The sequence below is a fragment of the Coenobita brevimanus genome, chromosome 116 (genome assembly GCF_032717465.1).
Source record: "Coenobita brevimanus isolate Jiangsu-jjx chromosome 116, ASM3271746v2, whole genome shotgun sequence".
Taxonomy (NCBI): domain Eukaryota; kingdom Metazoa; phylum Arthropoda; class Malacostraca; order Decapoda; family Coenobitidae; genus Coenobita; species Coenobita brevimanus.
Window position 1 is genome coordinate 16,200,473 of NC_137069.1, and position 52,181 is coordinate 16,252,653.

A 52,181-nucleotide genomic window follows, 5' to 3' on the forward strand; every position below is an offset into this window, starting at 1 on the left:
ATAGTAGTAGAATGGATGTGGAAGATGTGCAGATTGGCCTGGGAGGAAGGTAGAGTCCCGGAGGATTGGAAGTCAGGTATAATTATTCCCTTGTACAAAGGAAAAGGGGAAAAAGAAGTGTGTGGTAATCATAGGGGCATTTGTCTTCTTAGTATAATAGGAAAAGTGTATGGTAGGATACTTATAGACAGAGTTAGAGAAAGAACAGAGAAATTAGTTGGAGAAGAACAGGGAGGCTTTAGGAAAAGAAGAGGTTGTGTAGATCAGATATTCATTCTTAGATCTTTAGTGGAAAAGTTTCTAGAGAAGGGAAAGAAGTTGTATGCGGCTTTCATGGATTTGGAGAAAGCATATGACAGGGTGGATAGACAAGGATTGTGGAAAGTGTTAAGAATATATGGAGTAGATGGGAAGTTGTTGAATGCTGTGAAGAGTATGTACGATGGTGCGAAGGCTGCAGTGCGTGTGGATGGTGAACTAAGTGAATTTTTCTCTTTGAAAGTTGGTTTGAAACAAGGATGTGTCATGTCTCCATGGTTGTTCAATCTGTACATGGATGGGGTAATAAAAGAGGTACAAGGTAGGGTAGTGGATGTTGGAGTGGCCCTGGTGAGAGAGGATAGTGTTTGGAAACTCCCTGTACTGTTGTTTGCAGATGATACTGTGTTGTTGAGTGAAGACGAAGGGGAGCTGCAAGGCTTGGTGGATGAGTTTGAGAGAGTGTGTAAGAAACGGAACCTAAAGGTGAATGTAGGGAAGAGTAAAGTGATGGTCTTTGAGAGAGGTGAAGTTAGTGAATGTACAGCAAGGTTAGATGGTGAGGAATTGGAAAATGTGAGTACGTTTAAGTATTTGGGTAGTGTGATGAGTAAGGATGGAGGTTTGGAGTGTGAAGTGCTTGAAAGGGTACAGCAGGGAAGAAAGGTTGCTGGTTCCTTGAAAGCAGTGATAAGAAACAGGGAAGTGAGCATGGAAGTGAAAAAGTTACTACATGACAGTATTGTGATACCAACTCTAACGTACGGAAGTGAAGCTTGGACATTGTTGGAAGGACACAAGTCAAGAGTGAGAGCAGTGGAAATGAGTTATTTAAGAGGAGCCTGTGGAGTCACGTGGAGAGACAGGCTGACGAATGAGGATATAAAGGAGCGTTGTGGTGTGGATGTGGATGTGATAGGAAGCGTTATGAGGAACACACTGAGGTGGTTTGGCCATGTGGAGAGGATGGAGGGCGAAAGACTGACGAAGAGAGTGTATGTGAGTGAGGTGGAGGGGGGAAGAGGGAGGGGGAGGCCGAGGATGAGATGGAGGGATGAGGTGGAGAGGTATATGAGAGAGGGGGGTGTGAGTTGGGAGCAGGGCAGTGAAATGGCGGGGGACAGGGCGACTTGGAGGCGATTTGTTTGTGGCCACCCCAAACGGGATTGAGGCGTCTGGCAATAGATAGATAGATAGATAGTCTCTTCAGACATGGCATCTCCCCCTCTCTCTCTCTCTCTCTCTCTCTCTCTCTCTCTCTCTCTCTCTCTCTCTCTCTCTCTCTCTCTCTCTCTCTCTCTCTCCGCTATACTCCTTTCACCTTAATTGGTCCAGATTTTCGTCCTTTTGCAGCCTATATCACGAAGATCACTGGCTTGAAAAGGACATTGATACCGTTCTACATCCTTTCCATAGCACTTCTTCGTGACTAGCATCATATTCTAATGGCAGTTTTAGGTCAAGTTAAAGTAGAAACAGTATAGAAGTATAGCATTGATAAGGGTTATCTCAAAATATTTACACACACACACACACACACACACACACACACACACACACACACACACACACACACACACACACACACACACACACACACACACAGCAAAAATATGGTATGCAGGCTAACCACATCTAACAGATACAAAAATTCCTGAAATTTCCTCCGTTGATTATTTTTATGATTTTTTTTTTTTTTACTTTCGCTCACTCTGTTTTGAGAAGAGGACATTACATTTCTTTTATCTTCATCTTCGGACAGGCTGTGATGGCGGGTCGGTGGCTATGGGCGGCCCTTTCTACCCTGCTGGTCACACTGGCACTGCTACTAACGCCGGGTAAGTCTATCTATCTATCTATTGCCAGACGCCTCAATCTGGTTCGGGGTGGCCACAAACAAATCGCCTCCACGTCGCCCTGTCCCTTGCCATTTCACTGCCCTGCTCCCAACTCACCCCCCCCTCTCTCATATACCGCTCCACCCCATCCCTCCATCTCATCCTTGGCCTCCCCCTCCCTCTCCCCCCATCCACCTCACTCACATACACTCTCTTCGTCAGTCTTTCACCCTCCATCCTCTCCACATGGCCAAAACACCTCAGTGTGTTCCTCATAACGCTTCCTATCACATCCACATCAACACCACAACGCTCCTTTATATCCTCATTTGTCAGCCTGTCTCTCCACGTGACTCCGGGTAAGTAATAAAGAAAAAAAATTACTAGGTTTCTCTCTCTCTCTCTCTCTCTCTCTCTCTCTCTCTCTCTCTCCGCCAGTAATTTTCACACCCCTAAGTTTCCAAAAAAATTTCACCCCCTCTGTGGACCTTATTACCAATTTCGAAATCTTAAAGAAAGAAAAAAATATATTTACAGCATGATTCAATAGTTTTCTTTCACTGCCTCAGAAACGTCAAAAAAAATTCGTGGAGGCTAAAAAATATTCAGATTGGTTACAACGATTTTTAATTTTTTTGTCCTTGCTTTTCGTGGCGTATTTAATAATTGGTAATTTTTTTTTTCTTTCTTTACCCAGGCGATTTTCATTACCCGTCCCAGCCCCGGAGGGGCTGGGACGGGTATTGTTTTCACTCGGTTTGTGTGTTTGTTTGTTTATTTGTTTGTCTGTCTGCCTGTCTGTCAACAACTTTACGCGAAAACTATTGGTGCGATTCTGACTAAAATTACAGGGATAATAGGCTGTGACTCTCTGATCACCTGATTAAATTTTGGGCCAAGGCCCAGGCCGTAGGGCCAAAGAATGTAAAAAAAAAAATGTAAAGAAGAAAAACGTTTTTTCGTCATAACTCCTTTCAAATTCGTCAGATCGACATGGAACCAAAACCTAATGGTGCATCTTTCAAATCTGCATCCTGTAACATGCCTCATTACATCAGGGGGGTCAGTCCCAGTTAGCGGTAGAGGGGTCAGTGTCAAGTGGGTCGGTACTAAAATTTCAAGTGGGCATAAAATCGTCAATTTTCACCCGATTTACTCCAAATTTGATATGTGACATCTATGACTAGATATCCTATTGTGATTATACGTCAGCACTAAAATGACTGCCGGGGATGGGTTTGCTGTGCCATGGCACCGCTTCTTGTTCATTTTAGAATTAATCGATTTGGAGGTCGGTATTCCAGATTTTTTTTTCTATGCAGGGAAGAAGGAACCAAAGGCCTGCCCGGAAGAGGCTTCCCCCCCAATAAAAAATAAAAACAATAACTAGATGGCCAATTTATTCCAGATTTTTTTTTTTTTTTGAAGAAGGAACCAAAGGCCACAAACCCGCAAGATTGTTCCCTCCTAGAAGAAAATGAAAACAAAATAACCAGATAGGCAAATTCAAGCTCCGTACATTTCGAGATGCCTGGACACACTGCGTTTACAAGAATGGAGGTCATAGGTGTGTGTGTGTGTGTGTGTGTGTGTGTGTGTGTGTGTGACAGGAAAAATATCATAATTACGTGACGGCCACACATCTTTAAGACCTACAGTGCCGAGGTGGGATCGAGCCCCACACAAGTGAGGGTGTTTTGATGTCTTTATATTATTACAAGAATGAAAGTGTCGCGGTGGGGTGGGGTGGGGTGGGGTGGGGAGGGGTGGGGTAAAGTAGGGTAGGGTAGGGTGGGATGGGTTGGGTTGAATTGGGATGGGTTGGGTGGAATGGGGTGGGGTGGGGTGGGGTGAGGTGGAGTGGGATGAGGGGAGGTTGGGGATGGGGGTGAGATGGGGAAAACATATCCCCAGAAAACAGATTTTGTTATTAAGTACTTGTGTGTTATTTCCCAAAGTTCTCCAGTAACAACAGCAACAAAATCCAGAACAAACACAAGACCAGCTCACGTTCCTCCCATTAACCTGGTTCTTGGACGCAGGTGAGAGAGAGAGAGAGAGAGAGAGAGAGAGAGAGAGAGAGAGCAAATCACAACATTGTAGTCATCAATCATTCACCAGCCCGAAGTGTTCGGGGCACGGATTCGAATCCCAAAGAGTGAGAGCAATGGAGTAGGAGGAATAAAGATAGTCTCTCTCTCTCTCTCTCTCTCTCTCTCTCTCTCTCTCTCTCTCTCTCTCTCTCTCTCTCTCTCTCTCTCTCTCAATAAAATCTGGCTTTAGCTGGAATAGGTTGCTAGAGTAGGCGCAAGCATGAGAGGCCTAAGACCCCTATTTTCGTCGGGTAACGAGGCTCTCTAACATCTTTTCCATAACGATTTATTTTTGGATATGACTGGTTAATATCCTTTTATACGTTATTTGTGCAGAGTATGGCGATGTTGGAAGGATTTATATAACATAGAAGAGGGGTCAGTAATGTGTAATAAGCTAAATAAATCGCTTAGGAAAAAGGTGTTACGGAGCTTCCTTATGCAGAAGTGGATAGTAAGGTGTAATAAGCAAACCAAACCGCCTAGGAAAAGGTGTTAGGGAATGTTGGCCTAAGTAGTATCCTAGTATTCATCAGCATCTTAGTAATTATTCAAGTTAGGAAATGAGAGAGATTAATCCGTGTGTGAACAACTGATGTCTGGTTAATAATGAATGGCAGTATGTGTGTGTGTGTGTGTGTGTGTGTGTGTGTGCGTGTGTGTTTTGAGTGACCCCAGTGGAATGTTACTGTCATTACTACCACCACAACCACCACCACAACCACCACCACCACCACCATCACCACCACCACCACCACCATCACCACCACCGCCACCACCACCACCACTTGCCCCCGTCTTTATGAGTTTTATGTGATTTTCCTGTATTTTATCTCGTTTTTTTGCTCTTTTTTTATATCATCCGACGAATTTATTATAACTAGAATATTTCTTTGATGATGCCCTGTCTTTACGATGCCACCTCTCGCCTCTGTAATGTCGTATGTTCCCTGTCTTTCTGAGGTTTATGTGATTGTGTTGCTTTTTTCTCGCTTTTTTTTTTTTTTATATATCACCAAACGAATATATTATACCAGATTCTTATTTACGGTGTCCAGTGCATTAACTATATCACCTCTCACCACTTTAGTCGTACGTTCCCCGTCTTTCCGAGTTTTATGCGATTTTCCTGCATTTTTTTTCTTTTTTTAAATACCACCAGACGAGTTTATAATAAGTATAATTTTTTTGATGGTGTCCAGTGCAATAACGATGTCACCTCTGTTTGTTGTACGTTCCCCACTGCTATGATCTTGTTTGAATTCGCTACGTTTCCTTTCTTTCTTTCATTTTGTTTCTGTGTGTGGATAAAATCGTGTGCAGACAGTAAAAGTTTCACGATGCCACCGTTCACCTCTGTTTGTAATGCGTCTCCCGCTGCTCTGAGTGTATTTGAAGTAGCTATGTTTGTTACTGCTTTGTGTGTGTGTGTGTGTGTGTGTGTGTGTGTGTGTGTGTGTGTGTGTGTGTGTGTGTGTGTGTGTGTGTGTGTGTATTTTCGTGTGAAGCATTCCCATTGACGAATTTGGATACAACCCTGGGCAGCCTTAGCCTTGCCACTCCCACCTGTCATAAGTTCTGCTGCAGTCCGTGCCAGATCCATTTTCCCAACAGCCCAGAGGACATCGAGGACAAGGCAAGGATAATGAACATGACCTTACATCGGCCTGCTACCATATAAGCCTTTGTTTTGACTCCTCTGTAACCTAATGATGACATCTCAACAAAGTCTGTCTCATCCTAGCCAGCAGAGGAAAGGGACAAGTAGAGGAGGTGAAAATAGGTGAACTTTTATTACAAGCGAGGTCGAATCCCTTGCGAGTCTCTCAAGTAGTGGCCATTCTCACACGTGAGAGGCCCAACCCGGCCTGGCCCAACTCAGCCCGGCCCGGCCCAACCCAGGCCGGCCTGGCCAGGCCAATCCCGGCCCGACCCGACCCTGCCTGACCGTAACGCTTTTGAGAAGCTTATAACTCAGCAGTCACAGGGCCGATCACTGCATGGTTTGCACCATATGATAGCCCAGTTCTTTAAGATTTGTTGTTGACAGGTTTCATGTTAAAAACACACGTGGCTCGTGAAACGCGCTAAGTGCAGCATGTGGAAAATCTTCAGAAGAGGGCCACAGGCCAGACAGTTCGTCGTAAAGTCATGAAACTTGGTAGGTAGATAGCCATCAACATACTCTAGGCATCCTCGGGGTGTAAGGTAAACTTCAGTGTTTTTGGATTTAAATGGCGTCGCTCGTACCTCGCCTACAAAGGCGTTTTACTGGTATATATGGGCAGAGAATTATACCAAGCCTCTCGCAGCTTAGCAACAATAGCCAGCAGAGGATAGTGAGAAATAGAAGAGGTGAAATATTAGGTGACCTTTTTTGTCTACATTTGTACCTTGGATGTGAGTTTCTCTCTCTCTCTCTCTCTCTCTCTCTCTCTCTCTCTCTCTCTCTCTCTCTCTCTCTCTCTCTCTCATTCAATATAACCCAAATTAAGTGAAAGAAGACCCACTTTTTTTCTCCCTGTCTCTCTCGACACACACACCACGTCACATAATCAAGCAGCCAAATATATTCAGTGACTTAACTGTTTGCCTTCTTGCTTGTGACCCCGCGTTGCAAAGAACTGAAGCGGATGATTGACATTTGCAACTCACAACTAATCTGCATTTCGCCTCAGCACACGCACACGGGTGAAGCTCTGGGGTGCATTTTCTTACACGTTACCTCGATGCATGTGTTATCTTCATGTTTTATCTGTCGCCTTATTGTCCTATTTTTTCCATCTAATTACCCCTCCCTGCCCCGGAAGGACTTGGGAACGGGTATTGTTTTCACACAGTTTGTTTGTTACCCATCCCCGCCCCGGAGGGGCTTGGGAACGGGTATTGTTTTCACTCGGTTTGTCTGTTTGTTTGTTTATTTGTCTGTCTGTCTGTCTGTCTGCCTGACTGATAACAATTTTACGCGAAAACTACTAGTGCGAGTTTGACCAAAATTACAAGGATGATGGAGTATGACTTTCTGATCACCTGACTAAATTTTGGGCCAAATTGGCCGAAGACCCAGGCTGTGGGCCCAAAAAATGTAAAAACAAGGGGACAGGTGAAAATCGTTTTTTCGCCATGACTCCTTTCAAATTCATCATATCGACAAGACACCAAAACCTAAAGGTGCATCTTTCAAATCTGCATCCTATAACATGCCTCATTACATCAGGTGGGTCACCCCTCAGTTATCGGTAGTGGGGTCAGTGTCAGGTGGGTCTGGCCTAAAATTTCAGATGGGCATAAAATCGTCAATTTTCACCCGAATTACTCCAAATTTGATATGTGACGTCTTTGACTAGATATTCGGTTGTGTTTGTACGTCAGTACTAAAATAACTGCCGGGGACGGGTTTGCTGTGCCTGGGCACCGCTTTTTGTTTTCTTTTTTTTTCCACACTGTTACTCGCCCTTAAGCAATAGTTCATATTAGTCGCTTCAGTTTTAGCGTCATATTATCGATTTTCCTGCCACATTTTCCCATTCTTCTCTCTGATTTTTCTTATTTTCCTCACACAAGACTAAACGTAGTGTCCTAATAAGGGACTTACCTTGATGCAAAACTTCATATCATTCGTTTCTATTTTATCTTCCTGTTCCTGTGTTATTGTCTTTCTTACTGATTTTCCTTGTTTTATTCACTCAAGGATAAGACTGGAATGTTTCTTATACAGCTGCTCGCCTCCAAGCAACACCACCACCACCACCACATTTTTCCTGATGTCCTACCCAATTTTCCCACCTATTTTCCTCATTTTCCTCACACAGGACTAAGATTGGAGTATTTCTTATATAGCCACTCGTCTCCAAGCAACAGTTCATCATCATCATCATCATCACATTTTACCACCACATTTTTCCTGATGTCTTACCCAATTTTCTTACTATATTTTCCTTATTTTCCTCCTCACAGTCCTGGCGTGGAGTATTTTTTTCTGCAGGTACTTTCTTTGAATTATCATCATCATCACCACATTTTTCCTGATATCCTACCCAATTTACTTACCATATTTTCCTGATTTCCCACCCAATATTCCTACCATATTTTCCTGATTTCCTACCCAATTTTCTTAACATATTTTCCTGATTTCCTACCCAATTTTTCTTACCATATTTTCATGATTTCCTAGCCAATTTTGCTACCTGATTTTCCTTATTTTCCTCCCCCTCAGGCCTCAGCGTGGAGTGTTTTCTGCAGCAACTTGCCTCATATCATCATCATCACATTTTTCCTGATTTCCTACTCAGTTTCCCTACTCAATTTTCCTACCTGATTTTCCTCATTTTCCTGCCCCTCCAGGCCTCATCGTGGAATGTTTCCTCTGCAGCTGCTCGCCACAAATCACCATCATCATCATCATCATCATCATTATCATCATCATAATCACATTTTTCCTGATTTCCTACTCAATTTCCCTGTCCCATTTTCCTAGCTGATTTTCCTCGTTTTCCTGCCCGTCCAGGCCTCAGCGTGGAGTGTTTCCTCTGCAGCTACTCTCCTCGAAGCAACAGCTCGAGGATAGACGGCTGCATGGACGCCAACTTCACTGAGGAGCAGATCGAGTCTGGATCCTGCGACTTGGGCTGTGAATCGGTGACCGTCTACGATATTAATGGTGAGAGTGGAAGCTAGCTCTAATTTCTCTCACACTGGATTATCTCTCTCTCTCTCTCTCTGAATCGGTGACCGTCTACGATATTAATGGTGAGAGTGGAAGCTAGCTCTAATTTTTCACACACTGGATTCTCTCTCTCTCTCGATAGACAGATAGATAGATAGCCAGACTGATAGATAGATAGATAAATTTCATATAGCTTGGCTGATCTTCACTAGGTTTTTCAGAACTATTTATATGATGAGACCGGATGAGATAGTAAACTCTCTCTCTCTCTCTCTCTCTCTCTCTCTCTCTCTCTCTCTCTAATATTTAATGAGTTGGTGAATTTTGGTGTGAAAGGCAAACTTCTTGGCTGGATTAAAGACTATCTTTTCCACAGAACTGCTTATGTTGTTTTTCAAGGAAAGAAATCTAACACATTTGAGCTTGAACTTGGTACCCCACAGGGAGGGGTACTAAGTCCTACACTATTCAATATTTTAATGAATAAAATAGTAAGTTTAAAATTCCCAAATGGTGTGAGTTGCATCAGTTATGCAGATGATACTTTAATTCAGGCCAACAATCATCGTGATATGCAATATCACTAGATTTACTGGGAGAGATGTGTGATGAACTAGGCTTAATTATATCAACAGAAAAGACTAAATTCATAACAAAAGGATCCAACTATGTAAATACTCATTACATGCAAGGGAGTCCACTGAAAAGAGTTGACTTTGTTAACCCGCGGCGTCCCGTCGACGTACTTCCACGTCCTCGCGTTGTCACTGCCAATCCCGTTGACGTACTTCAAAGTCCTGCAATTGCAAGGTTCATAATTTCCACAATTTTCAAAATTCGCGCGAGATTTTCGATTCGCCCACGTATCCAAGCCTCCCCTACCTGCCGCCAGGCGGGCAGCGTCCTAGACCCCGCGTGACCCGCGCTCGCCCTTGTCTCGGTCACTCACCTGCTAGCAGTGACCCAGGTCAGACATGGCGCGGAAAGGTCTCTCAGACGAGGAAATTGCATCCGCCCTGGAAGCTTTCACTGGAGATAGTGATTCTCCACTTGACGATGATGTGGTGGATCGCGATTACGTCCAGCCAGAGGAAGAAATAAGTAGCAATGATGAAGAGGTCCCTTCGCCCTGAAAAACGCGGTATGTGACATACTGTAAGGCAAGGGAAGGCCAGCCTGCTCCCCAACCACGTGCACGGCTATCTCTCCATCCCGAATCTGATGAGGATGAGGATGAGGATGATGAGGATGACGGCGGCTTAGGACGTGATATCGCCTCGTGGTTGGGAAAAGAAAAAATATCACCCCGAGGATCAGAAGGTGGGGCGAGAAGACATATAAGGTATGGTGAAAGTCTTTTGTCTGGGGAAGTGGAAAGTGGTGTGGTGGGATTGCTGGGTGAATGGGAAAGTGTTGTGGCGGCAGCGCGGGGTGAAAGTGAAAGTGGTGTGGGGGTAGTGCGGGGTGAAGGGGCAAGTGGTGTGAGGGAGGCAGAACGAGCACGTGGTGCACGTAGGCCTAGGGGAGAGGAGGTGGAGCCACTCCCCAGCACGTCTTTCGCCCCACAATATTCCCCAGGATGTGGGGAAAGGAAGGAAAGGGAAGGGAAAGGGTAAAGGAAAAGGGAGAGGGAAGAGAAGTGCGAGTGATGAGAGGCGCCGCTCTCCACCTCCCCAACCTCCTCCACCACCCTCACCTCCCCACCCTGACGAAGGGGACGATGGGGACGTGGCTGGAGACGGTGGTGTCACGTGGAACTGGGAAGATGGGAGTAATTTTACTCCCATCATTCACCCTTTCACTGAGGAGTGGCGGTCTGGTTGCACGGCTCCAGGTGTGCATGCGGGTTCGTCTAGGGTGGATTTTTTTTACTTGTTCTTTGGGGAGGCGTTTGTGGGGCGCATAGTTGAACAGACTAATATATTTTCACGAACACAGCACCGTGAATGTGAACGTTTGGGAACCACGAGCAGGCATTCCCAACAATATGACTATCCCGTTACAATTTCAGAGATGTTCTTATTTTTGGCCCTGGTTCTCTTGATGGGTGTGGTAAGGAAAAACCAAATTCCTGCCTACTGGACAACTGACCCAATGATCCTCACACCTTTCTTTGGAAAGGTGATGAGTCGTAACAGATTTCAGTGTATTCTCGGCCGCCTCCACTTTTTTGATGCAGAAGATCCAGCCAATGCAAATAACACAGATAAAATGAGGAGAATTAGGCTGGTTTTTGATTATTTACGGGAAATGTTCCGCTCCTCATTTTATCCCTACAGAGACCTCGTCATAGACGAGAGTCTTGTGTTGTGGAGAGGCAATATTTCCTTTAGGCAGTACATACCCAGCAAGAGACACCATTTCGGGTTCAAGATCTTTGTTATGTGTGACTGTAAGACTGGTTATGTGCAAGACATAGTCTTGTACACGGGCGCACAGACAGATATAACAGAAGATCGGAGTATAGGACTCTCTGGGGCCGTGGTGAAGACAATGATAGAAGAGTACCTTCATCGTGGTCATGTGTTGTACCTGGACAACTGGTACACTAGCCCTCTTCTCGCTAGGTTCCTCCACCAACACGACACCGGAGTCTGTGGTACAGTCAAGAGAAACCGTCACCATATGGTCAAGATAGGGAGGAAACTTGACAAGAACGAGGTGGTTTTCTTCCAGGCCAATAACATCCTTGCCACCCTGTGGAACCACAACAGGGAAGTTTGCCTCCTATCAACCGTTCACAGCCCCCTGATGCACCGCACAGACTCCATGGATCACCGTAGTGAGAGGAGGTGCAACGTATGGAAACCCGAGTCTGTACTGGACTATAATCTGAACATGAGGCAAGTGGATCAGTCAGACTCGATGATTTCAAGTGTTGACTGTGCCAGGATCACGATGAAGTGGTACAAGAAACCCTTTTTCCACTTGCTCGACATCACGGTCCTGAACGCCCACTGCCTGCACGCAATGACCACCGGAGTATCCGAGACCTTTGAGGGGTTTGTGAGGGAGCTGGCACGTGAAATAATCGCCAAGCATGCCCAGGACAGACCCACACACCGCACCCGCACCCCCATGGCTGCCCAGACTCCCCTACGTCTTGCAGGACGCCACTATCCCAGCGCAATCCCTTCCGACCCAAACCGTCGTAAACCCCAGCGCCGCTGCCATGTATGTAAGCACTCGACAGTCAGACCATCCACTCAGAGAAATGACACAAGGTATGAGTGTGTCGAGTGCAATGTGTGTTGTGCCTTCAGCCTTGTTTCAAAGATTACCAAAATTTCCTACACTACTGAAACTGTGTGGGATGGCGAAATGACGCTCATTATAATGGTAAGGCCAGTCAGTAGGTGCTAAGTCAAATATAAAGTTGAAACGGGTGTTATGTTTTCAGGAAAGTAATGTATAAGTTGAGAATTAGTGTAAATTGAAAGAAGTGATATCAAAACTACACCCACTGTGTAAATCTGCGAAAATATGATGCTCAGTATAACACTCTGGTCAGTAAATATGTGATAGCAAGAATATAAAGTGGAAACGGGTGTAATGTTAGCATGAATAAAACGTATAAGTTGAACAATAGTGTAAGTTGTAATAATTGATGTCACGAGTACACCCACATTCTGGTCAGTAAGTATGTGATAGGAATTATATAAAGTGGAATTTGTTGTAATGTTAGTAGTAAGGTATTTTATAAGTTGATTACTAGTGTAAGATGAAACAAATGATATCGCGATAACACTCCCTGTGTAAGTACGCGCTAATATGACGCTCAGTTGAATCGTAAGGTCTGAAATTATGTGATATCAATTATATCAAGTGTAAACATGTGCAATGTTAGTGGAGAATTATTATATAAGTACAAAAATAGGTTGTAAGTTGAAATAGTAGTCATAGCGACTTCACCGTGTGTGTTATTATGCGCTATTATTACGCTATATATTTACGTAAGGCCTGAAATTATCTCAAAACAGTTCTATAAAGTTGAAAAGTGTATAATGTTATTAGGAAAGTATTATGTAAGTAGAAAAAACAATACGAGTTGAAACAACAGTCACAGCGAGTTCACTCACTACGTAAATAAGCGCTAACATTACGCTAAATGTTATCGAAAGGCCTGTGAATACGTAAAAACAGTTCAATAAAATGTAAACTGTTATAATGTTATTGTAGAAGTATTATGTAAGTAAAAAAAATGATATGTATCATGATTTTCGAATGTTAGCGATTCATCGTGACCAGTATGCCCGATTTTGCTCGTTTCGCACGATGGTACAATGCTTATTTCTGCTCTATTTTTGTATAAAATCCAATTTACTCTTTTATCACATGTTTTTATGTTTGTAATAAATACATATCTTCTATTTTTGTATAAAATCCAATTTACTCTTTTATCACATGTTTTTATGTTTGTAATAAATACATATCTACTTACTTTCATTGGTTTCCCAGACTTATAATACCATAGAAAACGTTAGAGGCTCAGACCACCTACGGAGAACACAGGGCCAGGTGGGACCAAGGCATACCTGTTTAGGGCAATTATGGACCCCGGGGAACAATTTCTTTGTGAATGACCATTGTTTCTGACCAAAAGCGAAAGTTTTAGTAAAAAAAAAAAAAGGGTCAAAAAATGGTCGGGATTGGGGGATACCATTGGTGAGAAAGTGGTCGGGACGGGGCGGGTTAAATATTTAGGAGTATATGTTGGGAATATTAGGGGTAAGAATCCTGAATTTGATTTGGTCATGACAACATGTATGAAAAGGCTTAGGCCTCTTAAAGTGATGTCTTGGAAGGGTCTGGGGGCCTCTATTCCAGTTTTAAAAATGATGTATATTGCGTATATAAGATCAGTCATTGATTATCACGCTCCAGTACTTTCTCGTTTGCCTGCTGATAAAATTAACAAGCTTGACACAATACAGAATGAAGCTATGAGACTAATTCTAGCATGCCCAAAGAATGTTAAAGTATCTAATCTTAGACAAGAATTAGGGTTATCTTCTATCCCAGATCGGATTAAAGAGATAAATACACTAATAGGAGTCAGAGCACTGAGAGACAAGAGAGACACACTACCTAAATCAGAGATTATAAATTTATTAAGGCTAGAAGATTTGACTAGCAGGGACTGGACTCATATAACTGCTGCAAACCATATCAACTACCAAATGACAGATCATCATTTAGGAGACTGGGACTGGGGTGAATCACTGCCGCCCTGGGAGGAGAGACCACTAGACATCGCCTTCACTTCATTAGACACAAAAAAAGGCGACCTCCTACCGTATGCACTCAAAGATGACTTCATGACACTAATATCAAGTCTGGCAGGGGAAGACAAAGACCAAGTGTACTGTGACGGTTCCCATCACACACAGACTGGACGTGCTGGGGCTGCTGTTACCATTGTAAGTGGGGGTAGCTTTGTTCATGGGACTGAGACACTCAGCAGGCTACATGACTGGGCTTCATCCACCCAGTGTGAACTTGTAGCATTTGTGAATGGGCTGGAACAGGTTTGTCTGAGGAAACAAGATTCCATCATCTTGACAGACAGCATGTCTGCTCTGCAATCTCTCTCTGACCCTCACCCCACATACCCTGACCTTGTTCACAAGATCAGGCGGATTGTGGCAGAGCTTAGGGAGATCAGTGTACAGGTCAAATTTGTTTGGATCCCCTTACATGTTGGAATCCCGGGTAATGAAAGAGCTGACATTTTAGCCAAGGAGGCTGCTAACAAGGACACTTGTGACTATGACCTGGGACTTTCACTTAGACAACTTAAAAGAAAGATCATGACCAGAGTGACTGACCTTAGACTCAGAGAACACAACACCAGCACATCCATACACTACTACAACACAGTTGCACTGATGACAAGTTACGTATATGGCAGACATACGACAAGTAGGTGGGTTGACTCTGTACATGCAAGAATAAGGCTTGGCTACTGTTACTCTTGGGAACTGGGTTGGCAGGTTGATGAGGAGAAGAGGAAGTGCAAAGTATGTGAACAACCCAACAAACACTTTGAGGCATTATTTATTGGAATGTCCACTCAAACGTGAATACAGGAATACTCAGTTTATGACAACAGAGAGTCAGGCAAAATTTATGTTAGAAAATGATAGTCAGAATAAAACTGAGGAAGTATAAATTATTTGCTTCTCCTCAGTAACACAACAATTGCCCCCAAAATACACTTAGCCTAATATAACTGTTATAAAATTTGTTAATTTAAGAACTTATGTCATATATGTGTGATCAGTTCGTTCAACTCTCTCACCCTATGTATACTGATAATATAAAATGAGTTATATTTATGTTGATATACTGTTGTAAGACTTTTGTAATGCAGATAGGAATGCATCTCGCTGAGATACTGCCTTCCTTTTGGATACCCCTTTTAAATTCTTTGTATGATGCTGTATCTATGTATCCTTTTGACGCTGCCCCTTCACAGGATGAGGTGTGGGGTGTCCAGTAAACTAGCCCCCCCCATTGGGGTCAAATCAGTCTCTCTCTCTCTCTCTCTCTCTCTCTCTCTCTCTCTCTCTCTCTCTCTCTCTCTCGGGGGGCCTTTTTCGAATTATGAGTGTAATTAACCACGCTCGCTTCAAGTTTATGGTGTATTGAAAAACTTTGAAAATTCGTGAAAGAGCAGTGGGTTTAAATTTTCTTTTCTTATATGTTTTCGTTTTCGTTTTTTAAAGGCTCCAACATGCTTGCATGTGTCGGCCTTGGTCACCTAATGGCGGCTCTCCACGCTGCACGATCCATTGCAGCCTCCCTGTTCAGTCCCTTAACCCTGAGGTCACACTTAATGACCTCGTCCCATGTCTTTCTTGGTCTACCCCTCATAACCCCACCCCCAATATTAACACTTCTCACCTTCCTCACTCAATTATCATCCCCCATCCTCTCCACATGTCCAAACCATCTCAATCTACCTCTCCTCATCACAACACCAATACACTCCAGTCCCATCCTACCTCTCAACTCTTCCATGGTAAACCCAGCCCCTCCAGGCCTTGGACGCAGGGACGCACTGCACATCCACCTAATCATTGTCATTTCTGTATGTCTGAGCCGGCGAATATCTTATATGCCGCTCGAAAAATGGTGAAGTGGTCTGGATTTGGTTTTTAGTTCTGTATTATTTATTACAGGGTAAGAATTGGTTATTGAAAACTATGTGGTTAATAATAATAATAATAATAATAATAGTAATAATAATAATGGTAATACTGCTTTTGCTTCTGTTGCTGCAGTTACTACTACTGCTAGTATTGGTGCTTCTACTACTACTACTACTATTGTTATTATTATTATTATTATATATTTATTATTATTATTATTATTATTATTATTATTATTACAACTACTAGCACTACTACTGCTACTACTGTTATTTCTACTGCTGCTGCTGCTATAGCTTCTACTGCTACTATTACCAATAATAAGAATAAGAAGTATTGATGATGATGAAGAACGATGATGATGATGATGATGATGACGAAGAAAAGAAGAATGAGAAGTATAATACTCCAAAAAATAATCTTCAGTAAATCGTGAATGAGTAAAGGTAACAAATTCACCTTTATTACACCTCATGGATAAAGTATTGAAACTTTACAAATTCGTCTTTTACCACAGTAGGTCAAGATTTTAAAGCCCTCAGTCTGAATACTTTTTTTTTTTTTTCATTTTTCATTTTGGTTAAGGAGAGAGAATTAATTTAGGAGTGCTAAGAGGGGAAGAGGGGGGGTTCTAAGAGGGGAAGAGGGAGGGTTCTAAAAGGGAAAGAGGGAGGGTTCTAAGAGGAGACGAGGGAGGGTTCTAAGAGGGGAAGAGGGAGGGTTCTAAGAGGGGAAGAGGGGGTTCTAAGAGGGGAAGAGGGGGGTTCTAAGAGGGGAAGAGGGGGGTTCTAAGAGGGGAAGAGGGGAGTTCTAAGAGGGGAAGAGGGGGGTTCAAAGAGGGGAAGAGGGAGGGTTTAAGAGGGGAAGAGGGAGGGTTCTAACGGGGGAAGAGAGAGGGTTCCTAGAGGGGAAAGGGAAGGGTTATATAAGGGATCACATGGAGAGATAAAGAGAGAGCTTCGTGGATACGGGAATAGAGGAGTGTAGAGGATATAATCAGTACAATCCAAAAGCATAAATGGATGTGGGCAGGTCACGTCCTTCGTAGAACAGATAACAGATGGACAACCAGGGTAACTGAGTGGCAGCCCAGAGATGGAGTGAGAGGAAGAGGCAGACAGAGAACAAGATCGAGGGATGAAGTAAGAGGAAGAGGCAGACAAAGAATGTGAGATGATGTGAGAGGAAGGGGAAGACAGAGAACAAGATGGAGAGATGGAGAGAGAGGAAGAGGCAGAGAACAAGATGGAGAGATAGAGTGAGAGTAAGAGGCAGACAGAGAACAAGATGGAGAGATGAAATGCGAGGAAGAGCCAGACAGAAAACAAGATGAAGAGATGGAGAAAGAGGCAGACAGAACAAGATGGAGAGATGGAGTGAGAGAAAGGGGCAGACAGAGAACAAGATGGAGAAATGGAGTGAGAGGAAGAGGCAAGCAAAGGATGAGATGGGGAGATGTTTTTGCAGATTTGCTGGGATTGGATGGAACAGGCTGACAGCTAATAGGTCAGAGTGGAGAAAAATGAGAGGCTTTTGTCCTGTTTAGAATGATGATGATGATGATGACGGTGATCGTGATAGTGATGATGATGGTGGTGGTGGTGGTGGTGGTGATGGTGGTGATGATGATGGTGGTGGTGATGGTGGTGGTGATGATGGTGATGGTGATTGTGATGATAATGTTGGTGATGATGATGATGATGGTGAAGCAGGTTAGTAGGTAAGGGAAATACTTACGAATAAATATAACATCTGTAAGAAGGTCTACAAGTAAATACTGAGAATGAAGAACAGCCTAGAGTGGATACGTTAGTAAGCTTAAGTATATTGGCAAGTATTGTAAGTAGGTCTCAAAGTGGGTTAGTGTATTGGAGTAGGTAGGCCCTCTGGTAAGTAGACACACAAGCCTCCGAGTAAGTCAGTGAGTATATTGGTGTAAGTAGGCCACTGTGTAAGGAGATCAGTGTGTGGCAGTATGTAAGTCTGGGTGTATGATAGTATATTACTATGTAAGTAAGCTACTATATCAGTGTAAGTAGGTTAGTATATCAGAGTAAGTAGGTTAGTATGTCAGTGTAAGTATATCAGTACGTATGTTAGTATTTCAGAGTAAGTAGGTTAGTATATCAGTGTAAGTAGGTAAGTATATCAGTAAGTAGCCTATGTTAATATATCAGAGAAAGTAGGTTAGTATATCAGAGTAAGGAAGTAGGTTCAGAGTAGGCTAAGTATGCCTTCTCGTAAGTAGACCAACAAGCCAGGGATTAAGTAGGTTAGTATATGAAAGTACGTAAGTATGTTAGTATATCAGCGTCAGTAGTTTAGTATATCAGGGTAAGTAAGTATGTATTGTATATCAGAGTAAGTAGGTCAGTACACCGAAGTAAGTAATTAGGTTCAGAGTAAGTATGCCTTCTCATAAGTAGACCAATAAGCCAGGGAGAAAATATGTTAGTGTGTCAGAGGAAGTATGTTAGTATATCACTGTAAGTATGTAAGTATATAAGAGTAAGTAAATAGCTTCAGGGTAAGCATATCTCCAAGTAAGCAACCAATCAAGTGTGGGCGTAAGTAGGTTAATGCATCAGGGTAAGCAAGTAACCAGATTAGTATATCAGAGTAAGTTAGTATGTTAGTATATCAGCGTAAGTATGTTAGTATATCAGGGTAAGTATGTTAGTATATCAGCGTCAGTAGGCAGTGTCCCTAGCGTGGGGTATATCACGCTGAGCATATTAGGGTAATGGACTGGAGTCCGCTGGGAAGGCTACGCTTACACGGATGCATACATACATAACACAAATACATACATACGGAAGCACATACATACACCCACACCGAGGACTGTTGTTATTGGATACAAGGAGGATACATACAGTACATGATACATAGATGACACATGTGTGATGCAAGACATACACATGCATACATACATATATTTGGCTATTATAACAGACTAGATGCATACAAGGAATGTGGCGAGGATACATACATGATACATATACGAGTATAATACAGGTCACACACACACGTCTTGTGGGTGTGTGTGTGTGTGTGTGTGTGTGTGTGTGTGTGTAAGTAGAAAAATAAACTTTCATATATATTGGTGAAAATTTACGAGAACAATAAAACTTAACTACAACCTCTTTAACAGTCCAGTGTCAACATATTGGAAAGTTTTACCTTGACCTGCCTTGGCCTTCCTTGACCTACCTTGACCAGCCTTTACCTACCTCGACCTTCCTTGACCTGTGACTTCAAGAACTGACCACTTTTGCCCTCACCTGCACCAGGACGCGTTAATATGACCAGGAACTTTTACTTAAATATAGTGAATTTCTGGAAAAAAAGTTTCAGGGACAATTTTGTCAGAGAGAGAGAGAGAGAGAGAGAGAGAATAAAGAGTAGACCGAGGGTGAGATGGAGGGATGGAGTGCAGAGATATATGAGAGAGGGGGGTGTGAGTCAGGGGAAGGGCAATGTTATGGCAGAGGACAGGGCGACATGGAGGAAGACCGAGGATGAGATGGAGGGATGGGGTGGAGAGGTTTATGAGAGAGAGGGTGTGAGCTGGGAGCAGGGCAGTGAAATGGCGGGGGACAGGGCGACATGGAGGGGATTTGTTTGTGGCCACCCTTTACGGGATTAAGGCGTCTGGCTGTAGATAGATAGAAATAGGTACGTAATACAAATCCGACGAATTTCTAAAAAAAAACATTTTTATAGGTAGCTGAAAAGTAAACTTTATAAAGTAATTGCAATAAAAAATAATGAAAAGATACTGAGATAAATTAAATATATAAATGAAATACTGAAAAAAACAATAATAATGTTAGTTCATGCAGATAAATTGCTGATAAACCTTCATTGATTTTTTTCCCTTTGATTATTCAAGCAAAGTGCTGTTCGTGCAAGCTGGCAGCACATTACGTATGCATGGTGATTCTCTCTCTCTCTCTCTCTCTCTCTCTCTCTCTCTCTCTCTGGACTAAGTTTTATTTATAATATTGATATATTTTGTAGTGGTAGTCAGCAGATTAGTATAAATGTTTCTCTCTCTCTCTCTCTCTCTCTCTCTCTCTCTCTCTCTCTCTCTCTCTCGTAATATTAAGCCCGGACCATTTAAAAGGGATAGAATTGCTTGTGTGACCCATAGATCGTACTTAAGCTGTTTTGACGATTCCCTAACTTCTTTTCCTTAGCGACTCATTCCGTGCATGACGCTCATGATTCTCTTATTTGCTCCAATCCATATTAAAAAAAAAAAAAAAAAAAAAAAGCATGCCAGCAAATATTAAAATCGCAATATGCAAAATAAATAGCTAAGGAAGAGGTGTTAGGAGTCCTCTCTAAAATCTACCCCTCTCCTTTCTTCCCCCAGGGGAGATCGAGAGCTTCCACCGAAACTGCGCCACCAACGACACCATCATGACCAACACGTGCGAGACCTACACCACCCGGGTCCTCATCCGCCGGGTCTGCTCCTGTGACTTCTCCTACTGCAACTCAGCCTCTAGTCTACGGTGGACGGGGCTAATAGGAGTGGTGTCTCTAGCGGCGGTCCTCTATTTGGGGTCTACCTGAGTCCCCCCTGATGTTACCTTCTCTATTTTCCCATTTCCGTATCCCATTTTCTCTAAGCTGTGACTGCCCTTTTTCTTTTTCATCCCTATTCCATCTCGTTTCTTCGAAGCGGTGGCTATTTTTTTCCCCTCTCAGCTTTGACAACTCTTTTTCCCCTCTGTCTGCTCGTTTTCTCTAAGCAGTGACTACCCTTTATCTTTCCCTTGTTTCTTCATGAGTTTTTCTGCTTATTTTCTTTCCCCTATCCCATTTTCTCTAAGCTGTGACTGCCCTTTCTCTTTCCCTCATTCTTCTCGTTTTCTCTAAGCATTGACTATTTTTCTTCTCCCTTTCTTTTTCTTCATGACTTTTTTTTATCTTTCTTTCTTTCTTAGACTTTTCTTTCATAGGGTAGTCCTATGCCTGTGATCTACATGAGACCCCCTCCCCTCCTATTGTAACTTCTTCACCTGTTGTTTAGCCTCTCGTTTTCTTCCACCTTTTACCATCTTTTCCTCTCTTTCTCCACGACTTTCTTGTTTCCTTCCTCGTCGTTTTCGTCTATATGGTGAAGGTCTCTATCTGGGATCTACACGAGTCTCCCCTAATGTAACTTCTTTGCTTATATTTTTAGCCTGTCTCTTTTTCTTTAAGCATTCCCTGTCCTATTCTCTCTTTCCTCATATCCTTTCTTTTTTTCTGCATACTTTCTCTCTCTCTCTCTCTCTCTCTCTCTCTCTCTCCTTCTCTCTCTCTCTCTCTCTCCCCATGTGAACTCAATCTTCTTTCCAAAACCCTAATGAAGAAGACCGCCCACCTAAGTGTTTGAGAATTACAAAGGAAAAAATAGAGAGAGGAATTGGGAAGGAAAATAAAGAGACAAATAAAGAGAGGAATTGGGAAGGAAAATAAAGAGAAAAATAGAGAGGAATTGGGAAGGAAAATAAAGAGAGGAATTGGGAAGGAAAGTATAGAGAATAATAAAGAGAGGAACTGGGAAGGAAAAGAAAGAGTAAAATAAAGAAAGGAAATGGGCAGGACAATAGAGAGAGAAATTGAGTTGGAAAATAGAGAGAAAAAAGCGAGGAACTGGGAAGGCAAAATTAAGAGGAAAATTGGGAAGGAAACGTAGAGAGGAATTGGGAAGAGAAAAAAAAAGTGAAATTGGGAAGCCTTACAATTAGAACTGTGTATCAGGGAGGAGAACTGAGCCAAAAAGAGATGAGATTTGAGTTGAGATGAGCCAAGACAGCGGTGTGAGACGAGATTTGAGATGAGAGGAGTGAGCTACAATATTTATATAAAGTGAAAAATGCCTTACAACGACTGAAAAAAAATTATCAGAGAGAAGTGAACCTAGGTGAGAAGAGATTTGAGATGAGATGAGAAAAGTGAGATCGTCTGTGTGCTAGAATTATGGGGACGAAGTTAAGGAAATCTGGAAGTTTGGAAGCATTACAACTGCTGGAGCTGTGCATCAGAAAGCGGAAGTGAGTTGAGGTGAGAAGAGATTTGAGATGAGAAAAGTGGGACCGTTTGTGAGCTAAAATTATAGAAGAAAGTGAAACTATGGAAAGTTAAAAGACTTAAAACGATCATAATATTGGATAAGAAAATTGAAGTGAGCTGAGATGAAAGAGTGATATGCTGAGGAGTGTAAAGTTAGAAGGGCTTATAAGTTAGAACACAGAAGAAGGAACTGAAATACCGTACTGAAAACTTGAGATTTAGGTGGGTTAGCTGAGTAGCGAAATTGATAAAAGCTGTATTTGTGTGTGTATGAGAGAGAGAGAGAGAGAGAGAGAGAGAGAGAGAGAGAGAGAGAGAGAAATGAAGAATTGAAATCTAATCTTGGAACCATAGATGAAGAAGTGTGAGTTGAAATAATTTGAGTGAGCGATGTGAAATATAGTTAATACATCTGAAACAAAATGAAATTGGATATCTAAAAGCCGATGACTGAATTAATGAGAGATGTATCCTATTTCAGAGTGAAAAAGTATGAAATTTGGAAATGTGGAGGCCGATGAGTAAACTGATATATGTTAAGTTTAAAAATGAAAAAAATAAAAAGACACAAGAAAACTGAAAAAAAAATGAAAACAGTACAAGTCGATGAGTAACTTTGTATTTTTAAGTTAAGGAAAAAATATATATTATCAAGGGATCTGAAAGCTCTACGATCTCTGGAAACTGATCATGGAGCTGAGGTGAGCTGAGGTGAGATAAAGCTTGACGTGAGATGAGCAAAGTGAGACGAGTGAGCAGATAGATGTGAGAAGTGTTTGTGAGTTTGGGAGGCAGGGAAATCTGAAAATATGGAAGCATGGCGGGTAAGGGTTGAAGTTAGCTGGGATGAGTGAGGTGAAGTGAGAAAAAGTTGAAAATTAATGAAGATGAGTGAAATGACATGAAGTTCCAGGTGTGAGAGAATAGTAAAGAACATGAAGTGACCACAATGAAGGGAAGGGAAGTCTAGATGAAGAGGGACAGGTGAGGGGAAGTTTTAAGATGAAAGAATGAAGAAAAGAAGGTAAAGGAAGCGACAAGAAGTAATGTCTGAAGTACCTGTAGGTTAAATAAAGTGATATGAAGTGTAAAGAAGTGAGATGAGGGGAGGCTTCAGATGAGATGTGTAAAGAAGTGAGATGAGGGGAGGCTTCAGATGAGGTGTATAAAGTATGGGAATGTTAAGAAAGAGAAATGAAATTAGTACAAAAAATTGAACATGGGTAAAAGTTAGTGAAGAAAAATAAGTGTCTGTAAAAGTTATAAACTCGCAAATAGTTGATGTGAGGGAAGAGACATGGGAGGAGTGAGGTGAAATTAATACCCCTTCGCACCGATGAACTCTATTTTCTCGCTATCGTCGGACGATTTTATTCAGCTCAGGAAGAGTTAGATAAATCCTTCACCAACGCCTCCTCTTCTATACTCCATTCCCCCTAACTTGGCCTAAAAATTGCCGTCCTTCCATCTTCAGTGCTGAGATGTGGATTACATTAACACTAGAATACGCTGCTAGTCACGAAGAAACGCTGTGGAAGGATGCGGAGCTGTAATACCGTCCTTGTCTCTGAAATACACTTCTAGTCACGAAGAAGAGCAGTGGAATGGGAACAGGTCCATAACACTTTTTTCTACCACTTCTCCACGTGAAAAAAAAAGAAAAAAAAAAAAAGAATGAGTTGAATATAATGTAACTTTAATTTTTTTTAAATGCAAAAAATTGTTCCCTTGGCTCAATAAAACCGTCTGGAGAGAGAGAGACAGAGAGAGAGAGAGAGAGAGGCGGATTCGAGTTTCCATTGAACACTGAAGGATGATTTTTTCCCCATTTCATTCTTGCCATTACCAGACGATTGTATTCATCTTTAAGACAGACCCTTTTTTTCACAGCAGGGATTAGGTAGGGTCAGTAAACCCCTTCGGTACAAGAGGCCTTTTTTTCCAGAGCTGAATAAAATCGTCTGGAGGCAGCAAGAGTTAAAAAAAAAAAAGTCCTGGGAGTGAGAGGTAAAATAAATAAATAAATCAGTGTGAGTGGTAGGTTGTAGGCGAATGGACTGGAACGTAAGACTTGTAATTGCAGGATGATATAGACGTGGAAAGAATCAGTAGTTCATTTCCCTTGTCTTTCCTGCAAAACGAAGCTTAGTTATGGCAGGGAATTTATCGTAAGTCTGTTTGTGAATCCACGGTAAAACATTCGTAAGGTCGACAGGAGAATATTTGTCTTAGCAAAAAAAAATCGAGAAAAAAGACAAATTAAAGTGTGTTGGGCTGCTCCCCAGAAATTATTAGGTAGGGTTGCTTGACTTGGAGTGTATTGAGTGTATTTTATCATCATTTCTGGCACATCTGGAGTGTATTCACCTTTTGACGATGGTTTAATGTGATCAGTATTGAAGTTAGGTGTTAAATTGTGGTCACTGATGATGGCATGAAAACTGGGTCAAAGGGATATTTAGAGTGCTGAGTAATTTGACAAGACCATCTACTACAGACAGTCACTGTAGTACTGTAATTAAAAAAAGGACCATACTTGAAAACAACAACACTTTGAAACACCACTTTGATATCTAATTGTTTCAGGGGGGAAACTAAACAACCATTCCTCTTTGATTAGGGTACATAGCTGGATAAGTATTTCGACAACACTATTAAAATAGCCACTTCAGCACAGTACCTCAAAACAGCATCATTCTTCAAGACAACATCGCTTTGAAACAAGCTTCGAAACAGCATTGTGGTTTGAAATACAATAGTTCGGGACATCATCATTTTCTGAAACACCACACTTCAAAGCAACACCATTTCAAAGCAACACCACACTTCAAAGCAACACCATTTCAAAGCAACACCACACTTCAAAGCAACACCACACTTCAAAGCGACACCGCGCTTCAAAGCAACACCACACTTCAAAGCGACACCTCATTTCAAAGCAACACCTCATTTCAAAGCAACACCTCATTTCAAAGCAACGCCTCATTTCAAAGCAACGCCTCATTTCAAAGCAACGCCTCATTTCAAAGTAACACCTCATTACAAAGCAACACCTCATTTTAAAGTAACACCACACTTCAACACAACACTTCATAGCAACATATTCAAAGTTGAACATGTAAGCCAGTTCTTTGCCAGTTGAGTTTGAGTGCCATAATTGGCTCTTATGTCCCCAGGTTCATGTCCTTATACAGCTTTTTTTTTTTTTTTAATGCGAGGAAGAAGGAACCAAAGGCCATGGCCCGCAGTAACAGTTCCCGCCAAGAGAAAAACAAAATACAATAGAGAGCCAAATTCAAGATCCGATCATTTTGAGATGCCTGGACACACTGCGTTTGAAGGACTGGAGATCATAGGCAGCAGGAAATACAGATAGAGGGAGGCAGTTCCAGAGCTGACCTGTTGCATAAATGAAAGACTGGGAGTAACGGTTAACTCTTGCATTAGAGAGTTGGACAGAAAAGGGATGAGAGTTTGCTGCCAGACGGGTGCTACGCGCCCGTCGTAGAGGTGGAGGAATGCAAGCAGACAGTTTAGAGGAGCAGTGACCATTAAAGTAGCGATAGAAAAGAGATAAAGATGCAACAGTGCGGCGAAGAGACAGAGGTTGAAGGGAGTCAGTAAGAGGAGGAGAGTTAATGAGACGAAAAGCCTTTGACTCCACCCTATTGAGAAGAGCTGCATGTGGGGAGCCTCCCCACACATGAGAGTTATACTCCACACAGGGGCGGATAAAACCTCTGTATAGAGTCAACAATTGTGCAGGGGTAAAGAAAGAGCGGAGTCGGCTTAGCACACCCAATCTCTTGGAAGCAGATTTTACAAGAGATGTAATATGGTCTTTCCAAGATAATTCCCGAGTAAATGAAACCCCAAGCATGTTCAAGGATGATGCAGGATTAAGCTGAATATTATTAAACATTAATGGGTATACCTGTGGAAGATTTTGTCGGGTTGATAGGTGTAAGAACTGAGTCTTAGATGCATTAAAGACAACCATATTATTTTTACCCCAGTCAGCGATACGAGCCAAGTCAGACATTAGGTGTGCCATAGCCTCATCCCTTGTTTCTTGAAGTAACTGTTGAGATGGGCGTTGCGGGAACCGAATGGAAAGGTGAAGGGTGGAGTCATCAGCGTATGAGTGGATAGGGTTAGATGTACAGCTTAGAAGATCACTGATGAATAAAAGGAAGAGAGTTGGTGATAGGACAGAGCCCTGAGGAACACCACTGTTGATAGATCTAGGAGAAGAACGATGGCCGTCTACAACAGCGGCTATAGAACGACCAGAAAGGAAGCTAGCGATGAAGGCACAGATAGAAGGATAGAAACCGTAGGAGGGCAGTTTGGAAATTAAAGATTTATGCCAGACTCGATCGAAAGCCTTTGAGATGTCAAGTGCAATGGCAAAGCTTTCGCCAAAGTCCCGAAAGGAGGATGACCAGGAGTCTGAAAGGTAGGTGAGAAGATCGCCAGTGGAGCGTCCCTGACGGAACCCATACTGACGATCGGAAAGAAGGTTGTGATAGGAAAGATGCCTTAAAATTTTTCTATTAAGAATTGACTCGAAAACTTTTGAAATACAGGACGTTAAAGCAATTGGACGATAGTTGGAGGGTTGGGAGTGGTCACCCTTCTTTGGGACTGGCTGAATGAGAGCAAACTTCCAGCAAGAAGGAAAGGTACAAGTTGACAGACAAAGGCGAAAGAGTTTGCCTAGGCAGGGTGTAAGCACAGAAGCACAGTTCTTGAGAACAACAGGAGGGACCCCATCAGGCCCATATGCCTTGTTAGTACTGAGGCCAGTGATGGCAGAAAATACATCAACTGAAGAAATTTTAATGTCAGCCATGAGGAAGTCAGAGGGGAGAAGTGATGGAGGAACAGCACCGGAATCGTCTAAGGTGGAATTGGAGGAGAAAGTCTGTGCGAAGAGATCTGCTTTATCAGTAGAAGAAATAGCTACAGAACCATCAGAGTAGAAAAGAGGAGGGAAGGATGATGAGGTAAAGTTGTTAGAAAGATTTTTGGCAAGGTGCCAGAAGGAGCGGGAAGAATTCGAGTTGGAGAGTTGAGAGCATTTAGTATGGATGAAATTATTTTTAGTAGAGCGAAGAGCAGACTTAGCACGATTCCGGGCAGAAACGTAAAGATGATGTGATTCAGGGGTGGGTTGGCTCCGGTACAAGAGTGTGTTAGATATTTCATTTTATATTGTCCCAGTTACTAGTGGGTTAGGATGATAATCATGGTGACGATGTTGGCTATTGTGGAAACTGTTTCCCCCAGAGGGAGATATCCTGTGTGCAGCGGTATATGCACACCTTTTAATATAGTTGTCCCTGTTAAAAGCAGAGGAATTTACCAGAGGTGTATAGTGCTGAGGTTTAATAACCCAGGGATTTGCTAGTTTTCTCGTTAATAGTCTTTATTAATAATAAATTAAATGCTACTGCATTTAACCTTTTATGGACGACTATTATGTAAATACATGTATAAATAACCTATAGGAATATTCCTTGTACGTAGCTGTGCGTGTGTGGTATGATGACATTGGAAAATGGAAGAAGATCGTATATATCTGAACGTACATAAAATGAATATTTGGCTTAAGGTTTATTTTAAAAGTAAAGTTAACTTAAGATAGACCTTCCTTGTAAATTTCATGAAGTAATTCATTGTATTTAAGTAATTGTAATTAAATAATATTTGGCATCTCTGAATCCAATGTAGGATAAGATATTTAAGTTTTTAGTCAGTTTTGCTCAAGCAAGCTTGTTGACAGGAGCACACTGTATATAGCCAGCACCAAGATGCTTGGATTCGACCCATGCAATCCAACCAAGACCACAAGCCCGTCATTATCTGTCATTCCGACTTACCTAGCTAAGTATCCTTTAAGATTTGGCTAAGTCGAGGGGAGCCAGCGAGGATCAAGGAGATAATAATAGGTGAGTTAGGGTATCAGTTATACCCCACTAATACAAAGAAACTCCTATAACATAATCTTAACATTTGGTATCTTTATAGAAGAATACCCTCAGAGAAATTTCTGACAGCTATTGTTAAGAGTGCTTTGTGTGTGTGTGTGTTTTTTTTTTCTTTTATCTCATGAGGCTGCTTTACCGGATGGGTTGTGAAGCAGTGTGTTAAATCAGAACGACGTATAGACAGAAGATTGAAGTATTAAGAAAAGGCATCTTGAAATCTGATACGCCACACAAGCAAACTGAACCACTACTTCTTCTTGAGCAGATTATTCCAGTGGACTAAGTATTTTGATATGTTCACCTGACGCAGGTATGCTTGGAACACCTTAATTAGAAAAAATATCATCCTTTGAAACACTATGGATCGAAACAACACTAGAAATCAACATAATGCTTGAGATCATCATAAGGCTTTGTAACACCATGCTTCAAAACAACAGCATGCTTTAAATCAACTCCAAGCTTCATATCTACACCTGACTTTGAAACAACTCATTGCTTCAAAACACTCCAAAACACGATACTTCAGAACACCGTAACATCAAAACAACACACCAAGTAATGTTTCAGATGACTGCTTCAAAACTGCATCAGGTAAGCCATTCAAAACAATGTAACTAAAACAACACACCCAGCAATGCTTCATGATGCTTCAGAACATCACTTTCCTTCGATCAGGTAAGCCATGAAAACAACGTAACTTCAAAACAACACACCCAGTACTGTGTCAGAACATCCCTTTGCTTCAAAACTGCATCAGATAAGCCATCAGTGCAATATATATTTAAAACAACACACCCAGTAATGCTTCAGAACATCCCTGTACTTCAAAATTGCATCAAGTAAGCCATTAAACCAACAGAATTTCAAAACAAACCCAATAATCCTTCAAAAATTGGGTGTTTTGAAACTACATCTTGCTTGTCAGCCTCTGTTTTGTTTGCCCACCTCACCATTTTGGCACATCAAGCCCCACGTGGGAAGCCGTTCACTTAACCCTTTCAGTACCACGATGTCCTTAATTCTTGCTGACAACAGACGATTTTATTCAGCTTGGGATGACACCTCTAGTAATGATGGGAGAGGTTGCCATTAGCTACACTGTTTTTACCCTAACTTGGTCTACATTTGCAAACTCCTCGTCTTGAATGTTGAGTTGTAACACTAGCACTAAATGGAATGCTAGTCATGAAGAAGTGCTATGAGGAGGGATGTAGAGCCGTATTATTGTTTACATCTAGCACTGATCCATGTGAAAAAAAAATCTAAAAGAAAATCTGGGCCAAGTTAAAGTGAACGAGGTATAGCAGTGAAAGATATTGCTCCTAACTTACCGCCTCACTCATCAACCCCAAGGTCATTAGAGGTGAAGCTGAGGAAAATCGTCTGAGGGCAAGAACGAAAGTATTATGTCCTGGTACTGATGAAGTGAATTTTACTTTCCAACACAGGTAGCCTCACAGCGGGACCTGGCGTGAGATAACTATTTCAGCTCTACGCTTTTTTTTTTTTCATTCTTGCTACCTTGTTGATACATTATTTTTAGCGTAGGGGTGTATGTGGTTATGAATGGGCTTATGAAGCCTATAATTAACCTCATTAATTGAGATCATAGGGTCAATGAAGGCTGTAAATAACCGCTACAGTTAGATGATGGGATGATGACTAACTAAATAATTGTATAAATAGGGGTCTTGAAGGCTATACATAACCCACACATTTCAAATTATGGGATTAATTAAGACTATAAATATCCTCTATAATTCAGCTGATGGGGATTAATGAAGGCTTTAAGAATGAATAAAAAAATAATTCAGTTAATGGGTTAATGATGGACATATATATTATCCTTTGCAATGAATGGGATTTTTATGAAGGCTATACATAACTCCTATAAATAAATAAAAACATTCAGTATCTGGCTACAGGGAGGAGTGAAAAGATTGCTATATATGGAATGTAACTTAATCCAGTAACTGAAATTACTGTGAAACTAAAATGGATTGATATTATTGTCCACGAACAGTAAATAAACAAAAACACAGTATCTGGCAGTAGGGAGGGTTGAAAAGATTAATATATTTGGAAAGCAGCGAAATTAAACTCAATAAATTAGAGTGAAAATAGAATGACAAACACCACTTTACCTGTGAATATTATCGTTCATCCATTTCAGTATCCATAGCAACGTGAGACAGGATACATGTTATCGAATTTCCCCCCACGCCTAAATGCTGTGTCCTGTTTATGGGTTATTTTATTTTATTTGTTTTGATATGAATCTTTCCAATCTCATGACAGTTTTACAGTTATATTCTTGCTATCTTCAGACGATTTTCTTCAACTTGAGGGGAGAGTTCTCGTTGTGAAGGGGTTAATGGAGGCAATTTTTATCCCTTTCAACACAAATATTTTATACCAAGTTAAATTTTAAAAAAAGTAAAGGGAGCAGGAATAATATGTACAAATGTCGGATCTAAAGATTTAAGTCCATAATGATAAAAAATTTCTGAATAAAAGTTTAATGTACTCAGTAGAATTAATATGCCACTTTCCACCAATAGAAAGGGTTAATTTAAAGTCAAAGTTTTTATAGTTAGGAAAACATCTCTGATATAATGAGAACTGCCTGTTTAATATTCCATCATGCTTTTGTTTAATCACGAAATTCCCTCGGCCATTTCAGTTATTTTATTTTCTTATTTTGTTATTTTATTTTATTTTTGCTGAGATGTAAATTTTAACAACTTTACTAACATTTATCCCTCCTAAAATGAATAGAAATAGTCAGGACTAGGCATAGATAAGAGACATGGTTTTGAAAGGGTGTGAAAGACGTGATTCTTAAGTGGTCAGTAACCATTCTCTTATTATACCCTTCAGTGCTAGAGATGTTTACTAGATTAAAGATATTGCACAGTAGTAATAAGACAGAAATGTGATGGAGAGAAGTGGTGTTAGAAAGGTTTAAGAATCACAATTGTAGTTTTAGCTACGACACACGAACTAGTGATGATGAAAACTGTGCAGGGATGGTGAAAACTGTGGAAGGGTATTGAAAGCCTAGAAAAGGATGATAAAAGCTGAAAACTATGGTGAAAACTATGATAAAGTGAAAAACTGTGACCCGATGATGAAAAACTGTGACAGAATAGTGAAAACTGTGACAGGATAGTGAAAAATTGTGAAAGAGTGGTGAAAACTGTGAAAGAATACTGAAAATTATGGTGAAAACTGTGAAAAGTGAAAAACTGTGACCTGATGATGAAAAACTGTGACCTGATGACGAAAAACTGTGACCTGATGATGAAAGATTGTGACAAGAGAATGAAAAACTGTGAAAGAATGGTGAAAACTGTGAAAGGATACTGAAAATCGTGAGAAGAGAGTGAAAACTGTGAAAGGAAGGTGAAATCTATGAAAGGTCGATGGTGTCAGGTTTTGGTGATACAAGTGTTGTGATATACGAGAAGCAACCCACCTCGCCCCCTCTCGCTATACTCTTTTCACCTTAACTTGGCCTAAAATTGCCATCTCTCCATCTTTAAAATGCTTACCTGTAACGAGAGACTAGAAATACGGTGTTAGTCACGAAGAAGAGCTGCGTAAAGCATGTAGGAGCTGCCGTAGTATTGTCGTCTGCCATTGAGCTACAGGGAATAAGTTGCAAAATGTTGAAATATTTGGCCAAGTTAAGGTAAACACACTATATGTACAGTTTTGATAACACCCCCACCACTTCAGTGATCCTTTTTTCATGCCAACTGTGTCCTAGGTGAGAAGCAGATAGAAAAGTAAATAGATTTTTATATGCAGAACACAGGTTTGTAACAGATATAAAAGAGATGCGTGTAAAAATTTATTTAATATGTACACAAATAAAGATGGTTATTCTCCCTCTCTTCCACCTCTCCCTGGTTACATGGCCAAGGGAAGATTTGTGTATCTCAGTTTTTTTTTTTTTTTTTTTTTTTTCAATAAAATTTGACTGAATATTGTCAAAGACAATGTATTTTTATCCTTGTAATGGTTGTGTCTTTATTTTTCTTTATTATTATTTTTTTTTTTTGGGGGGGGAGGGCGTGGAAGGTGATGGTCACCATTAACCACTCACTTGATATACAGTAGTGTTGACTTTTCTTCCTTCACCTTTGTCATTCTTTTTCTGTGTCTGCCCTCCTCTCTTCCTATTTCCCCCGCCTTTCCTGTTGCCTTTTATTACTCTTCTCTCCATTTCAGATGGCTTTACATTGAGTGACAAGCCTAATGGTTTCCTGTAATCCAGGAAACCATTTACAACGCTAGATGGTAACCATATAACCAACCCATACGTGTTCCCTACGTGTCAACAAGTAAGTTGGCGGAGGGTTAGTGCTCCTCCCTGTAAAACATCTAACTCAGAGACAAATGACCACCCCTTATGGGATTATGGCGTCGGGCTATAGATATTATAATTATTATTATTATTATTATTATTATTTCTCATATTAACTTTCTTATAACAGGAATAGTGTTGGAGAGGGACGCCTTCATGTGGTGGCACTAATATAGCAGTCGGCTCCACTACCCAGTAACACAAGCATCCCTCAGCTCCCTCCCTATTCCCCCGAAAAGAGGATGGTGGACCACAAGAGGAGGGTAACATTAGCCTGCAGCCCACCGAGTTCGCGTTCTGATGAGCCTGGGACCAAAATAACATGAAAAAAACAAAAAGGTACCTGAATTTCATGATGGCAGGAAGTTGCTTTAGAGTTAACAAGAAAGTAGATACAAAGTACTGAAGACTAACTTTTTATTTCTTTATGGAACTTTTTTATTTGCACTAGATAATTTTTCTCTTATGTAAGCCTCTTACTTGTTTTTTAATCCATGATATCTCTTATGCTGATTTGCAATCCCGAGATGATTCTCTTTACCAGAAGTGATTGTTTGCCTGCGGTTGACGGGTCTGCTCTATCAGACAGATAGGGGTAACATGACAATTGCAACTATATTATCACCAAAAGTCATTAGCATATAACTCTTACTTAAAGTCAAAAACATCTGAATCACTCTCTCAATTTAAAATTGCTAGAAATCATGCAAAAGCTGTAATAAATCTAAGTAAATCAAACTTTCTTCAAAAGCAAGCATCAAAACTACTTAACAACCCTAATGACAATAGAATATTCTGGACATCTCTTAATTCTTTCAATAATAACTTTAACAAGTCATCATCCATTCCCCCACTAAAATCTCCAGTTGGCAACATTACAAATGACCCACATGCGAAAGCAGATATTTTTGCCAGTACATTTGCCAGAAACTCTACCATAGACGATGCCAGCCAGAATGTCCCAGAACTAGAGCTTGACTTTCTCGAAGTTCCACTTAAAATACAGACAAGATACGTAAAATCCATCTTAGACAATTTACCCACCAACAAAGCTCCAGGCCCAGATGGAATTCCGCCAATTGTTTTGAAAAAGTTTTCCCCTGAACTTGCCTCTGTTCTAGCTAAATTATTCAGACTATGCATACGTACTTCTTCATTCCCAAATTCATGGAAAGAAGCCAATATTCACCCAATTCCGAAGAAAGGAAGTTCCTCTGACCCCGCTGATTACAGACCAATAGCTGTCACATCTTCTCTTGGTTAGGTATTTGAAACTTTAGTTAATAAGCACATTGTTAAATATCTTGAATCCAACAACTTAAATAGTGATAGATAATATGGTTTTTGCCACGAAAGATCCACCATTGACATACTCAATCCCCTAACTCATACCATCCATTAATCAATCGACCTACATGGAGAAACTCATGCAGTAGCTCTTGATATTTCTAAAGCTTTTGACACAGTATGGCACCGTTCTCTGCTGTCCAAACTTCCTTGCTATTGACTAACGTCTTTTGTTCCTTTGCTCTCTTCATATCTCAGTGACAGGAAAATAAGAGTAAAAGTAGATGATGTATATTCCAATTTCCACTTAACGCTGGCGTGCTGCAAGGATCAGTTCTGGCGCCAACCCTGTTCCTGGTTCATATTAACGATCTCTTCTCTGTCACCCACAATCCTATCCACTCATATGCAAATGACTCAACACTACATAGTTCATTCACACTCAGACACCCATTCACAAAGTCTAATATCTCCACCTCACAACTCAGCACAGCCATCTCCATAAACCAAGACCTATCTATGATCAGTGAATGGGGACAAAACATCCTTGTCTCATTTAATGCTAGTAAAACTAAATATATACAATTTACTAATAGACAGATATTGCCAGATTCGTATATTACATACAGTGCTACTAATATTCCCATCCCCAAAAGTATTGAAATTCTTGGAGTCTCGCATAACAGTGTCCTCAGCTGGACCTCTCATGTCAGATCCCTTGCTAGAACCGCTTCAAAGAAACTTGGATTATTATACAGAGTCCGTAACTTCTACACTGACGAGCAGTTAGCTATAATTTATAAGAGTCATGTGTGCTTTCAACTTGACTATTGCTCACCCTTGTGGAATGAATGTGGAGAGGTTACATTAAAACAACTAGACAAAATTCAGAACAAAGCTGTTAGAATTATTAACAACCCTGCCATTACAAATAAACTACCGCCCCTACAAGTAAGAAGGGAATGTTCCCTCCCTTGCGTTATTTTACAAGTATTTTTATGGCAAATGCTCAGACGAAATTGCGTCCATTGTGCCACCTCTCCATGTCTTCCCTCGTGCTACACGGACATCTGGAAACTCCCTGTACTGTTGTTTGCAGATGATACTGTGTTGTTAAGTGAAGACGAAGGCGAGCTGCAAGGCTTGGTGGATGAATCTGGCAGCGTGTATAAGAAACGGAATCTAAAGGTGAATGTAGGGAAGAGTAAAGTGATGGTCTTTGAGAGAGGTGAAGTCAGTGATTGTACAGTGAGGTTGGATGGTGAGGAAATGGAAAATGTACGTTTAAGTACTTGGAGACTGTGATGAGTAAGGATAGAAGTTTGGAGGGTGAAGTGCTTGAAAGGGTACAGTAAGGAAGAAAGGTTGCTGGTTCCTTGAAAGCAGTGATAAGAAACAGGGAAGTGAGCATGGAAGGGAGAAAGTTACTGCATGACAATATTGTGATACCAACTCTAACGTATGGAAGTGACGCTTGGACGTTGTTGGAAGGACACAAGTCAAGAGTGAGAGCAGTGGAAATGAGTTATTTAAGAGGAGCCTGTGGAATCACATGGAGAGACTGGCTGACAAATGAGGATATAAAGAAGCGTTGTGGTGTGGATGTGGATGTGATAGGAAGCGTTAGGAGGAACACACTGAGGTGGTTTGGCGATGTCGAGAGGACGGAGGGTGAGAGACTGACGAGGAGAGAGTATGTGAATGAGGTGGAGCGGGGGAGAGGGAGGGAGAGGCCGAGGATGAGATGGAGGGATGGAGTGGAGAGGTATATGAGAGAGGGGGGGGGTGAGTTGGGAGCAGGGCAGTGAAATGGTGGGGGACAGGGCGATGTGGAGGCGATTTGTTTGTGGCCACCCCGTACGGTATTAAGGCGTCTGCCAATAGATAGATAGATAGATAGTGCCATCCCTCCATGCCTTCTCTCGTGCTAGACGGGCATCTGGTAGCGCTCATGACTGGAATGTCACTCAGGCATACTGCACAACTTCTGCCTATCAGAATTCTTTCATTCCCCGAACTGCATCTCTGTGGAACTCGCTTCCCCAGAGTTGTTTCCTTCCAAATTTCAACCTACTGCTGTTCAAGTCTAACTGTTACAGATATTTTATGAACAGAGGACACCAGTAATCTGGTGTATGGATTTTTTTTTTTTTTATTCAATTTTGTTTTTCCATCGTCTGTTCTGTTATTTAGAAAAATAAATTACTGCTACTACATAATCTCTCTACTACTACTACAACTACTACAGGTTACACTATGATAGTCTCTATTCTCCTTTCACACTTTCCTGTAAAATGTCCACGCCAGTTTTTCTATACGGCGTGGTGTTCTTTCTGACTTTTTCCTGCCGGCTTCGGCTGGAGGGTTTGGAGGGCGGGGGAGAGCCGCCTTCTTTGCTATCCTTATCTCATTCTAGTAGTTCAGTTACTCTTCTCTAGCATGGGCCAACCGGCCTACTGCAGTTATCCTCTCTTCTTATGTTCTTATGTTCTTACTACTACTACTACTGCAGTAGTAATAGTAGTAGTAGAAGCAGCAGCAACAGTAGTAGTAATGTTAGTAGTAGTAATAGCAGTAGTAACAGTAATAGTAGTAGTAGTAGTAGTAATAGTAGTAGTGATAGTAATAGTAGCAGTGGTAGTAATAGTAGTAGTAGTAGTACTAACAGTAATACTTGTAGCAGTAGTAGTAGCAGTAGCATGAGTAGTAGTAGTAGTAGTAGTATTTATTATTATTATTATTATGAACAACAACAACAACACTAGTACCCCATGGGGTGTAGGGCCCCGAGGCTAGGCAAGGGTAATCCAGTAAATTTAAGGGATGATGACCGGACGTCTTCCTTTAATGGCACAACAAGATAAATAAAAAATTAATAAAAATAAAAACTCCAGTCACCTCCGTGAGGATCGAACCCACGCAAGACCGACACTCCAACTGGGTCGTCCTGACCACTAGACCACCAGGCTACTCCTTGAAGTGGGTAAGTCCCGAATTTCGAACTACGATAAAGATTCAACATATATTAATCCCTTCAATAACCAAAGCACTGTCTTAAGGAAAATAAAAGAGTTTGATAAAGAAAAGAAATAAGTAAAGAAATTAAGAAAAATAAAAATAAAAATAGTTAATGTATAGAAAAATTAAAAAAAAGTTAGTGAGCCAACCCCTTCGCCTTGTTAGACAGTTCTCCATCTTTCTATTTATCTATCTATCTGTCTGTCTCAGTCTACCTATACATCTGTTCAGCTCAACCCCATACAACTCAACCCCAGACGAGTGTAGTCAGCACTGTAGGTCGATTTGACTAGTGACCAAGGAGATTCATTCCTACCTCATAACAAAGGATCATGGAAGTTCTTGTCATTCAGTGCCGTCACAAAAAATTATTTCTTGCACCCATTTTTTCTTATTCTTGTTTTTATTTCTTTTGGGCAATGAATCTCAGAGAAATATATTTTAATTCATAATTCGGGAGCATTAACATTTTTATCCTAGTTACCCGCGTTAGTGATAAAGAAAACGGGTGAAGAATGAAAAATGGTGGTGGTGTGGTGGTGGTGGTGATGGTGATGGTGGTTGTGGTGGTGATGGTGGTGGATGTTTGTAGTAGTGGTTGTTGTTGTGGTGGTGGTAGTGATGGTGGTGGGTGATTGTAGTTGTTTGATTGTGGTGGTGGTGGTGGTGGATGATTGTTGTTGTTGATTGTGGTGGTTGTGCTGGCGGATGATTGAAGTTGTTGTTTGATTGTGGTGATGGTGATGGTGGTTGTGGTGGTGATGGTGGTCGATGTTTGTAGTAGTGGTTGTTGTTGTGGTGGTGGTAGTGATGGTGGTGGGTGATTGTAGTTGTTTGATTGTGGTGGTGGTGGTGGTGGTGGTGGATGATTGTTGTTGTTGATTGTGGTGGCGGATGATTGAAGTTGTTGTTTGATTGTGGTGGTGGTGGTGGTGGATGATTGTAGTTGTTTTTGTTGACTGTGGTTGTGGTGGTGGTTGTGGTTGGTGTTAATGCTGATTGTTATTAAATGTTTGTAGTTGTTATTGTTTATTATGGCTGTTTTTGTTATAACTTTTTGATTGTTATTGTTTGTAGTTGTGGTTGTTATTGTTATTGTTTGTTCTTATGTGGTTGTTATTGTTACTGTTTTAGCTGTTATTGTTAATGTTATGATCTTTTTGATGATGATGATGATGATGATGATGATGATGATGATGATGATTTTAACAGCATGTATGAGGGAAGCAACTCACGGCCATGCAGGGGAAATTAAATCGCTAAGGGAGAGGTGTTAGGGCTCTCAATAATGGCCCATTCAGCCTATCAGACCCCGTAATCCCTTTTCCTAAGCGATTTAGTTTGTATGCCACACTTCAGAAGTCACTGCAATAACAAAGGGTTGTATTCTAAGTAGATAGGAGGCTCAATGTCGCTGTTCTCTTGGTGTTTTATTGTGTATTTTACGTCTCTCTCTCTCTCTCTCTCTCTAGTTTTAGTATCGGCATCTGGCAATAGCTAGATAGTATCGGCAAATTGCTTCATTGAAATAAAAGATGATTCTGAGGTTTAATGTGCAAAATAATTCGTTTATGAAAAGGTGTTAAGAATGACACACACACACACACACACACACACACACACACACTCGTAACTAATTTATTCCAAGCCAGATTATCATGTGTTACAAATTAAATATTAGAGCAAAAATCAAGAGACTGAAGAGTATTTCCAGCTTGAAATTTATTGCTGGAAATTAATTGCCGAAAGTACCCTGTAGTTCCTGGATTCTGGGCACACGGGTTGACACAGGACTCTCTCTCTCTCTCTCTCAGGTTTAAATGTACTTCTTTCATAAGCTGCCGATGGACATTTAAATCTTTAATCGAGAACGAGAAGCCGCCGGCATTTAAAGGCAGTGCAGGAGTCGGGAAAACAGCGCTTTCTGGCAACTGAGTGGTTATCTTTACATCATCCACTTTTTCATTTTTTCACAACTTTACGGTGTTCTTGTTGAGATTATGCATGCTAGATGAAACTGCAAATATTTTAACTATGTCTTTTGTATCTAGAAGTAATTATCTGCAATATAAACGCCGGAAATGGATTTAATAAACGTGTCTTGTAACATAGTGTTGCCATATCCTCTGCCTCTGATATTATTCCTACCACAACCACTGCCTGAGGACTCAGGATGGTTAGTGTACATCCAGACTTCGCGATGGGGGGTTATGCGCGTGTGCAGGGATTGTTTCTGCACCATCTTGCTAAAACCTAACGCTTGACGGAGGAATTAGTGATCCATAAACTACCATGCGACTTCGAAAGTTTACGTTGATGGCAGTGATAGTGAATTTAACGAAACGGTGGAGTCGTAAGAGGAAAAATTGTGATATTGTTGACGAAGAGGGTGGACGCGCGGAGTTGTAATGGCGGAAGGTAAGTTAGTTGAAATTCTTTGTTGAACTTCTGTCTTCTTCGTTTTGCGTCTGTTTTTACTCGTGGATGTTATTTTTTTTTCTAATTGAGCCAGGAATGTAAAGACTTCATTAGGGAGCGAAGGAAATTGGCATATACGAGTATTTTGTTTTTTCCGCATATTTATTTATTTGTTTATTGTTTTCCTTGTTTGGTTTCTAGATTGAATACGTGCTTTGTACAATGAGATGATGATGTGGTGGTGATGATGATGATGGTGATGATGATGATGATGATGATGATGATGATGATATTGTGGCTGTGTATGTTGTGTTCGCAATTCTTTCATCTTTCACTTCCATTTTCACCCTTACATGCTTCATCTCCCCCCTTACATTCCTATCCTCCCTCCTCCCTCCTTCTCCTCCTCCTCTTCCTCCATCTCCTCCTCCTCTTCATCGATCTCCTCCTCCTCTTCCTCCCTCCCCTCCTCCTCTTCTTCCTCCCTCTCCTCCTCCTATTCTTCCTCCCTCTCCTCCTCCTATTCTTCCTCCCTCTCTTCGTCTTCCCCCTCCCTCCCCCGTTTCAGCTCTTCTCCCTTCTCCCCTTCCCCCTCCCTTCCTCTCATGCTCTTTCCTTTCTCTTCTCCCCTTCCCCCTCCGTCTCTCCTCTTCCTCCCTCTCTTCGTCTTCCCCCTCCCTCCCCCGTTTCAGCTCTTCTCCCTTCTCCCCTTCCCCCTCCCTTCCTCTCCTGCTCTTTCCTTTCTCTTCTCCCCTTCCCCCTCCGTCTCTCCTCTTCCTCCCTCTTCCTCCTCCTCCTTTCTCCTCTTCCCCCTCCTCCTTTCTCCTCTTCCCCCTCCTCCTTTCTCCTCTTCCCCCTCCTCCTTTCTCCTCTTCCCCTTCCCTCCCTCTCCTCCTCCCCCTCTCTCCCTCTCCTCCGCCCTCCCTTCCTCCCTCCTCATGTTCTTCCTTTCTTCCTCTTCTCTCTCCGTCCCCCTTTTCCTCTTCCCCCCTTCTCCTCTTCCCCTCTTCCTCCCTCTCCTCTTCTTCTTCTTCCCTCTCCTCTTCCTCCTCCTTTCCCTCCTCCCTCCTCCTCTTCCGCCTCCTCGCTTCCTCTCCTCCTCCTCCTCCTTATAGGTAAAGTATTATATAATGTGACTTTTCCATATCAGTCTTTCCTATGAAATTTCCATGTCAGTTTTTCCATGCTGCATGGTGGTCCTTCTCACTTTTTCTTGCCAATTTTAACTGGAGGGTTTGGAGGCGGGTGGATCCTTCTTGCTTTACTATCCCTATCCTTCAGCATGTAGAATTAGATCTTGTAGTCATAGTCTATCCTGTAACAAGCAGCCTCGAAAGGACCATAAGGTCTGTTGCTGTTTGTTTTTCTTTGTATTCCTCCTCCTCCTCCTCATCATCATCATCATCATCATCATCATCATCATCATCCCCTCTCCGTCGCCTCTCAGTCTTCCCATCCTCCTTCGCTCCTTTCTTTTTCTTCCCTGTTTCTTTTTCTTTTTTTTTGTTTTTTCTATATTTTATTTTATTTCATTTCTCTCTCTCTCTCTCTCTCTCACTCACTCACTTTCATTTTTCTATTTTTTTTCAATTTTTCTTTTTTCCTTTTTCTGTTTTCCTTTATATACTGGTCACTGGTACTATTGTTTTTCTTTTTTATTTTTTTACATTTTTGTATAATTTTTTTCCTATATTTTGCTTTTCTTTTTAGTTTTTCTATTTTTTCATTTGTTTTCTCAATTTTTTCACCCTATTTTTTTCTATTTATTTTTTCTTTTCCATTTTTCTCATTGTTTTTTCTTTTATTTTATCTCTTTTCTACTATTTCTCGTTTTTCTATTTTATTTTCTATTGTTTCTTTTCCTCAATTTTTTCCGTTTTTCAGTTTTTTGTTTTCTATTTTTTTCCACTTTTTTTTTTTTATATTTTTCCCATCTCCTCACCGTTAGATTCAGCTGAGAGACTTTCGGAATTGGAGGGGTACCGTATATCCACCGTGAGAGAGAGAGAGAGAGAGAGAGAGAGAGAGACTTTTCGAACTCGAGGTGTTTGATAGAGCCTTAGTTAACCCATTCAGCACGAGTGGATTTTCTTAAACTGAATTAAAAACCGTCTGGGAGCGGCAAAATAGACAATAAAGGACTTCACTAGAAAATGAAGGATACGCGAGAATTATGTGCCCAGTAGAATAGTCACCCATTAAGCGGAATAAAGAAAACAGGGGGTGATGGAGGTGTGTATGTGTGTGTGTGAGGTGGTTAATGAGAAGACTGGAAGGTGTTTGGGGAATGCCCGGGTCTCACGACAATTACAAATGTGTGTATTTGAGGGAGGCTGACTTGGAGGGGAGGGGGTGGTAAAGGGGTAAGGGGAGGGGGGAATGGTGAGGGAAAAGAAGGGGGATGGTGGAGAGAGGGAGAAGAAGGGAGATGATGGAGATAGAGAGGAAGGGAGGGGACTGGTAGGGGAGAGAGAAGGACTGTGTGTGTGTGTGTGTGTGTGTGTGTGTGTGTGTGGAAGGGGTGTTGTAGTGGGGGAGGCAGGGGGTGAGGGGGATCTGTAGAAGGAGAGGGGAGGGGGGTGGTCAGGGAGGTAAGGGGGATATAGGGGTAGAGAGAAAGAGTTGGTACCGGTATGTGGCAGGGGGTTGCTGATGAGTAGGGAGAGGCCATAGAGGTAGGATTAGGGTAGAGTCGGCGTGAGAAGGCTCCGGTGAAGCCAGAGAACTGTCAAACGGCCATATTGGTCAAGTCAAGAGGTCACGCCAACACCTACCTGCCTTGAAGAAGATTGTTGTGCACTCCTACCTCTATGGCTGTGCCCATAGAGGTAAGAGTCCTAATCCTACCTCCGTGGGTGTGGCCATGAGATTATTAAGCCTTTAATACCTCCAGCTGTGTGTCCACCTGGTATTCCTCAGGGAGAATGCCAGAAACAAAGTCGACTTCATTCTACCTCTGGTTTTAGTTGTAGTTCAGCTGTGGGTGTGAGACGTTCTGTCCTAAGTTGTAACTCACCATCAAATAACCTAAGTGTCCAGAAATGCCCACCACCTGTGCCGCATTTGGGTGTAATGAAAGAGGAGATAAGAAATCTGACCCATCCATTACATTTCACTGGTGAGTATCTTTAGAGTGAATTATAGTTTGTAGGTTAGTATGCAAAAATAGATAAATAAATAAAGATAAAACATATTTTTTTCTGTTTGCAACTAAGAAAACACTCCCGCCTGGTCAGCGGAACCAAGTCAGACAGCAGTCAAAGAGGTCGCCGCCATGTTGGTCGAGTCAGGTCTGTCGGCCTCACTCTGACCTACCCTTGGTTAATCCCATATGCCGCCTCTACCTACTCCTACCTCTATGGGAGAGGCAGAGGATATGGTGTATGTATGTTTTTTTTTTTTTTTTATGTCCGACTCTGGGTATGTGCTATACAGATGAAATATGTATGGAGTATGGAATGATTCACAGTATTTTTGGTGTACAGTGCATGTATGGTGAAGTTATAACCTATGGATGATGTAGGTATGATTGCTCGTATGGTGTGTGCATTGTGTATGTGTGTGTATGTATGGTGTAGGCCTGTGTATGTATGTATGGTGTAGGTCTATGTACATGTCTGTATGGTGTAGGTCTGTGTATGTTATGTAGGTGTGTGTATGTATGATGTGTGGAATAAGGGGAGCACGGCATGTCCGGATTTCAGACCATGGCCTTGGGTTCCTTCTTCCTTGCATTACATTTAAAAAATTAATCGTGTGTATGTAAGGCAGAGTGACTTGGACCCGTATTCTCGTGGGGTGAGGAGGCTCCGTTACACCTTTTCCTTAGCGATTTATTTTTCAAACAACTCGTTAATATTCCCAGGTTTGCTTCTTATGTCTTTTCAGTATCGACATAAATTGCATAAGACAAGAATATATTAACGGAACAGAGTCAGGAATAAATCGGTAAGGAAGAGGTGTTAGTAAACTTCCTAATTGTGCTAGAATACAGCCCTTGGAGTGGGTGTGTGGGAGGGAGAGGGGTCTAGAGGGAAGGAGAATGGAATTAGCGGAAGAGGAAAAGAGATGGGTAGATGAGGTAATGAGTTTAGTGAAGGGGAAAGGGAGAAGGATAGGGGTGGGGGAGTGGGAGGGGGAGAGGGGGGAGGATGTGGGAAGGTGACGGGGGAGGGAAGGGGAGGGGGAAGAGAGGGGAGCTAAAAGTAAGAAGGATTTGGAGGTTAGTAAAAGGGGAGTCGAAATTAATAATAGCAGATGATGATGATGATGTGATTTTAGAGATTATTTTTCCCAGGATCTTCGTTCATTACACACTCAGCTCTGTGTGTGTGTGTGTGTGTGTGTGTGTGTGTGTGTGTGTGTGTGTCTTAAAAGAGCCAGCACCCCCTTAAGCTGTGTGTGGGTGGAGACAGTGGGTGGGGTTGAGGTGCGTCGGGGGGGGGGAGGGGGGTGCGTGAGAGCCCTTGCATCTGGCTTGGTAGCAGGGCCGAGAAGCACCTGAGGCTGTTGTGGGCTTAGAAGGCTCCCTCCTACTGTTGTGTGAATAATAATAATAATAACAATAATAATAATAATAATAAGCAGCAGCAGTAGTAGCAGCAGCACAATAATAATGATGGTGATGATGACTGAGGACGATGATGCTTGATGATGATGGTAGTAATACTGCTGTTAATAATAATAATAATAATAATAATAATAATGATAAAAGTAACAGACAATAACAAAGGAATTCACTAGCTCTCAGAACACTCCTTCTCCTCCACAAGTACAAAAAAGTGACATTAATTCATTTATACTACAAAACATATACACAAAGACATCAGCCAATTTCCGCATATTGGCTGCACTTTAACGTAATTGTCCCTTCAATCTGAGTGTGTGTGTGTGTGTGTGTGTGTGTGTGTGTGTGTGTGTGTGTGTGTGTGTGTGTAATAGTTGTATATACTGTATATACGTGATTTATCCTCAATGTAATATTTTTGTTATTCTTACATTTGGTCATCTCGCGTGATTGTGCTGTGGAGAGAGAGAGAGAGAGAGAGAGAGAGAGAGAGAGAGAGAGAGAGTGTGAGTCCTCCAAGTCCACATGTAAAGGTGGTAAAGTCTCCCAAGTCCACAAGTAAAAGTGACAGAGCCTCCCAAGTCCACAAGTAAAGGTGGTAAAGAGCCTACCAAGTCCACAAGTAAAGGTGGTAAAGAGCCTACCAAGTCCACAAGTAAAGGGGATAAAGAGCCTGCCAAGTCCACAAGTATAGGTGGTAAAGAGTCTCCCAAGTCCACAAGTAAAGGGGTCAGAGAGCCTCCCAAGTCCAAGGGTAATAATTGGGTAGTTGTGCCGGTCGTTAAGTACCTCCTTGAGTCGTAACGGCCGTGATGCTTATCAACATTGGCCGTAAAAGTGGTCCTTCCGTGTTTGTGTTGCTAATGACGAGATGGGATAAGGAGCCAGTGGAATTGTGTTACGTATTTCTGAATCATAACTTATTACCTCCGCCAAGGAGGTTATGTTTCCACCCCTGTCCGGTTGTTTGTTGGTTGGTTGGTTTGTGAGCAAGATTACACAAAACCTACTGGACTGATTTCCACGAAACTTGGTAGAAGAATGGGCCTTGGCCCAGAACAGACTCCAGTAAATTTTGGTGCGGGTCCGGATAAATGTGCGGATACAGGAATTGTGTTTCACTTTAACATTGTGAGATTGGGCGTTTTTCGACATTTTCGTAAAATTTTCAGTGAATATTGCCTGGATCTTGATGAAAAAAAATCAGGCCTATTTATGATGTTGGTATCTACTAATGTGTACAGTAATTATAGGGTTATAAGTTTGATATTGGATTAGACTTGATTGAATTAACAGGAACTGCAGGTTGGGCCTTGGCGGAGGTGTGTGCTGTACTGAGTGCCATTCTAGTTTATTTATTCGTTAGTTATTTTTGGTTATTCGTGCCATTTTCATGTGATTTTTTATAACTTGGGAAATGAGAAGGTGGGATAAGGAGGCAGAGAAATTATGTTAAGTATTTCTCTTATTATTTATTTGTTTATTTTAGGATTTTGTGCTACTTTCATGCTTTTTTTTTTTTTTAACAAGGGAAATGATAAGATGGGATAAGGAGGCAGAGAATTTGTTTTAAGTATTTCTCTATTATTATTTATGTACGTGTTTATTTTAGGTTATTCGTACTACCTCTCGTGCTGATGGGGTTGATGAAACCTATCTCTAACCCCTCCAGTGTGAAAAAAAGTGTAATAAAAAAATTGTATCGAGATATTGCTAATGGTGAGATGGGATAAGGAGGCAGAGAAATTGTGTTGTTTCTGTATGATATATAATTCATCCCCAGGAGTGTTAAATATTTCTATACTATAAATAAAAAAATTTTCTCTACGATAACTTTTTCTTTTTTATTTACTGTATTTTATGGAGAGTTAAATATTTCTCACCTAAAACTTCTTTCTTTGTCTTTCTTTTATTTCTTCTGTGATGTTAAGTATTTCTCTATGGTGACATTTATTTATGTAGCTTATTCTTGCTGTGGTACTCCCAGACGACTTTATTCAGCACATGAAGGAGTCTTTAGTAGTGGAGGGGGTTGGACAGCCTTACTCCATCCTTTCGGACTTTTTCTCCCAATCGTGCAGTCTCCAGACGATTTTATTCAGCATAGGGTGGGTGGGTGGGTGGGAGGGTGTTGGCGTAGGTGTGGGTGTGGGTGTGGATGTAGGTGTGCGTGCGTGGGTGGTGGTTAGTTGGGTGGGTAAATGTGGTTGTAGGTGGGTAAGTGGGAGTGGGTAAGTGTGTGGGTGGGTGAGGGGCTTTGACTGAGAGCGGGTAGAGGCAGACTGACATGTAGCCTAAGTATGATATGTAAGTGTGTGGTCATGTAAGTATGAAAAGTTGTGTGCGTGGGTGTGTAAGTGTCTCCTTGTAAGCAGGAACCCATGAATTAAGGCATGTAAGTATGTCTCCGTGAAAGTATATCCATGTAAGTATTAAAATTGTGTGTGTGTGTGTGTGTGTGTGTGTGTGTGTGTGTGTGTGTTTAGTAGTGCAAGTGTATAGACATGTAAGTATAGGGACAAGTAAGCAAGATATCGTGTATGTCACCATGTCAGTATGAAATTCTGTGTGTGTGGGTGGGGGTGTATAACTCCCTGCAAGTATGTGGCCATGTAAGTCACCATGTGCGTCATAAAATGTGTGTGTGTGTGTGTATGTAAGGGGGAGTGACATGCAATTTGATGGGTGTTGGATGGAGGCCAAGGCAGGAGCTCCTTTTCGTGCCTCCAACCTCCAGTCCATTGGGGTAGTGCACCAGAAACCACGCACTATTTTACACTAAACTATCTATCTATCTATCCATCTATCTATCTGTCTGTCTGTCTGTTTATCTATCTGCCCATTGATTTATGTATGTTTATCTGTCTCTTTGGTTATATACTTCTTTCGGTTTTTACACTAACTCGGATTACTTTTTCTGATCTGACTTAATCTGTTTGGTCATTTACATCTCTTAATCCCCCCCTCTCTTCCTACATCTCCCTCTCCCTCTCTCCCTTCCTCAATCTTCCCTTCCTTCCTCCCTTCCTCCCTCCCTGCACCTACCCCCTCCCTGCTTCTACCCCCTCCCTGCCTCCCTCCATCTCCCCCTCAATCCCTGCCTCCCTGCATCTCCCTCTCTCTAACATCCACACATTCCCTCACTCAGTCCCCACCAAACCACTTCACGAACCACAACCAACACCTGTTCTGAAGCTTCACATTCACCATTCCGAAACACTGACACTTTTATCATGCACGCTTAATTAAATGCATGGAAAATCACTCTTAGCAACGGGGCTGTTAATCTATACGTATATTTTGGGCTATTTTGAAATTTTGGGGCTCGTTTTTCGTTCGTTATTGGCTTGTTTTCTTCAGAGGAGTTCATAGACGTCCCCCCCCCCCTTATCTCTCTCTCTCTTTTTCTCTCTCTCTCTCTCTCTCTCTCTCTCTCTCTCTCTCTCTCTCTCTCTCTTTCACACACACACACACACACACACACACACACACACACACACACACACACACACACACACACACAGCTTTTACTTATTTATTTTATTTATTTATTTATCTATTACAGGATCAGGGAGTCAGCAACAACGAGACGCCATGATGCCCAGGTAGTTAAACACTGATATTAATTAACCTCATTATCAGGGTCAATTATTTTCTCATTTACTACGATAATTTCTTTATATCTTTACTTGTCTAACACTGGACGGTTTTACTTGCATCTTACTATCCGTCGACGGTTTTATTCAGATTGTGACAGACAAGAATTGGAGGGGTTTAGATAACACAGAGGAGGATAGGTTTAATAAGCAAAATAAATTGCTATGGAAAATGTGTTAGGGAGCTTCCTGACTCGTCTGAAGGAAACAAGAATCTATGTTATCTCTCTGTTTATCTCTTATCTGTCTATCGACCTGTTGCCAGAAGTCTTAATCCCGTAAGGGGTGGCCACAAACAAATCGCCCCCACGTCGCTCTGTCCTCTGCTGTTTGTCTGCCCTCCTTCAAGCTCCATTCCTCCATCTCGTCTTTGGTCTCCCCCTTCTCCTATCCCCCTCCACGCCATTCACATACACTCTTCTAGTCAGTCTCTCATCCTCCATCTTCTCCACATGGGCACACCATCTCATAGTATAGACTTAGAGTACCGTACTTCACTTAACACGTTCAGTCCATCCGGCATCCGCATCAACACCACAACTCTCCTTTACTTCCTTCTCTCTCTCTCTCTCTCTCTCTCTCTCTCTCTCTCTCTCTGTATGTATATGTATGTATGTATGTATGTGTATGAATGTACAGTATGTGTTTGTGTATGTATGTATGTGTGTGTGAATGTATGGATGAATGAATGAATGAATAAATGTGTGTGTGTGTGTGTGTGAGTAGGAAAAACACATACCCGGTAACGAAAATAACTATATAACTGAAACTTAGATTATTATTTTTTTTCATTATCATCGTCGTAGCCATCCTCAATGTTTTTTTTTTTTTTCATCGGACGGAACAAAGTCACCTACAAAGTTGTCATGAGTCTCCTTGGTTACCAGTCAGACCGTCCGTCCAGTTTGACTACACCTGCCCATCACCTGAGCTGAAAGGAGTTATGGATCTTTGTCAGGTTAGAATAAAGGTGCTTTAGTCGTTTGGGGTAATGCGTGAGGATAGATAATAATGATAATAATAATAATAATAATAATAATAATAAATAGCTAGTAATAATAATAATAATAATAATAAATAGCTAGTAATAATAATAATAATAATAATAATAATAGTCATAGTACTAAATAATAATAATAGTAATAAATAGCTAATAATAATAATAATAATAATAATAATAATAATAATAAAAAGTTCCCCACAGCCGAGATAGACCAGGCTTCACAGAAAACGGGGAGGCGTGAGTGGGTCGAGTTGCCGAAGGAGACACTACTGTATTGCCGAAGTTAATTCTAACCATATTTCCATTTCCCAGAGACTATTATCAAACTTACGATATAATTATTTTAGTAATTTTTTTGTATATTTCTTGGGTGATTTCGTGGAGATAGGATGATAATAAGTCGTTTTTAATTATTTATTTGGTCATTTGTGTAGCGGGGGGGGGGGGTCTCGCGGGTCCTGTCAGATCTTTGCCCCCCCTCCCCCGCTGCGTGCTTGAAATTTCAGATTAACTTATTTGTGGACAACGTTTAGCACTGCCCTCCCCGTTTAGCACTGCTTGGGTTATATTTTATAGATTTTTTTCATAATATGTCGGTTTAGTATATATTCGTTTAGTAAATTTTTTCTTATTTTTTATTAATTTTGAGTGGATTTTTGACCCCTTCACTCCGATGACATTTTTTGTTTTATTTCGCTGTCTTAGACGAATTCATTCAAGTTGTTACCTGCCCCATCCTAGGTTGAGAGAGAGAGAGAGAGAGAGAGAGAGAGAGAGAGAGAGAGAGAAATTTAAAGCAAAATTGTCAGGAATAATAAAGGTGTATAGTAATTTAGTGTGTGTGTATGAGAGAGAGAGAGAGACAATGATTGGTGATGTCGCTACCAGTGTTTCTACCAAGTGCGTACTAGATGAAATTTTTAAGTACGAGTATGCATAGAACTCCATGGAATTCTCCTCCTCCTGCTCCTCCTCTCCTCCTCCTGCTCCTCCTTTTTCTTTTTCTTCTTATCTTCTTATCTTCTTCTTCTTCGTCTTCTTTATTCTTTTTTTCTTTTCTTCCTCTTCTTCGTCTTTGCGATATCTTCTTCTTCTGCGTTGTTGAATCAGTTATATTGTCTGTTCGCTGAATTCAAGGAGATGGCGTCAGAATTCACCACCACAACCACCGCCACCACCACCGCCACCACCACCACCACCCTAGCAACGTCCACCGCGGGTCAAAGGTCACTGCCATCTCCCTCAACGCTGACCTGTTGGCATTTATCCTGTTCCATCCAGTCCCAGCAGTTCTTTAAAATTCATCGCTCGATCCTTCTTTGCCTGTCCCTCTTCCCCACTTTCTGAAGCTGAGGAAAATCGTCTGGCGGTAAAAATTGTTTAAATTTTTATTCTTAAGTAACACACATTCCAACAGAGAGCAATAGATAGATAGATAGTGGATAGATGGATGGATGGATGGATATATTGATAGATAGATAGATTAATTGATACATACATAGATTTTCCCTGGAATGATTATTGCTTCCATGGCCGGGAGCCATCTGAGTGTGCCTTGCGCATTACGGAGATTATTCTCTAGGGCATGGAAGCTTACAGTACATTCCTCTCTCATATCCTCTGACTAATGCAAGAAAGCCTTGGTTTAATCACGCTTGTTCTAATGTTGTCCGCAACAAGGAGAGGGCCTATAAAAGGTACCGGAGCCAACCCACCCCTGAATCACATCTTTTATACGTTTCTGCCCGGAATCTGTTCTTCGCTCTACTAAAAATAAAATCATCCGTACTAAATGCTCTCAACTCTCCAACTCGAACTCTTCCCGCTCCTTCTGGCACCTTGCCAAAAACCTTTCCAACAACTCTACCTCATCATCCTTCCCTCCTCTTTTGTACTCTGATGGCGCAGTAGCTATTTCTACTGATAAAGCAGACCTCTTCGATCAGACTTTCTCCTCCAGTTCCACCTTAGACGATTCCAGTGCTGTTCCTCCATCACTTCCCCCCTCTGACTTCCTCATGGCTGACATTAAAATTTCTTCAGCTGATGTATTTTCTGCCATCACAGGCCTAAATACTAAAAAGGCATATGGGCCTGATGGCGTTCCTCCTGTTGTTCTCAAGAACTGTGCTTCTGTGCTTACACCTTGCCTAAGCAAACTCTTTCGCCTTTGTCTATCAACTTGTACCTTTCCTTCTTGCTGGAAGTTTGCTCTCATTCAGCCAGTCCCAAAGAAGGGTGACCATTCCCAACCCTCTAACTATCGTCCAATTGCTTTAACATCCTGTATCTAAAAAGTTTTCGAGTCAATTCTTATAGAAAAATTTTAAGGCATCTCTCCTATCACAACCTTCTTTCCGATCGTCAGTATGGGTTCCGTCAGGGACGCTCCATTAGCGATCTTCTCATCTACCTTTCAGACTCCACTCATCCTCCTTTCGGGACTTTGGCGAAAGCTTTGCCATTGCACTTGACATCTCAAAGGCTTTCGATCGAGTCTGGCATAAATCTTTAATATCCAAACTGCCCTCTTAAGGTTTCTATCCTCCCATCTGTGCCTTCATCGCTAGCTTCCTTTCTGGTCGTTCTGTAGCCGCTGTTGTAGACGGCAATTGCTCCTCTCCTAGATCTATCAACAGTGGTGTTCTTCAGGGCTCTGTCCTATCACCAACTCTCTTTTATTCATCAATGACCTTCTGAGCTGTACATCTAACCTTATCCATTCATACGCTGATGACTCCATCCTTCACCTTTCCATTCGGTTCCCGCAACGTCCATCTCAGCAGTTACTTCAACAAACAAGGGATGAGGCTATGGCACACCTAATGTCTGACTTGGCTCATATCTCTGACTGGGGTAAAAATAATATGGTTGTTTTTAATGCATCGGACTCAATTCTTACACCTATCAACCCGACAAAATCTTCCACAGGTATACCCACTAATGTTTAATAATATTCAGCTTAATCCTGCATCATCCTTGAACATGCTTGGGGTATCATTTACTCGGGACTTATCTTGGAAAGATCATATTACATCTCTCGTAAAATCTGCTTCCAAGAGATTAGGTGTGCTAAGCCGACTCCGTTCCTTCTTTACCCCTGCACAATTGTTGACTCTACAGTCTACAGGGGTTTTATCCGCCCCTGTGTGGAGTACAACTCTCATTTGTGGGGAGGCTCCCCACATACAGCTTTTCTCAATAGGGTGGAGTCAGAGGCTTTTCGTCTCATTAATTCTCCTCCTCTTACTGACTCCCTTCAACCTCTGTCTCTTCGTCGCACTGTTGCATCTTTATCTCTTTTCTATCTCTACATCAATGGTCACTGCTCCTCTGAACTGTCTGCATGCATTCCTCCGCCTGTACGACGGACGCATAGCACCCGTCTAGCAGCAAACTCTCATCCCTTTTCTGTCGAGCTCTCTAATTCAAGAGTTAACCGTTACTCCCAGTCCTTCATTTATGCAACAGGTCAACTCTGGAACTGTCTCCCTCTGTCTGTGTTTCCTGCTTCCTATGATCTCCAGTCTTACATACTCAGTGTGTCCGGGCATCTCGAAATGATCGGATCTTGAATTTGTCTCTCTTGTATTTTGTTTTTCTCTTGGAAGGAACAATACTTGCGGGCTCACGGCTTTTGGTTCCTTCTTCCTCACATAAAAAAAAAAGGACCGTAGAATAAATTTTGATTCCTAAGTAACAGACATACAAGCAGACATTGATAGATAGATAGATGGATGGATTAACAGATTGATAGATAGATCGATAAATATGTAGGTAGAT

The 52,181-nt window shown here is 41.6% G+C and overlaps 1 protein-coding gene across 1 annotated transcript; it reads left to right on the plus strand.

Annotated features, from left to right (window-relative positions):
• The first annotated feature begins 2,026 nt into the window (after window positions 1–2,026).
• On the plus strand, window positions 2,027–20,593 carry LOC145418795 (uncharacterized). The gene is made up of 3 exons (XM_080287126.1): window positions 2,027–2,096; window positions 8,697–8,849; window positions 20,391–20,593. The coding sequence occupies exons 1-3, from the start codon at window positions 2,027–2,029 to the stop codon at window positions 20,591–20,593; spliced, it is 426 nt and encodes a 141-aa protein (XP_080143252.1).
• Window positions 20,594–52,181: the final 31,588 nt, after the last annotated feature.

Bases quoted from the DNA above. Each gene is read 5' to 3' on its own strand.
- LOC145418795 (XM_080287126.1), top strand. From the start codon at position 2,027: ATGGCGGGTCGGTGGCTATGGGCGGCCCTTTCTACCCTGCTGGTCACA. The intron at 2,097-8,696 runs GTAAGTCTATCT...CTGCCCGTCCAG, and splicing joins GGCACTGCTACTAACGCCGG to GCCTCAGCGTGGAGTGTTTC. The intron at 8,850-20,390 runs GTGAGAGTGGAA...TTCTTCCCCCAG, and splicing joins GACCGTCTACGATATTAATG to GGGAGATCGAGAGCTTCCAC.